Source organism: Trachemys scripta, chromosome 1 (genome assembly GCF_013100865.1).
Source record: "Trachemys scripta elegans isolate TJP31775 chromosome 1, CAS_Tse_1.0, whole genome shotgun sequence".
Taxonomy (NCBI): Eukaryota; Metazoa; Chordata; order Testudines; family Emydidae; genus Trachemys; species Trachemys scripta.
In genome coordinates this window covers 165,946,415-166,018,503 of record NC_048298.1, presented here as the reverse complement: position 1 = coordinate 166,018,503, position 72,089 = coordinate 165,946,415, and the positions used below count along the sequence as shown (strand labels likewise).

General features: G+C 42.4%; 1 protein-coding gene and 1 long non-coding RNA gene across 6 annotated transcripts; one reads left to right on the top strand and one right to left on the bottom strand.

The window, feature by feature from the left end:
• Positions 1 to 23,009: 23,009 nt before the first annotated feature.
• Positions 23,010 to 54,327, bottom strand: VGLL3 (vestigial like family member 3). Of its 5 annotated transcripts, none has more exons than XM_034792245.1 (4): positions 53,872 to 54,327; positions 38,950 to 39,202; positions 31,292 to 31,792; positions 23,010 to 24,537 (listed from the first exon to the last, which is right to left on the bottom strand). In XM_034792245.1, the coding sequence occupies exons 1-4, from the start codon at positions 53,986 to 53,988 to the stop codon at positions 24,494 to 24,496; spliced, it is 915 nt and encodes a 304-aa protein (XP_034648136.1). In that variant the 5' UTR covers positions 53,989 to 54,327; the 3' UTR covers positions 23,010 to 24,493. The 5 variants fall into 5 exon arrangements, with proteins under 5 accessions (XP_034648136.1, XP_034648146.1, XP_034648128.1 ...); XM_034792255.1 differs by having other exon boundaries at positions 38,950 to 39,067; XM_034792237.1 differs by having other exon boundaries at positions 38,950 to 39,205; positions 53,872 to 54,326.
• Positions 54,328 to 54,431: 104 nt separating this feature from the next.
• Positions 54,432 to 59,973, top strand: LOC117888662. Its single transcript, XR_004648354.1, has 3 exons — positions 54,432 to 54,712; positions 55,315 to 55,422; positions 58,566 to 59,973. It is a non-coding gene; the product is annotated as an uncharacterized LOC117888662 (long non-coding RNA).
• Positions 59,974 to 72,089: the final 12,116 nt, after the last annotated feature.

Here is a 72,089-nt window from a genome sequence, read left to right as displayed (position 1 = left end):
CTTTACGAAGCTGCTGCTGCACCCTCTGTAACTCTCACTCAGCCTTCTCAACTCTTCCTCCCTCCTTCCTGTTTCTTGTCCTTTCAGATTCCCAACAGCCAGTGCTCCCAGTTCTAATAATCACAAGCAGCATCTAAACACCACAACATGGTCAATGTATTCTGTCACAGAAGTTGATGTTAAGCAATTGGTATGTGGGAAAATGCACTGTCAAAGCAAGCGTAGGTAAAATATGAGGCCAGTCCTGTCTTCTCTGCAGTGTTGATTTAGATGTAAGTTACACCCCTCTACTTGTTTTTCTGATTTCCTAGTTTGACTCTTTTTTGTAGAGATCAGTTGACCTACTGTTCATAGCCAATCCACAGACATCTGGAGGATTTCACCCTACTGGAAATAATACTTTGTTTGCATAAGAGGGGAAAATTAGCTCAATATTTAACAGCTTTATTAAAGAGAGATGAACTATCTGGTGTGCTGGAGCATCACACAAGTTAAATTCCATATACATGTCTCTGCAAAGCTTGTTGACACATGTACAAGCCTGTACATATTTTGTAAAGTAGTTTTATATTTTACATTTTTGCTAACTCTTCAGAAAGCACAGCTAAAACCTTTACAGCCCTGAAACTTGGTTTTCCAAGTCCATCTAACATTTATTTTTCATATTAATTGGTCAGTGTCATTACAACTGTTATTGCCTCTATTATTAACTATGGAGGGCCAGTCAAGCAAATAAAGGAACATCAAAAACACTTCAATCTTTCCATACAATGATACCTTATTGAAATCTTGTGCACAGGCTACTGTAGAAGAAATTAGGTTGTAATTAAACTAAGTTGTTAAGAACAGTTGGGTCTAATTGTTAGGACTATAGCCTATAGACAGAGCTAGGTCAACAGTTCATGCATTGCCTAACTACACAACAATTGGCAGAGGTGAATCTTGAGTAGCCCTGGTGCAATGATGTAGCTTTTTTTAAAATACATTTTTAGGATTAATGATCCTTTTTTGACATGGTTCTTTATAAATAAAAGTATCTCTTTCACCAGAGGCTGACACACAGAATATTCTTTGTCAGGGAAACTTACTAAGAATTATCTTCTTCAGCATAGCCACTATCACCCATTGCTCCCAGTGGGTTGATACGACAGACAGCCCTTTTCAAAGATGACTGTAGCGTGCATTCACCTGCTGCTCCTAGGGTTCCCCTCTGCTTCCTAGCTGCATAAGAGGAGAGTATTTTCAGAGCATCTTGGCTTCACTCCAGTTGGGTAGGAGGTATTTGATCATATGACTATGCAACCATGTTTATTTGTGTGCCTGTAGTGCCTAGCACAATGGGGCCCAGATCCTAAACTTTGGATGCTACAATAATACAAATAAGTAATAATAATGATAATAGTAATAATAATGACCTTTTTAGTAACAAACTAATATGTTTGATACCTTGATTTACTACATTATTATTTATTCTTTAAGACAATGTACCCTTCATTCTACAAGCACCAAGTAGTCCTTTATTATTCAGGTTCTCAGAAGCTTGTGCTTCATCTGCTGATGGTATCGTAGCTTTCTTTGGCAGCAGAATTTCTCTTACAATGAGCCCAAAATCTTAATTATAGGCTAGGTCATGAGTTTTGTGATAAGTAATTTAAAAGCAATTGGATTATCTTACAACATCAGAAAGTGCATGCTTCTCAATCCCATATGGATGCATTCCGCAAGCAGCTTCACCGGGTATTCTAAAGAGCCATGAAGAAGTACACCAGTAAGACAAAGGGTGAAATCCTGATCCTCACAGATGTCAATGTCAAAACGCCTATTGCTTCAGTAGGGTCAAAGAGTCTAAAACTGCAGTCGGCAATTTTGTCCTGCCATCTGAATCCCCAGAAGTGAATAGATCATGCTTCCTTTTATAATTTTTTGGTAAACAATGGACATAATACCAACATATCTGTGCCTACAGAGCAGTTTTGTTTCAACCATTGACAGATCTGCAGATTTCCAGGGAAAAAATGAAAATGTGACTATAGAAATTGCAAGCTTGACTGCTGAGGAACCCAAAGATGTGAGTAACATCAGTTATACTCCAAAACACAAATGTAATAGGTTGATAATGATAATACTTTGTACTTCTATGGCACCTCCAACTCAAGGAGCTCAAAAAGTTTTATAAATATTAATGAATTAAGCACTGAAAAACATCTATGACGAAAGTAAATAATAGTAATCCCAATTTACATGATGAGGCCCTGAGGCACAGAGAAATTAGAGCCCATTGAAATGGTTGGGATCTTTTCACTGATGTTGGTGGGTTTTTGCTCAATCCCTAATTAATGCTTGCAAGATCATACAGCAAACTAGGCATAGAGCATAAACCTTCTGATTCTCTATCCCAGGTGTGGGCTACACTTAAATGTTATGTTGGCACAGTTAGGTCCAACAAGGTGCGAAAAAAAGCACAGTGTAGACACAGCTATGTCAATGGAAGAGTTAATCATTGAGGAAGCTAATGTTGTTTGGGCCTGATCTGCACTTAAAATTTAGGTCAACATAGCTACAGTGCTCAGGGGTGTGAAAAATCCTGGTTATCTATGCCAGCCTAACATCCAGTGTAGAGGCAGCTAGATTGTGACAAATGATGAATCATCACTGAGTCTGTACCACTAACTGGAGAAGTAATATATAACTGTGTGCTCTTCCTGAGGAACAAAAGGGGTGGAGTAGATATAGCACCTAGAGCAAGGGCGGGCAAACTTTTTGGCCTGAGGGCCGCATCGGGTTTCGGAAATTGTATGGAGGGCCAATTAGGGGAGGGGGTCGTGGTCTGGCCCTCACCTGCTATCTGCCTCCCCTAGGACTCCTGCCCCATCCAATCCTCCCCCCCGTTCCCTGATGCCCCCCCCGGGACCTCCGCCCCATCCACCCCTCCCACTCCTTCTCCCCATTCAACCCCCTATTCACCCTGCCCCAACCCCTATCCACACCCCCACCCCAGACCACCACCCCGAACTCCCCTGACATCTATCCAACCCCCCCGCTCCCTGCCCCCTTACTGCACTGTCTGGAGCATGAGTGGCTGGTGGCGCTACAGCCATGCTGGCTGACTGGAGCTGGGCCACGCCGCTGCCACAACCGCGCAGCACAGAGACTGGGGTCAGGCCGGGCTCTGCAGCTGCGCTGCCCTAGGAGCTCACAGAGCATTGCGCCGGCAGCGGAGCGAGCGAGCTGAGGCTGCGGGGGAACAGCAGGGGAGGGGCCGGGGGCTAGCCTCTGGGGCCAGGAGCTCGGGGGCTGGGCAGAATGTGGCCCATGGGCTGGAGTTTGCCCACCTCTGACCTAGAGATTGCATTCGTAACCCAGAATGCTTTCTTCATTGACTGCTTAGTTAACCTGAGAGCCTCAGGTTTTCTGTCTTTCTTTTCCTTCTTAAGCTGTGACCTCTGATGGCCTCTTTGAGATCCTTGTGTACGAGGTAATAGAGAAGTGCAAAGTATTGTTATCAACAGATTAATTCCCAGTTACATAAAGTAGCATCTCCTGAATTACATCAGTGACCATTGCTTTCTTAGTTTCATTTCTTGGGCTCTTGTTTTTGATCCTGATATACTTATGAATATTTTTTTGGCATGCTTCTTCTGCATGTCCACATCAGTTGTGTTCCATTCTAGTTCAAAGCTGGGTTTCCACCCATACTTCTCAAAAGCCCCTGATTGGGCTAACCACACCTTTCAATCAACCAGAGCTGGACATGGCTGTTGTGGGTGGTTCCCCCATCCCCCAGCTCCCCTCTGTGACTGAGATTTCTGTAAACTCCAACTACCTACAGAATCCAGGTGAATGCAGAATGTAAATTTGGATACCCTGTATGAAAAGAACAGGAGTACTTGTGGCACCTTAGAGACTAACAAATTTATTAGAGCATAAGCTTTTGTGGACTACAGCCCACTTCTTCGGATGCATACAGAGTGGAATAAATATTGAGGAGATATATATATACACATACCGAGAGCATAAACAGGTGGGAGTTGTCTTACCAACTCTGAGAGGCCAATTAAGTAAGACAGAAAAAAAAAACTTTTGAAGTGATAATCAAGATAGCCCAGTACAGACAGTTTGATAAGAAGTGTGAGAATACTTACAAGGGGAGATAGATTCAATGTTTGTAATGGCTCAGCCATTCCCAGTCCTTATTCAATCCTGAATTGATTGTGTCTAGTTTGCATATCAATTCCAGCTCAGCAGTCTCTGTATGAAAAGGAATCTGTTCTGTTCTGTTAAGCCTAGAGATAGTAAAATTAGAATATAGATACAGGAATATTAATAGCCTTGAATTGGCAGAACAGTATTAGCTTCTACACATTTATAACCTACATCTCTTTAATTTATAAACATTATTATAGACACTAACGGGAGTACATATCATAAGCAGATGTTTATTTTTTTCAGCACTCCAAAGAAAGCAATGCAGAAAACAATACTCCTACATACACACAGCTGTCAAAGGAGCAGCGCTAGGTCAGCCTGATCTAATTCCCTCTCTTTCCATTAATACTGCTCACTGTAGGAGGTGATGAAACTTTGAGACACAATAATAAAACTGGTTATACTTATGAGCTAGGTTTGTCAGTTCAGGAAGCCTGACCTTAGTTGGTCCTGAGCACCAGGAGGATGCTGGGCCTGGTTCTCCACTGCCTTGCACATTTACACACAGTTGAATGTCTGTATATGAACCAAACTGAATCAGAATAGTAGCATGTTATACCCTCTTTGTGCAGGGGTCAATCACTACACACAGTGCAAGGCAATAGAGAATCAGCTTGCTACATTCTCTCGCTAAAATTGTGTATGGTGGGACTGGTTCCCCACTGCATATCAAGCAGAAGGATGGCAGATTCTTATTTGCTAAAATTTTACACTTATTTTGTACATTAGTAAATGTCTGCTCAAAGGAATCAGGCAGTGGAGACTTAGGCCTACCAGATTCAGGGCTAAATCCTGCTATTCTTGTTTATGTAGGTAAATCCACTGAGGCCTCATGTGGCTAATGTGAACAGGATTTGAGCTCTAGCCTGTAATGATTTAAGTTTCTCAGTCTCCTCAAAGCAGCTGTTATCAGCGTCTTTCTGTTTCGTTCAACCGTCTCTGCCTTTTTGTCATTATTGTTCTTGTTTAACTCCAAAATGCAAGCTTGAAACAGAATGCAGAAAACTGCACAGCAATGGGATTCCTGATTTCCCCTGGTTCAAGCTCAGTGCAGCTCTTTTGACTTAAATGAAAAATAATACTTTTTATTAGTGGGCTATTTCTCAAATTGTTTTTAAGTTGAAGTGTTGCACAACACATTCAGTAACAATATAACACATTGTAATGCACAAACTGTTCATTGCAGGGGTCCAGATGACTTCATAACAGATAATAGTGCACAATTCATAGAATATCAGGGTTGGAAGGGACCTCAGGAGATCATCTAGTCCAACACCCTGCTCAAAGCAGGACCAATCCCCAGCTATTTTTTTTTTGCCCCAGATCCCTAAATAGCCCCCTCAAGGATTGAGCTCACAATCCTGGGCTTAGTAGGCCAATGCTCAAACCACTGAGCTATTCTTGAGTGCCAAAGTCTGCCCATTTTCTCTGATAGATGAGTTCAAGCACACCATGCTCTCACTATGAAGAGTCCAATGGATTAGCAAGAAAAACACAAAATGAATAGCAATAAACTTGATAACAATGGTGCTGGCAGACTAAAAGGATCTTTCTGACCACTTACACAACACAGTTTGTAATGTTTTCTTGGGATTATCAGTTCAGAGACTCATGAGCAGAAGGACAAAAACTTTAGCGCCAACTCTAACAAGCTTCATGAACAGCAGAAACTTAACCCTGAAGTTGTTAAAAATATTAAAATAAAAAATAAAAAAGAGAAGTGCTACATACCAGGAAAAAGAAGAGATGTCATTACAAGAATGCCCACATTGCAATTGAAAGAGAACATTAGAAATTTCTGTTTCCAAATGGAAAGGGGCTGACAACCTACTACCAATAGCTAGACTAATATGCCTCACATCATATGTTATAACTATACCTGAGTATCAGTCTGACCTGAGAAACTGAGGATAATAGAGGAGGAGAAGACCCCCAAGACCAATTGGGATGCTGGCTCTGTGTTTCTCGAAGCCATCAGAATGCTGCAGGCAGAAGTAACATACACCCACCCAGGCACTGACAACAAAAACTACCGGAAACAGCCAATACAGGCTCCAGATGGTAGATCTGCCCCTCCAACCAAATAGGTTTCTGCAGAAAGGACTGTTGAGAGCACATGAAGTAGTGGCATGATCAGGGAGAGAGATAGTTGTAATTGACGGAGTCAGAATAATCCTTATTTTGATCCATTAATGCTTATAGTGATTCAAACGGATGCATGCAATCAGGGTCTGGACTCAGTTGTACTCCAAGAGGGACACCTGGTTATATTTGCATCCTGTATACTCACCCCAATGGAAGCAAAGTTCTCCCACGTTGCTCTAGAGTTCTTGAAGATGATTTTTGCTATTGTATGCTTCCAGAGATACATAGTGGGAAGACGTATCGCCTTAGAGTCTAATCATTTGCCTATTCTAGGCCTCTCTATCATAAGGCTACTGTGTGTGAGGTTGCAACTGTGGATTAGTCAGTGGCAGCAGTATGACTTTGACTTGGTATATATCACAGGCAGATTTACTTGCTGATACTCTTTCGAGAAATTCTGGGTTGGCACCCTTATATGCAGAAATGGCAGCATCCGCAATATGCTTTTCACTGAAAGATATGGTAGTTGACACCACACCGTAAGATGCTGAACTGTGCCAAGTACTATGTCTTGTATAAACGGGTTGGATGGCCACAGTCCTTAAGAAAATTTTGTCTACATTTCACAAAATTAGTTCTGATCTCACACTGAAGATAGCTGCTACTCGACGTATCTTATGCAGAGAAGCCCAGGTGATTGTTCCAGCAGCATTGAGACAAGCACACTTCATGTGGGTCATGAATGACATTTTGGAGTTATGAAGCAGAATTAACTTCTGTGTAGCTATGCTTGGTGGCCAGAGCTGTGCTCAAACATTGAGTGTCGTGTGAAGGCACATTCCGTCTGCACAACATCTAGAACTGCTGTTCCACTGGCCCCTTTTGAAACAGGCACTCGTAGACAGACCAGGCAGAAAATTGCAGTAGATATTATTGGGCCCGCAAATGCACTGCATGGTTACACACTGTTGACTGTTATAGACTATTACCCTCTTTGCATTCATAATTTCACAAAGCCCCTCAAAGGAGCTCATTTCTTGCCTAACCATTTTATTTGCTATGTTTGGCCTATCAGAAAGCCTTGTTTCAGATATTGGAACACCTTTTGTATCAAGAGAGTTGAAGGCTTTCTGACAAATATTGGCACAGTACTTTATAAATCTGTTGTGAACCATTCCCAAGGACATGGGCTAGTGGAGAGACTGCATGGGGCTCTGAAGAAGTGTGTAGCTCTCACACTGGAGGAAAAACAGATACACCTTTCCCTATTGCATTGACATGCTTTATATGATATTGAGAGTACATTGCAAGAAAGTATTGGAGAAACCCTGTTCCATGGACTCTTCAACCAATTGATAGAGCAAGTTATCTATACTGACGGAAAAAGTTCATCCCACCCCTTTGCTATCCTCGAAGCTGACTGATGTGACTAGGAAATATGCACATTTCAACAAACGTAGCTATACAAGATTCCAGGCATTCTAACCTGAACAAGCAGTGTATTTTAGGGGAAGGTCTGGAAGTGTTTTTGATACTTGTGACATGATTTTGTAGGCTGCAAGGTACGGAGTGTGGTGAGTGTGTTTACCACAGAGAGAACGTGTTGTTAGCCAATGCAATATACTGCCTACTGGAAGAGGAACAGATAGAGAAGAGGACAATTTTTCTGCATATGATGTCATCTGGCCAGTTGAGGAAGTTGTGAATGAGAGGTACATCCTAAGGCGTAAGGATCACCTGCTGCCTCCAGCCAGATACTGCTAAACTTTTGGGGTGAAGGAAAGGAATTTGCCTTCTTGCTTCCTGCGCCCTGTTCCTGTTTTGTTTCATGGGTCCTGCTCCCTACACTCAGTGTTCCGCTTCCTATTTAAGGCTCTGTGTGTGTGTATGTGCATACACGCATGTGCATAGCATTGAGTGTGTGCAGCTACTCATGATCTGCTGCTACATATCTTCTGTTCAGACTGTTCTCATGTTTTGTTTAGACTGTTGCTGACCTAACCGGTTCACGTTCATTACAAGTTTTAATTGATAACCTACCTATATGTCTTGTTTTGTGGGTTATTTTTTGGTGGCTTGGGATTGCAGTACTGGGGTGCATGAGAGTGTAAAATGGAATCAATGACTGGTGCCCCCTGCCCACCATGTGGTGTGAAAGTTACAAAACAATGCACTTCTTTTTCACCTCAGGTACTTAGAAAGGCTCCCACAGTGACACGGGTCTCATGTAGGCCCAGCAAAAGCAGAACAGATCTGTGAAGAATCCCCATTGGAAAGCCTGTGAGAATTACTCAGTAATAATTTTGTTCACCTCATTTAGCCCCAAATTTTCCAAGTAAGAGCTGGCTATAAGGAGTTCTGCTCCTGTTACACCCAGCCGGGACAGTGTGTCCTGTCTTTGTTTTCAGCCATCAGGCCTGTCTCAAACACACCCTGACAGCTGCAAAAGTTTTCAGTGAAAACAATAATTCTACTTTTCCTTTCCATCTGCCTGCAGATGGTTTAAATCTGACCCATCAAAAGGGATGGGGGGGGAGTGAAAAAAGATATTCCAGCTGAGAGGAAATTATAGTGATTGCTGATTTCATATAAAGAAAATGACAGGTTTGTGATTTGCAGAAGAGAACTTGTAATTATGGATTAAGTTGAGCATGGGGGAACTGGAGGTTTTGACACTGCATTGGGCTGGGCTGCCAATATTGCCTTTCAACCATCTTCAAACTGTCAGTCAGCTATCTACAAAGTAATCAGAAGTATTTGGCTTGAACTGCTGTAGGAATGTCATGGATTATGGCTACTAACCCTCTTCTCCTTTCTCCTTTGCTAACAGGCACTGAAATACAGCCCAAACCGTAAGAATGGAGTAATTTATCAGCCATAAGGAAGGATTTAGTTATTAGCTATATGGTACAACTACTGTATTCCTTTCAACTTTCCCACATTTTAGACATATTTATAGCTTCATCCTTCACAAACGTAGTGCTGTTTCCTCTTTATCATCAGTCATTTATGTTACAAATGCTAGTTTGCAAGGGGACACTTAGGGCTTATCAGGGCCGCCCAGAGGATTCTGGGGGGCTGGGGCAAAGCAATTTCATGGGGGCCCTTCCATAAAAAAAAGTTGCAATACTATAGTAACATGTATTTGGAAATGTAAAAAACAACTAGTGAAATACATTCAAAAATTAATTTGTAATAATTTGAAAATACACTAAATACATTATTTAAAAACATTAAATGCTTTAATGGTATGTATACATTTGCAATTACATAATGGGCTGTTGCTGGGTGATGGTGATGGTTGGTGCCAATGGGCTGTCGCTGCCTGGTGGGGAGCTGGACTCTGGGCTGTGGGGAGATGGGGTCAGGGGGGTGTCCAGCTCAGAGGGGCTGGGCTCGGAGCTGGGGGTCAGGGCTGTGCGGGGATGGGGTCATGGGGGGTCCGGCTCAGAGGGGCTAGGCTCGGAGCTAGGGGTCAGGGCTGTGAGGGGGATGGGGTCGGGGGTGCCCGGCTCAGAGGGGCTGGGCTCAGAGCTGGGGGTCAGGGCTGTGGGGGGATGGGGTCAGGGAGGTGTCCGGCTCAAAGGGGCTGGGCTTGGAGCTGGGGGTCAGGGCTCCCCCCGCCTACATCTTCCCCCATCCCCCAGCTGGTAAGGGGGCGGGGCTGCGAGCTGCGGCCGAGCGGCGGGAGCTCAGGCCCCGCTGGAAACACCACGCCACTGCAGGCACGCTGAGGCTCTGGGAGAGGGGGTAAGCTGCATGGTAAGGGGCAGGGGCCAGACACCCCCACAACCCCATCCCCCACAGCCCTGACCCCCAGCTCCGAGCCCAGCCCCTCTGAGCCGGACACCCTCCCCCGACCCCATCCCCCCACAGCCCTGACCCCCCAGCTCTGAGCCCAGCCCCTCTCAGCCGGGCACTCCCTGACCCCATCCCCCGACTCCTTGAACCCCAGCTCCCAGTCCAGCCCCTCTGAGCCAGGCACTCCCCTGACCCCATCCCCTCCATAGCCCAGCCCCCCAGCTCCAAGCCCAGCCCTTCTGAGCCGGACACCCCTCTGACCCCATCCCCCACAGCCCTGACCCCCAGCTCCGAACCCAGCCCCTGTGAGCCAGACTCCCCCCGACCACAGCCTGCCCACAGCCCTGACCCCCAGCTCCGAGTCCAGCCCCTCTGAGCTGGACACCCCTCTGACCCCATCTCCCCACAGCCCTGAGTCCAGCCCCTGTGAGCCGGGCACCGCCCAACCCAGAGCCCAGCTCCCCACCCAGCCCTGGGCAACAGCAGCACCACTCCCCAGCGACAGCCCATTGGCACCAACCATCACCCAGCAACAGCCCATTATGTAATTGCAAATGTATACATACCATTAAAGCATTTAATGTTTTTAAATAATGTATTTAGTGTATTTTCAAATTATTACAAATTAATTTTTGAATGTATTTCACTAGTTATTTTTTACATTTCCAAATACATGTTACTATAGTATTGCAACTTTTTTTTATGGAAGGGGCCCCACGAAATTGCTTTGCCCCAACCCCCCAGAATCCTCTGGGCGGCCCTGATCTGGACCTAAGGTAAATGGCACCTTTGCTGGCGGTCTGTGATGAGAGCCCAAAGGTCAAATAGTAGTGAAGATGGAAGTACCCTCTCACCTCTAGATCTTGTCCCTCAAGCTCAGGGTGAAAGCACTTGCAGAGAAGTGTAGAGAAGCTTGGTCACCTAGGACTAATCCTCAAAGGTATTTAGGCACCTAACTTCCATTGATCCTAATACCAATGCCTAAATATCATTGAGGCCTGGGCCCTCCTGCCTGTGCCATATCTGTCCAATACACCTTTCATGCCCTCTTGAGGGCCCTCTGTCTCTAAAGGGCCCTCAAATAGGCTAGCATCTTTTGTAAGCTCTAAATTCACACACAAAAAGAAACTATTTCCCTGGCACAGGTAAAGTAAAAAGTTCACCAAGCTGTGTGGGGGCATAACAGTGTCCAAATTCTTCCATAGACTTGGCAGTGGTGTGAAACACCCTTCTGATATATCCAGTCTGGTTGTGGGTGGGGTATTTGTGACATGGGGGAGGAGAGGGTTGGGGGTGTTGTACCTGCTTTTTCTTTTTAATTTTGAGAATATGGTTTAACACCATACTTACATATTAAGGCCCAGATCCTCAAAGGTATTTAGATGCCTAATTTCAATGTGAGTTAGGTGTCTAAATTCCTGAGGATCTGGGCCTAAGGGTTATTCCCATGGTGCAGCTATGTACATTAGGTCATGTGTAAGGACTTCAGGCTGCCATAAGCCCTAGACATGGGAATCTCATATTTATTTATTTACTTATTTCAGATTTTGCTGATTGCAGCAGCTTCATGAGACAAACATGGTTTTCTTTTCTTTTCTTTTCAGGAAGGACCCAAGGAGATAACAACCTTCAACAGACTTACACCAGCATCCTGCAGTGCCATACAAACCATGTGATGCAAGCCCCTCAATCTAAGATAGCAGCCAATTAAACTCAGCTATCATCAATTCAGGGATCTGCCCTGCACTCACTGTGCTGGCTCTTGGAAGGCAAAATGTCCATACATCTCCTATAGCATGGCCAAGACTTTTCCTGACATGTAGATGGTGGAAGTGGGGTAATTTTACCTGCTCCATGAAATGGAGATGTAGAGCTGCTCTGGAAGTGTGGAAATGCCCTTCTCCCCAGCCCACCAGGAAGTGGGTAGAGAAGGAGGTGGAAGGGGACTGGGAGCAAGAAGAACCATGCCTCTACCCTCCCTAGCCCCATGTAATGGCCCATGGAACTGACTGGGGCAGGGGACAGCTGCACATTTTTTCAGGACAGCAGTAATTTACTTCCCCCACCAGAGCAAGAGTCAACTCTCTGAGTGAGTCATTTTGTCTCCCAGGGCCACCTCCTGGCTGGTGCACATTGCCACTTTCTTAGGGCTTCTAATGCCCTTACTGCTTCTGAGCAGTACCATATGGAGCGAATAAGCCCAATAAAAAATAACGTGCGTAAGGGTGACTGACAGCCTGGTCTGCTCTCCTTAGCCCAGTGGTTATTGGGTGAAATCCTGATCTTATGGAAATCAATGGCAAAACTCCCATATCATTCATTGTCATCAATGGGACTATTGAGTGTGGATAAATAAAGAGCTGCAGGCTGCAAGGGCATCAATCCATCCCCTTTCATTAACAGTGAATTCACTTTAGGAAATTAATTGCATACCAGTGGTTAATGCTTTGGTGTCACTTGTTAGTCGGAAACTGAAAACTGCTACAGAAAACATGTGACGTTCTGCCTTCTGTTACTGCTTGAAAGGCCAGATTCAATTAAAACCACACTCCTGCTACTTCCGGGGAAAAGTTTGTATTGAACATGGAATTCAAAGTGTCTGCATGTTACGTGGAAAGGAAGTTTCACTATGACTTACAAGGCCCTTCACTGAAGCTAAGGCAGTCTGTAGAGCGTCACACACCATTGGACGAGCCCATCCGGCTGCCTCCCGCCTTTTCCATTGGGAATGGCAGCAAAGTGATTCTCTTGGAAAAAACACAGAGGCTCAAAAAAAAAAAAAAAAAAGAAGAGGCAATGGAAAAGAACGACCATTACACAAATCCTCCTCACGTGGCCAGAGAGTACACCCCACAGCTGTTAGCTTTGTTTTGCATATTTTACATATTTACAGATACAAAATATTTCCAAACATCCCTGTGTTTATTTTAAAATCCATCACTGAAATGTCTGGCAAAAGAGACCCAGTGGAAATATAGTCACTGGGCAACTTTTGCTCCAACTATTTTTAATATACTCCCATTGCTCCCACTGAAATCAATAACAAAACTCCCACTGGCTTCTAGAGGAGATGGATCAGGCCCCCTATTTCAGTGCCACCCTTCAGCCAACCAGCCTTAAAACAGATGAGGCCTGGATTTCACAAATAAGGACAGTCTCTGCATTTAAGGGAGGTATTTTTGTTTTCCTATAGCAAAATGCTGATACAAGAAATGGGGTGTATGTGTGGTTGGGGTGGAAGCAAATTGTCCAAAACAACCCCGCCAGAAATTGAATAGCCTTTCCCAGCTGATGCGCCACCCAAATGGAGCAGAGATGGGCAGCCGTCTTAAGATCCAGGAGAGCGAAGGGCTTGGGATTTGCTTCCCATCTTAAAAGAACTTCATACTCAAACTAATCTGCCCCTCCCTGCCCAGCTCCCACAGGGTTAGGGTAGATTTTATCATCCCCATTTCAGAAACGGTGGACAGGTGGATTGATGGTCAGCAGGATTTGTTTCATCATATCAGAGAACATAAGGCTGGATGGGCCCACTGGATCAGCCAGTCTGACCTCCTGTATAGCACAGGCTATAAATTTCCTAATACCTCTCTACTGAATCTGCTAACTTCAATTAGGCTAAAGTATTTTAATACTAGCGCTCAGAGACTCCTGTGTCCCAATCTAGTGCTTAGACCTGTTAACTAGGCCTCTGTTTCCACAGCCTTTACTCGCCCATTCGGGGAAAGCAAGATCCATGCTTACTCCTCTGCTTGGCACAGCTCAGGTTGTAATCCTGTCCATGGGAAGGAGAACAGGGGCTGCTCACCGGAGGAGCATGAGCAAGTGGCCAAGGGCAGGGGAGGGGAAGAAAGGGGCAGGGGCTGGAGGAACCCTGCTCCATACCCCCCAACCTACTAGAGTAACCGACCAGACCATGAAGAGGTAGGCAGGGAGTAAGCTGCTTAACAGAAAATTGTACAGTAACTTCCCCCAGCACAGGGTTGGGGTGCAGAGAAAACAAACGCAGCATCAAGACTCTGTGTCGCCAGACAGAGACCGGTTTCTTCCTGGGGGTGGTGCAAGGTTGCGGTTAAAAGGTCTGTAAGCTGATAACACGGCACTTTGTCCTCACTGAGCCAGCCAGACATGGAAGAGTTATTTGGCCTGGAAGCTTAGGGATACTTTGGGGGTGGAGAATCCATATGCAATTCTTCAAATGTGTTTTTTACACGAACAACAAGAAAATCAATACATTCAGAACCTGCCCATTTGAAAGAGATTAGGGAGCTTCCAATGGAAGGAGCTGGGTAGCATAAGACTGAATGTTTCTCTTTTATTTCCAGCCACATGAAAAGACCAGCATGTCATGCTTAAAGGGGAACAGCTTTTAAGTATTTGTCTAGATACAGAAACCTTTGTTGCTACATTTGGTTTCCAATGCAATGCTCTCTGCTGCCTGGTTGGCGGTGGGAAACTAGAGCTGGTGTTCTTTATTCTGTCTAAACTAAGTGGGCATGGAAAAAAACAAAACCCTGCTCTCTGAACTTTGATTCTACCATGGGCATTCACAAGACAAATCATTTTCAAAGCCAGAGATACCTCTGTTACATGCATCAAAACTTTATTGCTCAATGTCTTTCTCCCCTGAGTAATAAACCAATTGCAGATGTACAGCTATTGTCAAAGCAAAGACCCTCTGAATTAGGGTTTTTACAATAGTTATTGATTGCTTTTGATGAGACCAAAAATGCTGTTTCAAAATGTAGGAATTTACTGGCTGATTGCAGGTTCCAAAAAAATAAAAAATAAAAATAATTTCAGTGGTAGTTGGTGTCCCTATAGAACACACACTTCAGCTGTGAAGAATTCTCACCAGATGGCTTGGTCTCCACCCTGTCTGTTTTAGACACATACAGACAACCCAACCTTTTGAATTCAGAGGCTTCACAAAGAAGATGATCCCAATCTCAAACATAAGGGCTAATAAAGACCAGAGGTGCAGCTCAGGACATCGTCTGTTACAGGGCATGTGCCAGCCACTGAGAACTGCGGGACAGTGCAATGGCACCTTGCTTTGGTTGCTGCTCCCCTGTGCAGAACATTTTCTTTGGAATGTGTGGCATGTGTTGCCAGCCCAAATGCTGTGTGTAACATCAACAGATCCCCGGTTGTCAGCGAGTGGGATCAAATCTGGGACCTCTGGAGATAAATGCACGAGCCTCTACTGCATGAGCTAAAAGCCACGTGGCTCTTAGCTAAGGTTGTAGAGCAGACTCATTAATCTCTCTCTAAGTGGTATTAGTGCCACTAGAGAGGACCGAGTACCACACTCAGGAGGCATGTGGATTACATATGCACGATGGAAGTAATCTGGCTTGCACTTTGTATGGGGAGAAGCACCTCCCTATGTCCTTAAGCACCAGAATTCAGCCTTAAACTGGTACACATTTAAAATAAACATTTGGAGATTACACCAAGCTTCTCAAGTGCTGTAAAGTAATACTGAGCTCAGTGGAACTATAGTGATTGATATCAGCTGAGGATCTGACCCTGTATGATTAAAATCAACCTATACACTGCTGTTTCTGTAACCCATGCCTGCTTGGTGTGTGCTCTGTGCTCCTCTAGTGGCACCTAGACCACTTACAGTGAGTCTGCTACAGCCTTACCTAAGAGCCACGGGGCTCTTAGCTCATGAAGTAGAGGCTCTTGCATTTAGCTCCACAGGTCCCGGATTTGATCCCGCCTGCTGACGAACGGGATCTCTCAACATCACATTTCCTGAAGTTTATTTCCCGCACTGTCCTTTCTTGATAGTTACAACGGCACATCTATGGCAAGGTGAGATACCTGGGGTATGGGTCCTTGAAAGTTATCCCAGGCTGAGGCCTGGGATAACATAACTGAAGCCTTATTATGGAGAGAATAATAGAAATCAGAGGGAGAAGTAGGAGATCAGTTTGATCCCTTTGATATTCCATGGCTGTCTCAGAGCAATGGGGTGTCCATTTGGGACTACTATGCAGTGTAACAGATCTTTGGAGAAGTATTTTCCTGTTATTCATTCTGAATTTTTCTTGACCCTGATTACTCCTAGCTTATAATAAATTCACTGAACAAATTCTCTCACTTTTTGGTGTTAACCATCAACAAATATATGATCGGTGTGATCATATACCTTCTGCCCCTTTTCACGGATTAGTCAAGCTATACCTATATATTATATTTCACCATTCCTAGTCCTTCCATGCTCCCTTGCACATTGGCTCCCAGTCCCCAGCCCTCCTCCTCTCAGTTTGCCTACTGCCATTTCCAGGTGCCTTATTCAGCTAGTCTCAGTATCCTGGCTCCCACTCTCATTCTTCTCTCATAGGCTCCTTATCCTGTATCGACTGTCCAGCTCTTGTGCTCCCTACATTTCAGGCAGGCTACTCCCTCCTCCACCTCCTCACTGCCTGGACACCAGCAGAAGAAACACTGAGAACTCAGGAGACAGTTCAGGGAAATTCTTTCCCAGTTCTTATAGCCTTGGACCGTAGCATGCTCAGTGCAGACAGAATCTTTAGTTCAGTGGGTTTCAACCTTTTTTTCATTTGCGGAAACTTAAAAAAATTCAAATGGAGGTGCAGACCCCTTTGGAAATCTTAGACGTAGTCTGCAGACCCCCAGGGTTCCACAGACCACAGGTTGAAAATCCTGCTTTAGTTTATGTTGCTGCCAAACTCTAATACATCTCTACTGCAAACTGCGTTTTTTCAGAGGCTCAAAACTTGACTACAGTGCAGTTTTGTTTTGTTTTCAAGAGAATAGCAAAACGCTCATCCATGCCACCAGGACATCCCCTCTCCACCCCGCCAAATGTCAAGTCTCCATTCCAAAACACAGAAGCACAAGAGTTTCTCATCAAAATGGTTGTACGTAATTTTTTAACATAAGGCAAAACAACATTTTTTGCTAATCCCATGCTCAGAAATGGCTGAAACATTTTTACTGAAACTTTCTAAAAAAATGCAGTCTGACGCAGACACCTAACATGGGAAATTTCAGAGTGAATGATTATAGGTTTATAAGCAATTGAAAACAGGATAGTCCTACTGGAATGTCAAGTAACCTTAAAAACAGATGGTGCTACCACGTTCATCTATAACAGGGGTCCCCAACCCGGTGCCCGCAGGCGCCATGGCGCCCGCTGGGGTGTCTAAGTGTGCCCGCGTACTGGCCGGCGGATGAGCATCCGCTGAAATGCCGCCGACAAGCAGCGTCATCCAGAGGCGTCGCTGCTGAAATGCCACTGATTTTCAATGTCATTTTGGTGGCGTGCCTCTGGATGACACTGCTTGTCGGCAGCATTTCAGCGGCAATGCCTATTGATGTTGCCGCTTGTCGGCGGCATTTCGGCGGATGCTTGTCTGCCGCCACAGTCCTCCATGGCTCGTCATCTGGCACCTGCCAGACGAAAAAGGTTGGGGACCACTGATCTATAATATAACCTCTAGCATGTATTAAAAGACTATAGAGTAAAACAACCTTTTTCTAATGCACCTCTAATTACAGTCTTACATCCTGGAAAGGAAAGAAGAAAATTGTTGAAGGCTCCATGAGTCCCAATGAAGTCAACAAAACATAAACAATTTAAAACAAATAATCCCAGTTGAGTCAGATGATAATGTATGGAATAAAGAGCAAGTACCTTCAGGGAAGAGTCTCATTTACAATTCCCAACTCTTGTTTTGTTTTCTGATGAAAAGCATGTTGTAAATTCCTTTGCTCTAAAAATTAACCTTGTGGGGAAAAAAAATAAAAACCACAGGATGCTGTAATTTACAAAGAGATTTATGAATTCTTTAGTTGCATAAGAATAAAACATGAAAGCATTAGCTAATGGTCAAGAAATACAGACAAAACCAAAAATGCTACATAAAAATATAACAATAAAAAATTCACATTAAGTTATTTATTAAACAATGAAAAAAACCCAACACTTTTCTTTACATCATGTCTCCCATCAATTTTGATGTGGGACACAAAAGAGTTAAATGGAGTTTTGAGGGCAGTAAGGATTGAAAGTGGATGGGAGGGAAGAGGCACCTGATTTGATTGATGGTTTTAAACAACAGCTACAAATCTTGGAAGGGAAAGGGGATTCATTCAGCTCAGCAACGCTTTGCAACTTTGCTAATAAAGCATGTAAACTTTAGTTACTATAAAAATTGCTGTTGCATAAATACTAATGGCCTGATCCAAAGCTCACTGAAATCAATGAAAAGCCTCCCACTGACTTCAGCAGACTATGGATCAGACACCAAGTCAACATTTTGTGCCCACCAACACTGTGGGATGGAGATCAGGCATTAGAAGCTGGTCCTGATGACACAGCTGTCATTGAAGTCTTTCCATTGACATCAGTGAAAGCTGGATCAGGTCTTTCATGAGCAGGGATCCTAGTTTTCCATGATAAATATAAACCAAAATTCTCCAATAAAAAAAAATCATAAAAAAATCTTCATTTTCCTGAAATTAAAATGAAATACTGAACTTTAGTTTTCCTACCCACAATATAGACAGATATCAGGTGAACACAATGTTTTATTGATATATTTGCAATTTTTAAGATGACAACCCAAGCTCCACCACCCAGGGCTGACGACCTGAGCCCCACCCATTCTCCTAATTATCTGAATTTTTGGTTATTAGCTCGGACAATTAAGTTAGATCGAACAATTAAGGTTCCATTGTATACGTTTTTGGGGTTTTTTTTCCCCACAAAATATAAAAACTAAAGATCTGTGTAAAAACACAAACTCTGCATTTTTCCACAGCAAATGGGTTTCTAGGATCCCGGCTCAAAAAAATAAAACAAGGGCCTTTATTTAGCTATTCCCTTTCTAGGGCTCCATCTTGCACAGTGGTGGACATGAGGTGGCAGAGCCTGCCAAATGCTGAATGTCTGCTCTGACATTCTAAGCACCCCTCCTCTCCAACCAACTGCAATGGGAACTGAGGATACTCAGCACTTCACAGGAGGCTCTAAGCACCTTACAAGATGCAGCCCCCAGAAGAGCTACTGCAGACTGCTCGGTTCAGCGCTCTTAACAGAAGAAACATTTTTTCTAGTCAGGGGAGGCCAAGAACCTCAGCGTGTGGATTAAGGGGTCAGCAACACTGAATTTCAGGAATAGCTAGTCCCCCTGTTGGCAGGGCCGGCTTTAGGCCAATTCCACCAATTCCCCCGAATCAGGCCCCGCGCCTAAGAGGGCCCCGCGTCCAGTGGCAGGGCTGCCCAGATTGGGGGGCAAGTGGCAGAGAACCCCTTCCCTGGCTAGAGGCACCTTTTTAATTTTTACTCACCTGGAGGCGCTCCGGGTCTTTGGCGGCGGGTCCTTCAGTACCGCCGAAGACCCGGAGTGAGTGAAGGACCCGCCGCCAAAGACTAGGAGCACGGCCGGGTTAGTACAAGCCCCGCGTGGTTTTTTTATGTGTTCCCTGCCGGGGCCCCGTCGAAACTGTTCGAATTGGGCCCCGCACTTCCTAAAGCCGGCCCTGCCTGTTGGGTCATGTTTGCCCGCGTAGAAAGGGGATTGGGTACAGTACTATGCAGGGGCTATCCAAGCGTCCGCATGACATGCAAGAGGTACTCTTCTCTGCTCCGAGCACGTCAGGATCAAGGTTTGTAAGAAAACTAGCTTGGGCACTCCTGTCACTATTAAAGGGTTTGATCTTGCTCAGGCAAAAGGCCCATTGACTTCAATGAGAGCTTTGCCTGAGTCACAACTGCAAGACGGCGCCCACAGGACTAATATTAAAAGGCAATGTTTCCTTAAAAAACAAAAAACAAAAAAATCTCTTCTTGTTGGACCTGGGAGTTCAGTTTAAAAGACATATATGTCAAGTGAACTTTTTTTCCTTTAAAGCCTCTAATAGTAATAGTTCAAACACACTTTAGAAATCTCAAGAGGCTAGAATATTTTTAAAAAAATCTAAAATCTTTACAAAAAGTATCTGTTTAACAGAAATGTAAATTAATGCTCTATGGCTAAGAAGAAAGAATTGTGCCTGAAGTGAGCAGAATGATCCATCATCAGCAGTTATCACTTGTCCACCACATGAAAACACATTGCACCTCTGTTTATATACACCTGCTGACTGCCTGGTCACATTTGTAGGTACAGCCAACCAGGGTTTATCAAGAGCATTTGAAAGCCTTTTGTACAGACAAAAAAAATTCACACAACCCTGAGGTCATGGAGAACATAATGAAATGCAAATGCCTAAATATTCAGAGTCAGATGGGACTTACCATACAATTCCAATTAATTTCGAGAGGAAGTGAGGGGAGGGGAAGGGGAGAAAAAATCTTGTATAACAACTCCAAAAAATATGGGAAAAGATAGTGTTCTTTATAAAGCATGTTTTGAGGAAGAAACTATGTTTTTTTAAAAAAGCGGGGGGAGACAACATCCAAGAAGATTTCCATGCTATAAAACCCTCTCTTTCTTTCTGATTACCTTGCAGAATTATGTTTCTAGTACTGAAAAATCTGAAGAATCAGAACAAAAGTAGGTCACCTACTAGGAGAAATGTATTCAAAATCTCCAACAACTGTGTCTGCTGTGTAACTAAGGGCCATATTGTACCATCAGTTTTTAAGCTGGAAATGCCCTTATTAAAACTATTGGGGAGTTCTGCTTCAAAACTAATGGACAAAACAGAGTCTCAGGAATGGTTCAATCTGGTTGACAGGTCCTGTTCCTACTGTGAGAGTGGTCTAGTTTACTTCGCAGGCGGTAGGATCAGACCCCAGATAACTCAGTAGGTAGAAACCTCTACAAAAAGAGTTAAGTACTTTATAATAAAAATTTGATTGTTTGTAATCAAAATCATATCGGCATCTCCTCACAGAAATAGTAACAAAGTATATTATGTTAGTACAGGCCCTCACAAAATAAATCTTCCATTTTCCCGGGAGGGCAGTAGAATTTAACATATATGCAATGAGATGATTCCTTTTGCAGTGTATTAAGACTTGTGGACTGATTGAGCCCTGTTTTTACAGACCTTTTCTCTTATGCCCCGAAAGCAGTCAGTCAGAACCTTTCCCTTTTATTTTCACTGCCATCAGTACTCTCAAACTGAAATGTTGCGAGTACAGAATCTGTTCCTTCAGGAATGGATATCAACCCAACATCTGCTTCTCATAAGCCCGTTTTCTTTTCTTTTCTTTTTTTTGGTGGAGTAAATCTGCTGACTTCAACTGTAAAGGTTTGTCATGTGGAAGATTTGTTCCTGTCCTTCAAGTTTTAGAATATACGAGCAACCACATTACTACAGCTTTGGTTTCATTTTTTTTTCAGCTAATTTCTTAGCAAAGGTCAGTTTAGTTGCTAGTGAAATCAAATTTAACAGGGAGAAAAATGTAATAAACCTTTAAGTCAATTGATTGGATGCATTAACGGTTACACCAGTAGCGCGTTTTTATTGGCACTCTGTCTACCTGACCCTGCAGAGCGGCAGAAGTACTTTAGACTTATTCTCAGGTTTAGCCAGTGGGAACAGCCCTTATAGTGGAAGCAGGAGATGATAGGATCTTCACTCATTCACATCTCATTTAAAAACAACACTAATTGAGATTTGAACAGAAACTTTGGACCTTGCCATAGTGTCTTTTTAGTCATTGGGAGTTCAATGGGAACAGGAACAGGTCCTTCCATGCTCTGTTGTTGCAAAGCAGAGAGCAATCAATTGGCCACTATTACTAGAAACAGGTGAGCCAATTCAGATACAATAAGAACTGACCAAAATTCAAAAAGGAACTTTTTTTTTTGGTTTGTTTTTAGTTCAAAAGGTTTGGTTAGAACCTTTCCCTTGCAGGCCTAGCCAAATCTACGAAAAACTGTTTTTCACCATTTCCAGCAAAGCCAAACCCAGGACTTTCTGGCACTGTCACAAAGGAGTCTGATCTTGCAGTATTCCTTGAACTACAATTTTCCTATAAGTAGCCAAACTTTTAGAAGCTTATGCTAGCTTCCTATCCTTGAGGTTTTCCCGTTGCTAACTAACCCATTGAGCAACAAAGAAACCAGCTCCCCCAGGAGAGCAGCACTGCTATGAGAATGTAGTGGGAGTGAAGTTCAGTATCAGGAAAAAAATGTTAATGATTAAGGGAGATAGTAGGAAGGAGTTAAGGATGTTGTAATTGGGGCTCAGATCTTTAGGCATTGCAATGCCTAACTACCATTAAAAAATTGGGCCTAATGCCCCAAATCAGCAAAACGTGTGCTTTAGCATTAAGGGCTTAATTCTGAGATTCTGAGTGCCTCCATTTCCAGCTAGCTTCCATGGGAGTGGAAAATGCTCAGCACCTTAGAACACCAGGTCCTAAGAGCGTAGAGGAAGGTTATCTCATCAAGATATAGAACTGAACTTCAGGAGGTTGAGCACATACAGCTCCCATTCACTTCACTTGGAGTTGTGGGTCCTCTGCACTTGTAAACCCCACATTTAAGATGTTCACTGCCCTGAAGACAAGTCAGCCTCTCTCTCAGTACTGATCACACATAGATTATTTTTGTTCATCTTTTGAATGTTTTGGCTGGGAAGGGTGGTAGCAAAAATAGAATACATGATAGGAATATTTTGAAAAATGAGAGAAAGCTTAAATATATATGGTAAAAACTGAATGGAGCAAAAAGGCAACATTTCCAAACAATTACTACATTACCAACTTCGGCCCTCATCCTGCAGTTAGCACTACACAGGCAGACTCCTGACCCTATAAAAACCCCACTGAAGTCAAGGGAGCTCTGTGCATAGCTCCACCTTCACCAAGCTAATTGCAGGATTGTTTTTTGTGTTTTTTTTAATATGCAATGCTACAGCCCTTATTCATGGAATTAGTCCTTACTCACACTGGCTTCCAAAGGACATCTCGTGGGGGGGAGGGCTTCTGGATCAGGTCCAATCCAGCAATCCTCTTGCAAACTTCTGTGGTTAAAATTATCAAAAAGTTATCTCAGAGTGGATTCTTAAATGGATAGCCCAAGGCTAAAAATTCACAACTGCCCATGAAGTCCATAGGAGCTGCAGGCGATCAGATTCAGTCCCTAACATGTCTCAGATTGGGCAACCAAACAATGAGGGACCAGAGATCGGAGGCCAACTTTTGAAAACTTCAGCCTAAGTTGAATTCAATAGGAGCTGAAGGCACTCAAGCAACTCATACAAGCTATTCAGCAAATTGCAAGATCTGGCCTTATGAAAACACCTTGTTTCCACGAGTTGTAGCTTTTTGCAAAACCTGTATTTTATCCTTGAATGTTCACGTGAAAAAAAAAAATCACTCTTCAAATGGCCTAAACTAAAACTCCTGCCTCCCAAAATTATTAGAAATGAAAATACCAATTTGTGGATGGTTATCACAGAAAGAGGGCCTGATCCAGAGTCCATGGATGTCAATGAGAGGCTTTCCATTCACTTCGATGGACAGTGGGTCAGGCCCAGGCTCATTTTCTCCTTTAAGTCCATATAAATATTTGGTCCATTTTGAAAGAATGAATGGGTTGAGAATATAGATCCTATAATAAAGGCAGACTTTGCCCCATGCTAAAGGTTTCACACATTTCTTCTCATAGTCAGCACAGCACAAAGCCATTTTCAGAAGCAAGAAAAAGAAAATATAGGCACCATTTCTACAATTAGGCAGGAAAAATATTTAGTAGAAATGTTAAAAGTAAACTATAGCTGTTTAAGCTAGAATAAAGGACAAAAAATGCAAAATCTTGCAAAACGGAAACAATGAAGGATTGGACTAGCAAAGGGTTTGCTCTTTAAAAAAAGACAATTGAGGTAACAAAACAAACACACAAACACAAACATCTAAAAATAAGCATTTTATACATTTTTTGCCAGTGCTTCTCTGAGAGCAAGTTCTTTAAACAGAACTTAACAATTTAACAATTTTTTTTTAAAAAAATATGGCATCCTAAAATAGTCCACCAATTCTTACCCAAACTTTCTGTATTTCTACAAAAATAGACACACAAAGAGCTACAAAAACTCTATTCCTGCAAGGATGAGCACTGTAGTCAAGGCACAGTCTTTTCCCTACAATCAAGGCTGTGCACAAAAAAACCCACCAGAATGAACAAAACAAAACACTGTTAAAGGAGCAAAACGGAGTTAGGTTGCACAGATGCAGCAGGCTCAGATGAGGAAAGAAAGAAAAACAAGTTTTTTTTCTTCTATGTTCTGGGACCCAGAAGTGGCCTGCCAAAGAAAAGGCTCAATAGCAAAACCAGAATGACTGGCTCTTCATCTTCTCCTTAGCGGTGTGTCCTCTGCCCCCATGCAGAAACAGTCAACAGTTTCAATATCATCATCCCAGCTGTGGGGACACTAGCTGGTGCTAAGATGCATCTGATCTTCAGAACCAAGAAGATTCCTTGCTCTTGTCCTGATGCTGTAGACCTAGTTTTAGGGAAGCAAAAAAAAAAAAAAAAAAAAAATTAAAATTCGATAAAACATTCCCTTCACCCCAAGAAAGTGAGCTGGGGTAAATATATTTATCAAAATCCTCTATTAATAGTCCATCTACACTACAACTGTCTAGGGGGGACCTGTTTACAACATTACTGTCCCCCCAGGATAAGTAAGTATCCCTAAACTGCACTAAAACCTTAGACATGCTTGCATACTTCAGTAATGCTGATAGTTTACACTGAGCAAAACTGTATCATGTTTTAACTTCATTGGGAGTTGTAATCAATGTAATCTGACAGTGTTGTATTTGTAGTATAGATGGGCCTTCATGGAGCAGAACCAGTTTTCTCACAGAATTAGATCATGGTTCTACTAGAACTTTACCTCTTTTCTAGAAAGCCTGATACATTTTAACATTTTAGGATCTCAGAGCTATCTGCAGTTTTTCGCCTTGAATAGGGGGTCACAAGGGTGGAGGGAATTCCCACAGCAGGTGAAAATATCAAGCAATTTTACCTAGAGCACATCAGATTTTTCACCAAGAATTGCTTGTGCTTTCACACAGGGAAAATAAATGACTTTCAGCTTGAGTTTGGTATGAGTTTCTCTGATATTTTCCTTTATAAACGTCAAGGACCAGCCAATAAATGTGCTGTGCAGGGGCTTTCATGTTATAGCAGTGGAATCTGTGCTGTAATTTGGAATTTATCTAGTCCAGAGGGATTTACTCTTTGCGAGAGTTACATCAGGAGAGAGCTAGCACTTAGAAACAGACAATACAAAGTGTAGAAAAAATACATACAAAAAAAACATACTTGCTAGTTTAGTTATAGCAAAAAATACAAGCTAAGCACTTTGATATCCTATTACTTTAAGCAAAGTGAGAGAGACAAGTTGGGGGAGGTAATATCTTTTACTGGACCAACTTCTGTTGGTGAAAGAGAAAAGCTTTTGAGCTCCACAGAGCTCTTCAGTCTGGGAAAGGCACTCAGAGTGTCACAGATAAATACAAGGTGATACAAATACAAATACAAGATATTAAAAGATCTTTCCCACTATAGCCATAAGATGACAGTTATCACCATGAGAAATATTCAGCAGCATTTCTGCTCTATATTGAGCTATAAATAGTATTGTCTTTCTATTTAGTACATGAATAGTGCCACTAACTCATCTGTTTGACTTATAAATCTTGGGCATGGAACAGTTTATATGCCTTTTCTTCATTATTTCCCCACCTCTTTTACTGGAAGACAATCTGCAGTTCTACCAGCATGCTGTCCCAGTCTAGCCAAATTTCTAAACAACAGTGCTTTATCTGACAATAGGCTGATTGAGCAAACATTTTTCCTTTTTATAAAAATGTCTTTGCTTCTCTTGCATGACTCAGTATTTCCACATTTGCAGAGAAGTGTCTATCTGTGAAACGCTGGTACTGTGACTAATTACTGTTTGTATTAAAAAATCAGGTCATTTAGAAGAAGTCTAACCCAGCTAGTGAAATTCAAAGACAAAGGATCAAATTTATGGCAGGTGTAAATGGAGTCAACTCTCCTGAAGACCATAGGCTGTGCTCACTTAAGCATGCATTGAATTTGCCACAGTGGCTCCTATATATTTCCAAAAGGAGGGCTGCATAGGCAGCGGGACAAGGAGACGGAAGACTACATTTGATTTGCTTAAATTGTATCTTATTCATTTGATCCTCCCCTTTAATATTGAAATATAGACCTCAAATACTCTAAAATCCTCTGTTACGTAGGTGCAGGAAATCTCTTCTTCTACTCCCAGAACACCTGTACAGCAACAGCGCTTCTAGCACATTCTTAAGGGTAAATAATCCTGTTCCCATCTACCCTGGGACTACCAATGGTTCTGGAGGCAGCTGAATGAGTATGGGTCCATTGTACAGGTGGGTGGATGGCCAGGATGAAGGATGCCTACACTCCCTGTGTGCTGTACAGCACTGTTCTGCCACAGGCATGCTATGCTATATCCCAGTGCATGGGTGGAGGTGAGGAGTGGATTCTGAGGGTGGGGTTGGTTGGACCACAAGTTCCAGCAGCCATTCCCCAGGACTGGGAAGCAAGGCAGTCACAGCTTACTGCAAAGTTGTGACAGCGGTGGAGCAGCTTTGTAGTCTGAGGGATAGGGTGAGGATTCCCCCTTATCCTGGGACCATGCCTAAGTGCACAGCCAAGTTGCTGGACCTGCACGTAGACAAAGGGATTTAATCCAAGCAAAAGTCTCAAGGGTGCCCACTAGGGGTCATGGCCTAGTCAATGGCCTCTCAGTGATCTGCAGCAAGTGCTGGCAGGCTATTCTGTTACACCCTGATCTAAAGCTTATTGAAGTCAATGGAACAGAGACTCAGGACCAGTTGCACATAACGCACCGCAACAGTTGCGAGTCAGTTTCCTCCAAATTCTATGTCTTGGGCTCTCGAAACTTCGGTAGGGCACTATTCACCGAAGGCCAGCAGTTTATAATGTATTAAGAGATTTTGATTAAAAAAATTGTTTAAGAAAAAACCCACAGTGCTAAAGTGGAAGTTTACAGGTGTGTTAATTTTCAGCACAACATGTGGGGATTAAACTACATTTAATGGGAGTGAGGTACCTAATGCCCCCCTGCACCCCCCGCATCACACTAAAACTGAATCCATGAAAGTGTAAGAAGATGTGCAAAACAGAGATCAGTACTTTACTGAATCATTGATCATGGAGCTAACAATGTTCTGAATCACAAATTCCCTGGGTGTTGATAATATACAAATAAATCCCCTCTTCATGACTTTAGTCACTGAAGTTTTTTGGCATCATCTACTCATGAGACCACAGATCTGACTCAGAACAGCAGAATTGCAGCAGTGTTGCTGGTATTGGTAAGACTACAGGCTGGTCTCCTCTGGTGATCGGAACACCCTCATTCAACATAATTCAGCATGAAGAATTTTGCAAAATATTTTTTTATAATCACATGTAACAGCAGCAAAAGAAGTGTGGCCCACAGTAATTATTAGGAAAAGGAGAACTGCCTAAATTGCATGCCTGTAAAATGCATGCCAAATGATTTTATATTAATAATTTAAAGCTCATAGGATGTGATACTTGACCACTATAGAGGTAGATGTCCTTCTTTTCACCAAAGAGGTACAAGCAATGACAGCTAGAGTTTAAGTTCTCCTGCCAATATGCCTCTATCCTGTTCTGGATGGACCATCTCTCTGAAAGAGGTTAGTTCATTCTCCACAGCCATTGAGTTCTTTGCCTCTCTGCTGATACTGCCAGCATGTTTGCCAATTAATGCCAAATGTCATTATTCTTACCCTTATCCACTTAGAATCAATTTTCAGGTAGGCCCCTGAACAGTCGCCAATTGATATAAACTTTGTGCCTGCCAGCCTGAGCTAGATGTGAACCACTGATTTAGAAGTGAAAGGCTCCATATGCCATTACTATTCTCCTGGGCAGCCCACTCCCCCTCCCATGCAGGATAAAAAGTAAGGTAGTTATAGTCAACCCACAGCCTTAGAATGACATAGCCTTGGGGCTGTGTATGAGGCTCTGGGGGACTGCATGCACGTGATTAAAGCTCCTTTGCTCTGCTTGATCTCATGCAGAATGCCAGTCACAAGAGCACTCCCCCATTCCACCCAACTCAGGCAAAATGTAATACAACTGAGCCATGAGCCATTACTCTGTGTTGCCCAGCCCTCCCCCCCGACTCCCTGTTTATAAAGGGTTATACACAGGGCTTAATTTGTGCCAGGGCTTGACAGCGCTCAGCCCTGGAACCTGTAGGCTTGGCAATTCATAGCCCCGGCACCTCTGGGCTTTCTGCATCAGTTATGAAAATAATTAAATAATTGCTTGAGTCCCGGAACCTCTTTCATTACAAATTAAGCACTGGCTATACACCAAACTGGGGACATTCCAGTGAGTTTGCATGATTGTGTTTACAGCACATGACTTTCTGACTAGTAAGAGGTAAGTAAAACATCTGTCAGTTTGAATCCTGATGTTTCTGGCCCGGTTAAACCAGTAAGGAGGTGCCAAGCTCTGTGACCTAGTTGAACAGTTAGCACTCTGTTCTCAAAGAAAAGAGTGAAAGCAATTGGTAGGTTAAAACTACAAGTTTAAAACGAAAATAAATAAATAAATAAATAAAAACGAAGTAGTTGGTAAATCAGCTTCCCACCAGTTTGCATTGAACACAAACAAGTCCGGACCTATGGAGTAATCCACACCATGATACAAAAAGTGGTTTTCCTGATCTATGCTTCTTTAAATAACTCCCTATATCATCCTCAGAAAGTTGAGTCAACTGCCTGACTTCATGACTGTTGGAATTGCTATCATGCTGAATCAGCCCACTAGTCTATCATTGGCAATGGCAATTCGCTGATGCTTCAGAAGGAGGTAAAACCCCCTCATTAATGTAACTTGCCTAAAACCACGACATATGAGGAGGAAAACATTTGTTCCCAATCCTGGCAGATTATCAGTTTACAATGTGAAACATAATTACCTTTAAAAAGCAACAGAGGTTCTTACCCACGAAAGCTTATGCTCCCAATACTTCTGTTAGTCTCTAAGGTGCCACAGGACTTTTTACAGTTGCTTTTTACAGATGCAGACTAACACGGCTACCCCTCTGATAATTACCTTTGTATCATCTGCACTGCTGCAGATGTTACTAATGTCCATAAAGTTGTCCAGTACTTTAAAGAATCCTGTTATGCTATTTTTCTTAATTTCTTGAGGCAACAAGTACATAAGAACGGCCTTACTGGATCAGACCAAAGATGACCAATGCCAGTGCTTCAGAGGGAATGAACAGAACAGGTATCAAGTGATTCATCTTCTGTTGCCCACTCCCAGCTTCTGGCAAACAAGGGTTAGGGACACCATCCCTGACCATCCTGGCTAATAGCCATTGATGGACTTATCCTCCATGAACTTATCTAGTTCTTTTTTTAAGCCCGTTATAGTCGTGATGAAGAACAGTTTGACTATATGTTGCATAAAGGAGGGTTCTGGCTGGTGTCTGCTGAGTTGCAACAGTTAATATAGGAGACAGAGAAATGTTAAAGAGATTTTTAGCAGTTGACTTTAGCTTAATTATAATTGGGTTTTGGTTTCATGTTATTTTGACTGAAAAAGATCCAACAGTGTGTTCATCTGGCACAAGTCTTCCCCACCTGTTCTTTTTCCCCCGACACACATTAGACAAAGTAAGAGAGTGGATCATACTCTAGCAAATAGATCAATCAACCAGAGGTATGAAAAACCCTCGCTCAGCTGAAATCCAAACAAACATCTCAAGGAAAGGGGAGCTGGAGGAACCTAATATTTCTTCAGTGACATTATTGCATGGAAGGGATTCCAAAAGTAACATATGGTCTGCATTGCTGCTGACAAATAACAGATCAGATAAACACCCATCAAAGAAGGAAGAGCATGATAGTATAAATGAGCTCTATGATAGTTATCGGTCATTAGTGCCCTGCACACACGCTCCCATACAGATGCTAACAGTGGTGCTAGACTGCTACTGAAACTGAAGTTCTGCTACAAGAAGGTGTAGCTACACTACAGCCTGTGGGTCAAGTGTGACCTATAGTACGGTAACTCCTTGCTTAACGTTGTAGTTATGTTCCTGAAAAATGCTACTTTAAGCGAAACAATGTTAAGCGAATCCAATTTCCCCATAAGAATTAGTGTAAATGGGGGGGTTAGGCTCCAGGGAATTTTTTTTCACCAGACAAAAGACATCATATATATACACAGTATAAATTTTAAACAATTTAATACTGTACACAGCAATGATGATTGTGAAGCTTGGCTGAGGTGGTGAAGTGAGAGGCTGGAGGAGGGTGGGATATGTCCCAGGGAATGCCTTACTGCTAAACGATGAACTAGCACTCAGCTGAGACCTCAAAAGTTAACACATTGTTGTTAATGTAGCCTCACACTCTACTAGGCAGAATTAATGGAGGAAGGGGAGACAGCATGGCAGAGAGAGACAGAGACACACATTGTATGTGAGAGAGAGAGAGAGAGAGAGAGAGAGACGTGCACTGCCCCTTTAAGTACACTGACCCCACTATAAGTACACTACCTTTTTAAGAGGGGTAGTCCTGTTAGTCTATACCAGCAAAAACAAGGAGGAATCCCTGTGACACCTTCTAAGGTGCCACAAGGATTCCTCCTTGTTTTTGTGTTTTTAAGTAGATCAGCAAGTTGAGACAGCAGCTGCTGCCAGCAAGCTCCCTCCATCCTGACTGCTGTCATGTCCCCCCCTGCTCTGTGGATGGGGTAAAGGAGCGTGGGGCAGGAGCAGGGGGAGGGGGATACCCTGACATTAGCACCCCTCTTCCCCACCGATGGAGGCTGCAAACTGTTCCATTTTACAGAAGGCAGGTGTGGTAATCAGGCAACCCATGTACAACGAATACATAAACTTCCTGGGCACTTCTTTATGAATTCATTCATTATTTCCTGCAAGATTTTTTTTTTTTTAAACAAAATGCTTCTTGTAAATCATTTGGCTGGGTTGGGCCAAATGCTATGGGCTCAGTTCCTACTGAAAGTCAGTGAGAACATCAGTAGGAAGAAGTCACAACCAGAAAGTATTTGAAAGATTTGATTAGAGGCTCTGATTTAAGTGCAGGGAATCTATTTAGTCACTGCAAATAACTCCAGTTAGTCAAGCCACAGAAATGAGCAAATCACCTCACCTGTGTCAAACCCGAAGCTTGGCACGATGTCCACTGTTCCGTGAAAGGCTCCAGCCCATGCTGAGGTAGCACTGGTGACAGTAGTAGGATCTGTCTTTGTCATGTCACACTGTGGAGCAGGAATCCTGGCTGCACGTACTGAAGGCATCAATAGGGATCCATACCGTGGGTCAAGGTGAGAGCTCGGATGGTGATGATGCATGTGTGGATGGGGGTGATGGTGATGCATGTACACATCATGCATGTGCGCATATGAAGGGCTAACCTGAGATGCTAAAGGATAATGCCAGGATTCTGATGCAGTAGAGGGAGGAGGTGGGGCAGTCTGATGAAGGCTGTGTCCTGGCCAGCTGCTAGGATCTGCTGTTGGGAAGGTGCCTGGTGCAGTGACTGGGAAGTCAGGATGGACTCCACTCAAGCATGGCGGAGGTGGAGGTTGATAAGAGCTGGTCCAAAATGAAGCTGGGAAACTGCTCCGTTGGCTTGAAATTGTTGAGCTCTCTGGAAAAAAAAAAAGTATAAATACTGAAAGCAATTGACAGATTAGAACTACCAGTTAAAAACAAAAACACAGCACAAGTAGTGGGTGAAGTAGCTTGCCACCAGTTTGCATTGCCCAGGAACAAGTCAGGACCTGTGGAGTAGTCCACACGATGCTCATCAAATGTCTTTCTGATCTATTCTTCCTTAAGTAACAGGTTAGATTAATATATCTCAAGGATAGCAGGAACCCTTATTATCATCTAGTTTGATCTCCTGTACATGACAAGCCATGGAATCTCACCCAATGATTCTTGCTTCAAGCTCATAATTTCTGTCTGAACTAGAACAAATAATTTAGACAGAACCCGGTTTTCATTTAGAGACTTTGTGATTGAGAATCCACCACTACTGCTACAGTATAAAGCAGGGGTGGCCAACCTGAGCCAACCTGAGCCTGAGAAGGAGCCAGAATTTACCAATGTACATTGCCAAAGAGCCACAGTAATACATCAGCAGCCCCCACATGAGCTCCCCCCCACCGCTCTCCGTACCTCCCGCCCACTGGCAGTCCCACCAATCAGCGCCTCCCCCTCCCTCCCCGCACCTCCTGATCAGCTGTTTCATGGCATGCAAGAGGCTCGGGGGGCGAGGAGTGAGGGCACGACAGGCTCGAGAGGGGGCAGGAAGGGGTAGAATAGAGGCAGGGTCTGTGGCAGAGCCAGGGGTTGAGCTGTGAGCACCCCCGGCACATTGGAAAGTTGGCACCTGTAGCTCCAGCCCCGGAGTTGGTGCCTATACAAGGAGCCACATATTAAACTTCTGAAGAGCCACATGTGGCTCCGGAGCCACAGGTTGGCCACCCCGGTATAAAGCTTTTCCTAGGCCGGTGAATAGAGATGTCTGAAATAGACATTTGCTACTGGTTCCGTATATGGATAATGGTAGGATAAAAGATCTTGTTAAATTGATTACCTTGTTAAACTGGTGGGGTAGATCATGCATAATACATCTTATGTTACTTCCTTATAGAATTGCAATTTGGCTCTAAGTCTAGTGTACGATTACTGTTATCCTGCAACTTTGTCAAAAACTCATGTTTTTAAATATCACTTAAAAGAATAGTCCCATTTTGAATAGAGGGGGTTTTGGGCCAAAGATTGAAATAGATTAAAATATGGGACTCCACCATGTTATGAAAGAACACAGTCATAAAAATATCCCATGGATGAAAAAAAGTTGGTGAAATTTTATGTTTGACTGATCAGGGAATTCTCTGTGCTCCATATAAAGTTTATAACAATACTTATATTAATTGAGAACTATTCATTTTTTACAAGAATCCCCAAAGAGACTTGGGTGAAGACTTCACTAAAAATGAATAGATGCTTCAAAAACCATTAAACTGCACTCTGCTTACTTTAAACAAAAAACGCCTTAAAAATAAAAACTGTAAAATTGCTTTTCTGTCTGTCTGCACCATTTAGACATATTTATGGGCTGTTTCAAGGTCCGTTAGAATCCTTCTGTTGACTTCAGTGGCTTTGAATCTAGCCACTATTAATAACTTTAGCTTATTGTGTATGAAATAACTTCAATAATTGTTTTTTTTTTTTTGCAAACACTATATGCACAAAAGCAAAAGTTACCTTCATGCCAAACTGCTTTCAATGTCACAGGGCTATTTAGTAAAATGCTCCATGTGTCTTTATTTAATACGGCTGCATTCCATTTTTTTTTGTAATCTTCTTCTAAAGCACCTGATATTAGAAGATCATAAAGTGTATCAGAAATATGACTGATGTAAGCCTCACTACACCCCTAAGACATAGGTATTGTCTCCATTTTACAAATGGGCATTCTGAGGTAGAGAGTTTGAATAACTTGCCTGGAGAGTTGGCAACAGAGTTTAACATTTTCTCCCACCCATATATTCTCCCCTGTGACTGTATTCCTCATTCCCAGTGATTCATTCTCATTACTAGATAATACACCCTTATTTTATTCAGTTCATTGCCAGTATTTTGAGGAATCCATCTCTGGTTTTGGGTGTGTTGGAAATACTGTGGCTCTCATCAATGCTGACAGGCTCCAAATCTGAACAACCCCATAAAAGAAATAAACAAGACAAACACACACACACACACACACACACACACACAAACAAATAAATTAATGTTCAACTGCTAGGCATCTGTTGGATAATTCAGGTTACTAACAATAGGGCAAAAACCTTCAACCACTACGTTACCAATCTGGCTGAATTCATGATGGCAAAAAAAAAAAAGTTTTAATATAATTGATCTACAACAGGTATAGAGTAGATCAAATATCTGGTTGTTGCAATCCAGTTCCCACTGAACAAGTCCACCAATGGCAGTAGTTGGCTCCTGTTGTCAGACTCAGTTGAGAGTCCCAGGGACTGAATGGTCCAGGGAGGTCTCTGGTGGACAAGACGGTCCCTACCACTCAGGGTGGAAGTGTATCAGTGGAGGAGTTTGCACTTCTGCTGCCCATGCTGTCACTGCTATGTGGATAAACAGGAGAACTATCAAGCCAGCATTTTTATGAGCACTATGTAAGCAAATGACACTACCAAGAAAAATGTCTATTATACATTCTATGAGCCTTTCAGTTGAGCCACATCCCAAAATAGCACACATGGGAATGTCAGTTTCCACTGTAGCTGAAAGTTGTTCTTTCCCCTCACTTTTCAGAATGAGTGAGCATAACCAATAGTCTTTACAGACACTACAAAGTCAGATACCTATGAAAGAACCTACATCCTAAGGTGGCATTTTAATGGTGAGGCAATCATTTGGGCAGGGGAGGTGTCAATTTGGCCATCTGGTTGATGTCAACCTGACACTGTCCCTATGAAAGAAAACAAAAATACCAATCATCTTACATTGGCCTCCATAAAAAACAAAACAAAACACAAACCATTTGCCAACAGATATACCACAGTTACCACAGTCATTTCCTTTTCTAAATATGAGGGGAGAGAGGTGCCAAGAGGACTGCAATATCTGAGATACCAGAGTGATAAACTAATGGAAATTGTTAACTTTTTAATGGTGGTCAGCACGCAGTGCATTGCACTGAAAACATACCAGGCTTGCATGCTAAGAAAGGAGACAATTCTTTTTAGAATTCTCACCAGTACAATATTACTCTTTAGTTACTGCTACCTGAGAAAAACTTTCAGTTATAAAGAATAATGGGAAAAAATACCATTAATCTTAAAAACTTCTTCCAATGTAGTCTATGCCCAAGATTTCAGGGAATTTTGAAGAACCTGTGTTATTCAGATTTCTTAAGGTCAAAAATGTCTGACACTGGTGCTAAATTAATTTTGGTTCAAACTAATAAATTATTTTCTTATAGGTTCATTTGACGTTCAAAAGGATAAGGGTTGTCACTTTGGGAAGGATGCCTTGTATTTTGCACCCTTATCCTTTTGAGTGCAAAACTCAATTCACAACTAGCGCCTCACCCCTATCTTGAAAGCAGGAGCTCTTTAAATATTTCCTGGATCCAATTGTTATGCCTCATTCAGGATTCAGAAGAGATAATGCAGGAAGAATAATGTACAATACACTCCTACCCACTCCCAAATTTTTCTATGTATCTTTCAACAAGGCAATTATAAATGCACTGCTTATTTCTTTTGCTGACCTTTCAAGGAGTTTGTTGACTAAGTAATTGAATGAAACTCCAAACTACCCTTGATTATTATTAATAATGTTAACATCTCCAACCTAACAAAGCATCAACTTCCGCCATAGAAACCAATATACATTAGCTAACTAGAGCACATTAACCTTAATGAATGAACTGGAAGATTGAAATATCAGAGTGACTATCTTTTTTCCTTCTTTCAAACTAGTATGCTGAAACATTAGTTTGGGCATGACAAAAATCCCTTTCATCCTAATTTACTTTGAAAAAACAAGTATGCTACTTATTTCTCTGACTATAAACTGCAGAATCAAAGAGCTTTTTTCAGCATTCCACTGGGGCATCTTTACTCTAGCTGGGCTGGTGCAAAGCGGCCAGAAGGGATGCATACCCTCCTTTTCCTCCCCCATCCATGGAATACTTTCAGACCAGAAGCATCTTTGCAACAGCACTGATTATATGGGGTATTCTGTGTCACAAGGCAATATTGGATGAGGCATTTTTATGCTGGGCTATTCTGTACCCCTGCAAAGCTCCATAGATACAGCTGATCAAGAATTAGTTTTGAGATTTGAAAAAAAATTCCTATTCTGCACTGGGACAAACTAAGACCTTTCAAAAATTTTTATGAACTTCCTCTCCATAGAAAAAACAGACCAAAACACCACAGAATATCCTAGAGCCCAGTAATCAGGGCTTTCACCTGTGAGGTGGGAGGCCCAGAGTCCAGTCTCTGCTCCGTCTGATTTGGAGCACGGACTTGAACCCACAGTCTTCCACATCTCAGATGAGTGCCTTGACCACCAGGATTTTGGCTATTCTGGGGCACATGTGTCTGTCTGTTTCCCTTTCTCATCCCGGACTTGAGAAATCTTCCCAATTAAAGTTTTGTCAAAACTGACTCTTTACCACAAAAAGGTTCGGTGAATTGGCATTTTTCGACACAAGAAGTTGGAAAATTCCCAACCAGCTCTAGTCCTGGAACCACATAGAGGTGCTGGAGAAGGAGTGATGGGCATATGATGCCATTGATGTGACAGGCTCTTTCCATCCAGCACAGAATGTGTGAAGTCTGCATGCAGACAGTCCCCACTGTGCTCTGATCTTTGGGAAGTAGTGTGATCACATACTTAAAAGTTTATAGTTGGCTGGGAGGACAAGATGGCTGTTTACAAGTATTTAACTCTTCATCTTTCTTTGTAACTATGGGCTTCACCCTATTCCCATGCAAATCAATGGAAAAACTCCCATTAACTTTAATAGTGTAGGATGAAGTCCTACTTTCTTCCAGCTCCTCAATCATTTTGGCTGTCCTCTGCTGAACTCCCACCCATTTGTTGATGTCTTTCTGACAAGATTGTCCTTGCGCATCATTTTCCTTTTGCCAGTGGTGTTCAAAAATCCTCTCTTTTATCAACCGTGAATTTCATTTCAGCAATTCCTTCTTATAGATCATTAATTAAGATGTCAAACACGATCAGGCCCAACACAGATCCCCATGGCATCTCACTCACCCAACTTGATATGTCACCATTTCTCACCACCCGTGGCTTACAGCCCTTCTGCCAATTTCAATACACATCACAAGATGATTTCAATTATATTTGTCTTCATCCACTAATTTTGTAATCCTATCAAAACAAGCAATCTAATTTGTCTGGCAAGATCTGCTCTTTATAAAACTCACACTGCTTGTTTGTTCATCCTTCGACAGACACATACTTATTTAGCACACGTTACTATCATATACAAACACCTCACAATCTCCATTGCATTTGTAACCCTTCTGCCAGGTGGAGCCGGCAGCAACCAGGGCTGGGTTCAATATCTAGGAGTTCCTTTTCAACAGCACAACACAGAACTGGCTTGAGCCCCCACCCAGTAACCTGGGAAAATTACACACCACCCTGATCACCTCTGAGAGGCAATATTTTCCCACTCGGAAGCACAGAGTCTGAGTGTCGAAAAGAAACTTTTAATGAAAGGAGGGAAGTCACCAGAAAATTAGGGAAAATACCACAAGCAGGATTCATAATCATAAAACAGTTAGCAGGATACCCACCCCAGCATGCGTGGGGCAGTGCCTTCTGTTCTTGAGTTCTGCAACCAACAGTTCTTTTTCTGTGCCCCTCTCTGCTCCCTCACCATACCTCACTCCCAGTGGTTGTCCTTGGTCAGTGAGGACCCCGGGTTCAGAGGTGCATCTGTGTGAGTTCACCTCCCACTCGGGGAAGAAGGCACCTTGCTTGCTCCACCATGTGAGCACTTGTTCTGGCTGGCTGCCCTGCCAACCACTCATTCCACTTTCATAGGACTATTGCTTGCTGCTCCGGCCAGCTGACTATCAGTTACCTTCTGCTGCCACCTGCCTCTCTGCTGTGACCTCTGCAGGTCAGTCTCTTAGTGATTGTCAGCTCTTAGTGATGTTCAGCTTTTAGCAGGCTGGGCATAAATGCTGTTCCACAACAAGTGATATCAGCTCTCATTTAAGCACTTAAAATAACAAAGGCTCCTAATGGAGCCTATTTAGCTCTGTCTTTGAACAGTGGGGAGAAACAGGTTAAACCAGACCAGGGAGCCTTAGGAAGAGTCCACACCTCCTGGCTAGGACACCTGTCCCCATCCCTCTTACTTTCACAGGGGTCTGGCATTCAAGCCCTTGGCTTAACAAGGTCCTTTCAGCTGAGGATGACCCCCTCATTTGGGACAGGTTAAGCACAGTTCTGCTCCCATTTATTCATATAATAAAGACAACATTAATAACAGCATTTCACTATCCCTGCATTCAGTACTAAAGTGATTTGTAACCAAACACCACCAAAGTTGATCACTTTGAACAACACTGGATATCTGCTGGATATCTAAGCAGAGTAGGTGTGTTCATGTAAATACAGTTTGCTCCTGAAGTCTCTCCTCCTCGCAGCTAGCTATCAGGGGAGAGTTCATTCACACCCTGCTTACATATTTATGATCACAACACAGCATCATGGAAGCACTGTACTATTATCTCCAATTTACAGATGGGGAACTGAGACACAGAGAAACCCAATGACCCTGCCCAGGGTCACACAGGAAGTCTGTGGCAGAGCAGGGAATTGAATCTGGGTCTCCTGAGTCCCTGGCTAGTGCCCTTTATCCTCTATGACCACATTTTTCAAACTTTGGGGCTTAAAGTTATGCCTTAGATCTCACAGCAGTTCCTTGTGAAGCCACATTAACTCATTCCCGTTCCTCAAAGCTTTCAATTGCCCCACTGAATGCCCAGAGGAATTTGAAAAGCCTATATCCTGTATATCTTTTATTCTTGCTCCCTACCCATCAATTCCAGCCATTCACCCCCAAGAAATTCCTTGCTGCTTCCACATACTCTGGAGCAAGGGTGTATTTCCACCGCGACTAAATCAGCAAGATTCCAGCCATAATGCAGCATGTGTTGTTATAAAACAGATTGATTGTGTAAGCTAGACAGCATGTAGTCAAACTATTTCTTCTCTTACCTCTCCACAGAGGGCTTAGCCCTGGCTTGCTTTTTGAAAGGGCAGTTTCTGGGTTGAAGCTGCTGGCTTGGCTCAAAGCTCTTGAGAAGTGTTCATCCACTACTGACCCAATGTCTCCCTGGAAGTAAGTGAAAAGGACACAGCGAGAGTTAAGGTATTCCATCTCAGTGGGCTGGTCTTTTTCATCCTCTTCTTGTTTGCTGGGAAGGGTCACCTCCAGGGACTCTTGCATCTTGTTGTAAACAGCTAACTTCTTCTGGGATTAAAAACAAAACAAAACAAGAAGACGCATCACTAGGGCAGTTTATGAAAACACAACACCCAGTTTCCTTAAAGGAAATTACATATATTTAATATACACATTGCATAATGTCTTAAGGGTAAAGCTGGTAGAAAAAATAGGAACATTTTAATGAACACGTTCATTAAAAAACTGTCAGTGTTTTTCATAGAAAGTTTTCAAAATTTTTCAACCAGCCCCACTTCAGAGTTTCCCGTTGCTCAAGCACTCATTAAAGTCCCAGTTCTCACAGGTACTGAGCAGCCACCACTCCATTACCTCAGCCCCTCTGAAAAAAACAAACGTAACACAGATGATAACAGGTCAATCCTGAAGTCTTTATTCAGCTTCACTGCTATGAACAGGCCACAGAGGCTGTACGTATGCACCCTAACTTTACAGAAGAGTGGACCACACACTGTATAATTTAAAACAGTCACTTTAAATAGGTCACTTTAGAACAGATTTTGGTCATCTCCATTCCCTATTAACACCACCTCACTCGACACATGGGATGCAATGGAACCTGTTGTAATAATTGGGCCGACAACCTAACTGCTCAACTGTAAAAAGTATGTAAATGTTCATGATATGTCACAATAACCTATAATAACAAATGTTGATGGGAAAAGGTACGAAAGGAAGACAGATCAACTAAATTAGTCTAAACAAAAAGGCCTACTGATATAACTCAATGACTGTGTTAAGATCATCTTTGATAAACAGGAAAATGTAGGTCCAAAAAAATCAGTGAACCAAAACTAGGCCTAACAGGTGGACAAAATAATAAGAGGATGGTCTTGTCCACCTGACTCTCCCTTTTTGGGTCCCTAAAGAAAAAAAACTCAGGGGAGGAGGAGAAGAGGAAAGAACAGACAGAGGCTGCTGGAAAGGGCATCAGCATCATGGCTGCCACCCCATCATTTCCTGGGATCCCGGAACTTTGTCATCCTGATCCGGAGAAATGTCCTATGCAAACCAGGCTGGGGCGAGGGATTCAGATGACATTGCCATCCTTACAAGCTCCAGCTGAACTTCAAATACCACCTGAGATGAAATAGGGTTGGACTTTACAACAGCACCTCCAGCCCATCTCAACTAACTTTTTCTCTTTTCCCAAGAAAGGACAGTTATTATCATCTTTGATATCATCTAAGAAACTGTCAAACAAGGGTTTTTTTTCTTCTAAAACTCTCATCTAAAGCAAAAAGAAACAAAAAATGTTGTTAAATGAAAAGACTTACTTAAAATTTTACATTTCAAATGTTTTAACTGTTTTCCCTTCTTTCCTGCATCTTTAATAAAATATTAAAATGGTGAGTTTGCCGTGGTAGTAAGCAGGCTGAGGTCTCTGTCTCCCAAACCCCAGAACTTGTTTAACACTCTTTAATGTAAGACAGCGACTGGATTATGCTAACAGTTTTGGCCCATTTATTATATCTAAATTAAGACACCATTTTTGGTGCCCAATGTGGGTCTTAAAGGGTTTACATACTCAGAAGCTGGCACCTTGGCAAACAAGCAATTTTATTCAAAGTTTAAAACCAAAGTTTGTTTTAAAATTCTTAAATGTGTTGGGCTTCTTTGAGATAAGCATGAAAGCAAACCATTAATGTTTTTGCTTTAAAAAAAAAAAGAAAGAAAAAAGCATTGACAATGGTTTTGAAGTATTAATTTTTTTAAAATATATCTTTAAAGAAATGCTTTGTTTTTTTGTTTGTTTGTTTTATAGTTCATGGTTTCTGTAATTAGTAATCATTTTAAAGGTTTAATGAAAAAGTACATTTTTAAAAGAAGCAAAAAGTGGCAAAAATAAAGTGTTTTAAACTGTTGAAGTTGCTAATGCAGACTTTTACTGAAATAACACTTTCAGTAACCCTCTTGTTAACAAAACGCCAGCTTAGTTCAGGTCTGCTACTGCATTAGTTGTGAATTAAATCTCAAACCACCCTTCAAACAACAACTTAATAAGATGTCAAAACATTTTGGGTGTTCTACATCCTGGCTTGAAGGTTTTGGTTTTCCATTTTAAGCAACCCTAGAGGTTAAAATGTCTGAAACACAATAGTGTTTGATTTTTAAAATATGACAAATGAGTTTAACATAATAGTGCATGTTAAACTATACCAGCCTAATGTATGTAAGACCAAGGTTCCTACCTTTAGCTGAAGGTATGCAGTATATCAGTGTGATTTATTCTGATTTCGCTACAGAAATGTTAATAGGTATGCCAATATGATTTTTTCCATATTTGATAAAGTAGTGCCAAGCCAATTTAAGTTCATGTAATGTTAAGAAAATTTAAAGTTTCATTTTGTTTATAACTGTGAGTTTATGAGCAAACTTCCGATTACGGGAAGAAATGGTTCATAAAGGAGATGGATTATATTGTTTTAACTGGGCCCACAAATTCACTTTAATTGTGAGTTCAACTATGAAAAGTAAGTGAAAGTTCATAAGATGTCAAAATAACCTATAACTTTGGGAATTAACTATGGAAAATAAGAACATAAGAACGGCCATACTGGGTAAGACCAGAGGTCCATCTTGCCCAGTGGCCAATGCCAACTGCTTCAGAGGGAATGAACAGAACACAAAATCAAGTGATCCATCCCCTGTCGCCCATTCCCAGCTTCTGGCAAACAGAGGCGAGGGACACCATCCCTGTCCATTCTAACTAACAGCCATTGATGGACCACGAATCCTCCATGAATTTATCTAGTTCTTTTTTGAATTCTTTTATAGTCTTAGCCTTCACAACGTACTCTGGCAAAGAGTTCCAGAGGTTGACTGTGAATTATGCGAAGAAATACTTCCTTTTGTTTGTTTTAAACCTGCTGCCTATTAATTTCATCTGGTGACCTCTAGTTCTTGTGTTATGAGAAAAACTAAATAACACTTCCTTATTTACTTTCTTCACACCAGTCATGATTTTACAGACTTCTATCATATCCTCCTTTTCCAAGCAGAAAAGTCACAGTTTTTTTAATCTCTCCTTATATGGAAGCTGTTCCATACCCCTAATCATATATGTTGCTTGTTGTTAAAATAGGCCAAGTTGTTTTCAATAATGAATGTTATGAACAAGTGCAAGAAAACTAGACAGGGAAACTAAATTAGTCCAAACAAAAAAAGGCCTAATGATAGGGTTCAAGAATTCTGTTGAGGTTGGACTTAATACACAAGATGATATGGGTCCAGAAATTAATGGACCAATATTGTTGTGGCAGATATCAGCTCTAATTGATGGACAAAAAATGAGGGGATGAATTATACCACCGACTTTTCCCCTTTATGGGTTTCTTAAGAGAGACTTTGCAAATAAAAAAAATCTACCTCATCCCATCCCAGCTCACCTTGACCCAACTTGGCTTCCCAACATGTCTCATAGAATCATAGAATATCAGGGTTGGAAGGGACCTCAAGAGGTCATCTAGTCCAACCCCCTGCTCAAAGCAGGACCAATTCCCAACTAAATCATGCAGGCCAGGGCTTTGTCAAGCCTGACCTTAAAAACCTCTAATGAAGGAGATTCCACCACCTCCCTAGGTAACCCATTCCAGTGCTTCACCACCCTCCTAGCAGGAAAAAGTTTTTACTAATATCCAACCTAAACCTCCCCCACTGCAACTTGAGACCATTACTCCTTGTTCTGTCATCTGCTACCACTGAGAACAGTCTAGATCCATCCTCTTTGGAACCCCCTTTCAGGTAGTTGAAAGCAGCTATCAAATCCCCCCTTATTCTTCTCTTCTGCAGACTAAACAATCCCAGTTCCCTCAGCCTCGCCTCACAAGTCATGTGCTCCAGCCCCCTAATCATTTTTGTTGCCCTCCGCTGGACTCTTTCCTTTTTTTGCACATCCTTCTTGTAGTGTGGGGCCTAAAATTGGACACAGTACTCCAGATGAGGCCTCACCAATGTCGAATAGAGGGGAATGATCACGTCCCTTGATCTGCTGGCAATGCCCCTACTCATACAGGCCAAAATGCCATTAGCCTTCTTGGCAACAAGGGCACACTGTTGACTCATATCCATCTTCTCGTCCACTGTAACCCCTAGGTCCTTTTCTGCAGAATCATCCCAACTCATCTCAACTAACCTTCCTCCACCCCAAGACAGAGGGAGCAGACCAGATGGAAGGATTTCCTTCCCAAGAAGTAGGCCATCAGACCTTGCTCTTGTTCAAGGAACTTTGTTTTTCACCTCTGAGTCCTGGGAGTCATCATATCATAATGACATCCAGTTCTCAGAACATCAGTGAGGATACTGAATTGTCAGCACTGCAAAAGTACATGAGATCCTGTTCTCTCTCCCTTCCCTTTTGTGGTACTTTCTGCCCCACTGTTTTTTTCCCTCCTACCCTATCTCTCAATCTCTCCGCTTTTCACTGCGTCCTGAAATCAACTACTCTGCATGCATTATCACAGCAAGATGAGACGGCCCAGCCCTGTCTTATCTGAGGAGAAAGGACCCAGCCAGATGACATCCCTGACTGGCATGTGAGCCTGAGTCCAAGCTACAGGTGCCCTAGCTAATCTGAAAGAATAAAGCATCCATTCCGAACTGACCAGCCTCCCAGTGTTTCCGAAACAACAACAAAAAGCATATTTCCCCTATCCATCTCTCTTCCACCTTTGACTGTTAAAAACAGAAGTGAATATCCTTTCACACATCAGAATAGAGTAAAATTAACCCTTCCTTTTCATCAAAGAAAGTTGTTAATGAAAATGAGAGATGCTTGCATTTTGCCTCCAAAAGCAGAGATTTTAGTAGATTTTGATTAAGTTTGTTTTGCGTAATCACTCAATTTCAGTTTCAATATAAATGTTTGTTTTAATTTTTGGGGGGGTGGGGAGTTGTTTGATCAATAAACTCTCAACTTTAGAATTAATGCTTCTGGGTGTTTGCCAAGAAACTGAGTAAACCAGGACCTCTATAGAAAAACCCTGAACCCTATGTATTACTGTTTTAATGTTCCACAGTGACAGAGTTCATAACTCTTTTGGCCCCTGAGATCAATTCATAGACCATTTACAGAGTGACATACTACTACACGTAAATAAAAGTGGCAGAATCTGACCCTTTTTGAGAAGTTTCATAGCACAAAGTAATGCCACTGATAGTAGGAAAAAAAAACGGTTTTCCTCCCTCACTTAAGCCTGTGTTGCATTTTTCCTATTACATAAAAATTAGTAAAAAAAAAAAAAAGGGGTGGGGGAGGAATGGGTGTAGCAACAACAGTCAAGTCAGAAATAATTAAACAATTTTGGAAGAAAAAAAAAACATTGACAAACCCCCAAACAATATATATAGAAACTTTAACGAAAAAAAAAGTCAGAAGCCTGTGAACAACTATGCCCAACTCCTTGCTCCCTCAAATCAAACCAAAATGTCAAAATAAATGTGTGTGAAAATCAATTTTGCATGGAACATATTTTTCAGATGTTCCACTTGACAACAGTTTTCACAGAAAGCAAGCTCACCCCAACCAATAGGCTGCAGCAGCAACAGCTCGCAGCCAGCCAGCCATTTAAACAACCACCTCTACACGCAGACAAGATTCAGCAACACAGACATGACTGAGGTACACATGCATCAGTACTCAGTAGCTTCTTTTAAAAAGTAGAGCTTGACCCGTCTATTATGATTTGCTTGGCAACATTTTAGCGCCATCAATATCTCCTCATGGTTATGGCTCTTACCTTTTCCTACAAATGTATTATTTATATAGCAAATTTTGGTTCCTAGATAGTTTATGAACTTCCTTCTACAGAAGCGCATACTAAATTGATTTTAATATTTTATATAATCGGAAGCTCTATTGCAATCTGGCAAATTACAGAATCAGTTACAGTTGGGATATTTAAAAAGACAGCGTTTAATTACTGTGAAATGAAGTAGAAACTCAAGTATTACTTATAAGTAATTACTAGAAAATGCATGTTATTTAAATCAATTCACTACAATCATCATAATCCAAATACTGCAAATGGACCTAACAAGTCTATAAGCTTGACGTCCACGATTTTAGTAGAGAGTCAACATACTGCAGAACCTAGTCTTGGATTGTACTATTAAGGTAATAGTTTAGTTGACTGAACACTGCAACAATGAAGTAATCATTCAAATTCTGATGATGTTACATGAAATTCTGTGATGGATATAATAACCATAGGTCACTTTATTTTATTTGTGATTCAGACAATCCTAAATGACTTTTGGAAATTCAATTCAAGCTAATAGAGGGCAAGTGTCACTGAGCAATTGCTTTGTGGAATATTGTTTATTTAGACATATGGTTAGAGGAGCTCACATTTTATACCAAGCCCCTTCCACATCCATACAAACTGGGGGAGGAAAGACAAATGTGCAGAGGAGAATAGCAAAACTCTGAATGGTTTCACTTTAAAAGTGAACAGCTTTACTTTAGAAGTGAAAACATAGCTAGCTAGCTGTGTATTAAATTACGTCAGGCAATTTTTTTTGAATGGAGGAGTTTGGGGTGATGAGAACATAGTATATGTTATTAATATGTTTTTAAAAATTGTATTAACATGAAATTTCATAAAATGATGTTCTCCTAATGTCCGATCTTGCAATTCTTACTCAATTCTTCCAATGAAGTTATATTTTTGTCTAAGCAAGCACTGAAGGATCAGGCCTTAATACACTACATGGGGTTATAGAATTTACAATATATAATATATATCTTGTACTTCATATAAGTGAGAGTGCCATAACATTACACATACTCTAGATGTGCAGACAAACCCCAGTTCTCATTAAAAACCAGGCCAGAAGTGTGAGAGTTTTTATTATTTTTTCTGTTTTAAACCAAAAGAAAAAGTTTTATAGATGTCTAACAAATATTGATATATTAGGGTCTATATCAGACTCTAGGCCAGGAATAGTCAAGAGGGAGACTGCAGGCCAAATTCAGACCACCAGATACTTTTGAACGGACCCTGAAATCTTTTTATTTACTTATTATCATCATCACTATTGAGGTTTTTTATTATTATTATTTTCTCTGGAGTCTGGACTTCGACTGTAGCTTGATCACGACATTTGGACTTTGACAAAAAAAAATTGACTACCCCTGCCCCAGGCCAAATGCCAGACCTTATATATAGAGCAATGTAGAAGTTGATATATATCATGGATATACCACATATATTTACACTGCAAATGTATGAATACATATGCATGCACACAATTATTTAGACACACACTGTTTAATATAGCCCCTGGATTGACTTAGGTATCCGGAAGGAAGTCTTTCAATGTTCCCATAAAGAGACTGGAGTTCAGGAAATTAAAACTTATCTCTAGAGTTGCTTCTTTGTGCAGGAATGTTCTGCTTACCACAGTCTATGAATCTGATTTATTTTCCATTTCAATCTTCCTCTCTCCCCAACCTCCTCTAGTCCACGAGAGGAATTATTACAAGTTATTCTAAGCAGTTGTTTGATTGGTTTTAGAAAACACTGAATCTTTGGTATTTTTCCTCTCTTTTTAAGTCAGTAGTGCTGATTATTGACAAGTGTAAGCTTTTGGGCACAGAATAATGTGAAATGATTGACAGTCACAATTGACGACTCTTGCAAAGATAAGAATAAGAGCTCTATGTTAAAATAAAATTTTCAGGATCTATGAATGATTCTGTTTACTATTATGGAAAGACTATTGAACAGGTTGTTGTTTTTTAAAAGACATATGCAATTTTATACCACAAGTGGAAAGCTCTGACAACCAAAATGCCAGTTACAGTCAATCCTCTCTTCACTAAATACAGCATTCTATTGAATAAGAATCTCTAATGCGATCACTTAATGGTGACATAATATCTCCCTTCTCAGAGGATATTTCCTTTAACAGAAATCAAGTTGTTCTCTTCCCCTTTAAACTTCTCTACCTGCCTGATAACTGGTGAGCTGCTTCTTTGGATGTGAGTAGAGATCTCTTTGTGAGCATTTATGTTTGCATCTGTGCTATTTGAAATATATACAAGATTCTTGACCATTGGCTGAATTTGTCTACCCATATTTTTGCTTGTGTTGGTTCAGCTGCTGATAACCACAATCTGTGCTAACAGTTTCACTTGCACATTTGTCATACCATCAGTTCTGCCGTATATTTAAGCAGCTGCAGATTGCACAATATCATCAGTGAAGTCTAACACTGCTAGTCTTCTCTTTTAGATAGAGCCAAAAATATGGCATTGTATGTGGAGTAATATGTATCAAATCCCATCCCACACAACACACTTCCCAATTATGTCCAGGTCTCTGATATGCTCATGTACTAGTCATGACATCCTCCGTTCCATTTCCCTACCACCTCTAGCTTGTAAGCCTTCCTATCTGTTTTGAAGCTTTATAGTCTCTGGAAACCTACGGGCTAGAAGGTAGAATTAAAGCTCAGTTTAGCACACAAGGAACAAGGATGTCCAATAAGGGAATTCAGTCTCTGCGGCAGCCTGCTATTAAGATTAGGTCATAGACAAGGAATCCAGCATGGCATTTAAGGTAGTGGGTCAAATCATGTTCATGTGCCATTGGATCTCTGGACAAGTACAGCCTTACAAAGTAGGCTGAATAAACCAAAAGCCACCATTATTTTTGACATCTATTCACAAGCAGGCCCATCCTTCAGGGGGAAAAAATAGGGTTCTTTATTTTTAGATCCTATTATGCCTAATTAAAAAAAAAGTCTATAGCAAATCATTAGGGACAAGTGAGCCTTAAAAGTATGAAGGTTCAGGTTGGATAAGCATTCAGAGTTTTGGATAAATATATACACTGATCAAGAAATCAAATTGAAATGGCTAAACTTTCCACTCGTGTAAATGGATAGAAAATCTTGTGCAACAAGGCTGAGAAAACAGCACATAACCCCCTCGAAAGAAAAAGCCTGTCACTCTAGTAAAAGCCACCAAAAAGGAATTTTAGTAGCAAACTGTGGCACGACTCTGTGTAAAAGAGGTTCCTCTACATAAATTAGAAAGCATTTAACAAAAAAGGAAAAAGAAACATTCTTAAATAATCAGATGCTAGCTAGCTAAATTCCTTAATGCAGCTCCAGGCTACAAGTTAGTATTTGCAGGGTACTTTGAATATATAAAGTGCTAATTGTTATAATTACAAATGAATAACTAAGGAGATGAGCATATGCAAAATAGTTCAGCACAGCAAAGTTAGTGTAATTTTTTCACCTGAACCTTTGGATTATCAGTTACAGTGCAGAGGAAAGGAAACTGAGGATGGCACAGTTAAAATGACCCTTTGTTAAACAGTGTGTTGGGCTGGTGGCCATACAGTTTAATAAACTATTTCTATGGAAAGATGTAGCTACCTGAATTAAACAATATATACTTGGGGTTAATAAAGTTTCCACAGGGACACTGGGTGGGTCAGCAGATTGGTAATGGGATACTGAGCCTCTCTTCTTTAGGTCACTATCTTAAATCTGGTTTGAGATGGAATGAATGGATGTAGGTATCATCTGACCATATGTTGGTGGCCCATGTGAAATGGAGAGGCTACAAATTTAGATCTCACTCCTGTTCCAATATAAACCAGTCATGGCCCACTCAACTATTGTCCCCCTGGTTGGCAATCTCAGGAAAGTGAGTGGAAGAGAAACAAACCACCAAGTCAGAGGATGAGAATAAGAGGGGGCATATATTTGATAAGTATAATTATTTATAGTAGACTTGGCAAGAAATTCATACTAGCAAGAATAGCAGGAATACAGCATGCCAGCCCATATATACTGATGTTAATGGGATTGCATGGGGTGTAAATTATGGCAGGATTTGGCCAACTATATCTATAATATGAACTTGAAGGATGCTTTTAAAGATGAGCCTTATGGGTTGATCAAAAGCTCAATGAAGTTAATGGAAAGGCTCCCGTTGGACTTGAATCAGATCCCGAGGAAGCATTTTGATAAAAATTAGAAGACAGATTTTAATATCTTGAATATTGTGGAATTCTATAAGCATGGGTCCTGACTGCACATCAATAGGAGCAGTATATCCCTAGTATAACACTGTCACACATATACAGGTACAGTGTACTTTTCAACTCTTTAGTACTTTGGCAGGAGGAAAAAAGGAAAACTCAATACGCAGGCAAATGCTTAATCGAGGGTTGCGCCTCATTTTCACTTGTCCAACCTGGCACTTTGTGTGTGCTTGCGTGCACACATGCATATCCCATCTATTTTCTTGGACAGATGCCCTGGACTTCAGCATTCCTATAGATCTAGGTGATATAAAAAAATAAAACCCAAGACTGTTAAGACCCAACTCCCACTGAATGTTAACGGGTGTTGGGTCCTAATCCCCTTAAACTCTTTTAAAATCCCATGCTAAATTAGTTTGCCATTAAGGGATTTTTTTTTGGCTACAGAATTGTGAAAAGCCAAGGCTCCAGAAATTCTGCATTGATTTTAGGGTGCGCAGAATTACAGACATAGAAATAAAGGGGCAGAGGGGTTACTCTTAAAGGAGTGATGAATCATTTATTTAAAAAAAAAAATCTACCCAAGACTTCACTTCTGCATGCAACAAGTATTTGATATTCCATAATTTTAAATCATGTGATTACTTTAAAAGAAGATGCCATTGCATTCTTATCCCATTTTTAAAAAATTATCTTCAAAATCCTTTCACAGGACTGATGTGATAACAGTTAGTTGCATGCCAAAAATCACACTTGCCAACACACCTATATAGTACCAATAAAAATAAGTGAGGGTTATCTTTCCAAATAGTTATTATGGGCTAGATCTTCAGCTTGTGTAAAACAGATTAGGTCCTCTAGATGAAGAACCAGCTAGATCTATTAAAAGATGCAACCCAGATAGCAAAAGCAAGCATAGAAACATTTGTATCCAACACAAAAAATCCTTCAAGATGCCTAAACTTCAGCGAAAGGAACACACCACCAAATCCCTGTAAAGAATCTGAAACTCCAAGGCCAAAAGGAATCCACTACAGATTAGTCTTCTTTATCATTAAATTTATTTTTTTCCAATTGAGTACCAAAACACAACAACAGTTGTGTAATGACATTGGAAAAGGTAAGGTCGAGTTCTTGGAAATGTCAAGGATGAGTTCCAACTCATTAGCTCTGATACAGAGATTTGTTTTTAAGATGTTCCATTAATGCACTTTTTGAAAAAAAGACTCCTAATTCTGGTAAAGAAGAAATTCTTTAAAATAGTTCATATCTTTACCAAGCACTTAGAAGACCATTACATGGTGAACACAAAAAGAGGAATAAAAACCCAGTGATAGTTACATTTATAAAGCATTAAGGAGTATCAGGCAATCAAATTGCTTGATTGGGTGAATATCCCTGGCAATCTAATTTTGAAGAAACCCGTCTGTTTTGTGCAGTGTGGAATACTGTCTGAACAACAATTTATTCCATTGTGATTGTACAGATGGAAGAGGAACCTATTATTTAGTTTTTGTGTTTTATTTTTAAGTGATGGATTTCAGGGCACTACAACATAAATTTATAAACTGCTCCAAACTTCACAGCTGTTAGAATGTCCTAAATTCCCGGTTCAGTGAGCTATAGAACTGCTCTACTTTCTAGTCTTACAGCCTGAATTTCAACAGTTCATAAGGAACCCTCTTATTCCAACAGAAGCAGTGTGAACTATTTAAGATAGCTGGTGCAAATGGGATGAACTGATTAAAAACAAATCATTGATGTGACTTTTGTAATAACAGCATTTTTTTTAATTTGCAGTAACCAATCCATTGTATTGGTTCAACTCTATGCTCTCTCATCTTGTATATTTAACACAATCCCTTTTATTGTTAAACAGTAAAATAACTTGACCCAACAACAATTCTCTTTATTAATAAAATAAGTTTACTAGCAACTAAACTTTCACTGTGGTGCTTCTGGGACATTTTATACTTGGTGGAACTTATAGTGGATGAGCAAACATCATACTCATATTTAAAACCTCGGATATCCTTAAACGCAGAATGAAAGCTCATTTTTCTCTCTATCATGTGAAGACAATCACAATCTAAAGTGTGAAGCAGCAGGAATAGCCACATCAAACTGTAGTTTAGTTAAAGCTAATGACTGTTTAATGTATTTCCTTACAAAAAGTACTGTGTACATTATACCAAAAGCCTAAGAACAATGTAACCAGATCAGACAAAACCTAAAACTTCATTTTCAACCCTAATTTTATGCTTTTAGGTCTTCCAGTCAAATGGAGCATTTTTATTTTCACTATATATTTTTAAAGTTAACAAGTATGCTTATGGACACCAAGAAAAAATTTAAAAACTAAAATTCCCAGACAAATTAGAGCCTTCCATTCTGCAGGCTCTGACCTAGATTTGAAAAATCAATTTGAAAGCATGTTGCAGTGGATAAAAACACCAAACTTTCCTATTGCCCGTGAACAACACGAGCAACCTGGAAAAGTCAGCTTTTGTATCATTTATGCAAAAACTCTCTCTCATGCACACAACAATGAATAAAAAGGAAACAATAACATTCAGTAGGAATTTTAATGTTTTTGTCCATATTTGTGTCTCCCAGGCAAGTTGATATTAGGGGTCACTTCCCATGTACGGAGAAAACAATCTTCATGGATAATAATGATAAAACCTTATGGAATGCAGCAACAACCAAAAAATGTATTCTCAGATGACTACATTAGGGCCAAGTCAATATTAGTCCCACTTCACCCACGCACTGCATAGTCTAAAAATGCTGTCAGCCCGATAAGAATTTCCTGGTTCAGATCACCAAGTTCAAGTGTAAAATTGTTTTAGCTGATATTCCAAAAGAGCAAGGTTTTGTTCAAAAATTCCCCTTCCCCTCCCCACTAACATTTTATAGACTTTAACATCTACACCAGTTGAAAGTTGCACTGCAAAGTAAAACTAGGTGGGCATACAATGGCATGCCTTTTTGTAAGCAAAATACATATTTAGAAAACAGGATGCTTCATATGAAAAATCTGTCTTATCCCTAAGACATCTTCAGCTATGTATCTGCACAAGGTGGCTGAGTATATATAGTATATGTGGTTGTTGTGATAACAGTGTAGATTTGACAACTATCAAATGCAAGTAGCCATTAACATTAATACACAAAATACTTTATTTAAAGCAGCAGACTTTATGTGGGATGGGGGTTACTAGGGTGTGCCTGGAAACGAGAACAGGGGGTAAAGATTGGCTTCCTCCCCTCTTTAAAATGAAACATAACTTTTCAGGCTTAAAAAACCGCCTCACTAGCTCCTAAGAGAGGTCTCTTTGAAACACACCTGCCCAGTGCTTAATTTGTGTCAGGATTTGCCAGGGCTGAGCCCAGACACCTCTGGGCTTGCCCCCTCAGTGATGAAAGTAAAAAGAAAAATTGTTTTGCTTGAGCCCAGGCACCTCTTTCATTACAAATTAAGCGCTGCACCTACTTCGCCCCCCGCCCCCAAATGTTACACCCGAGATATTGCTTGCTTGTTATGTATATTTCACACGTTGATATCTATGAGTGCCAAGTGCATTCCCCGGGACTGGTGAAAAACTGCCAGCTAACTCACTCCTGCCCTCAAAGCCCGGGCCGCCTGCTGAGATTCTCTCGCCAACCCGGAGCGATTCCCTTTCCTTTCCAGATTGCCCCGATGTGTCCACTATCAGCACAAGGTCTCCGTCCGCAATCCGGCCTCCGTCCCCCCGAACTCAGCCCAAGCCCAAGCCCAAGGATCAGAGGGAAACTCACCCCAGGAGCCTGGTCCCTGCCGCTTCTTCTCTCCTGGTTGTCATCGCAGGTTGGCAACTTCCCCTCAGTGAACTGACAGCAGGATGTGGGGAAGCGCCCCCCACTCCCACCCCCCGGGGCTTGGAGAGCTGTCCGCTGCGGGGATGGCAGACCCCGCTCGCTCATCTCTCAGCGCCCATCCCAGAGTCAGCCCAGCCCAGCCGCGCTCCCTGGCCGGCTGAGGGGCTGGTCCTTTGCTAGCTGCCCCGCGCTAGGGAACTAACTCCAGAGGAATAACACAGGGAGTGGGCGCGCACGGGACTGCAGAGACCAGCCTGGCAGCTACGCGGTGCCACTCACGATCTGACCAGCCAGGGCCAGGACACAGGCACACGCGGGGCAGGGAGAACCCCTCCATACACCAGCACCTCGTGCAGGGACACAGCCCCCGGCATGATCTATACACACAGCTGTAGGCGCGCTGCTTTGCCTCGGCCCCTTCAGGCAGGTGGGGCTATGCAAGGACGTCCCGAGTGAGATGCACTGACAGTGCCCGAGCAGAGAGTGCCCCTCTCAACCTGCCTTTGGTTTAGGGTGACCGGACAGCAAGTGTGGAAAATCGGGAAGGGTGTGGGGGTAATAGACGTCTATATAAGACAAAGCCCCAAATTCAGGGCTGTCCCTATAAAATCAGGACATCTGGCCACCCTACTTTGGTTGCATTCCCCCAGCGCTGTTGCTCGGACGGAGAGATCCCGCAGCACCCCAGCTCCTGCTTCTCTGGCCGGAGGGAGTCCCACCCGCACCTCGCCTGCGCTTCCCGCCCCACGCCCGGGTGAACGCTCCCCTCCCTTCGCTCGGCCCGAGCCCCCGTGGAGACCGGCGGCTCACCTGCTGGCTGGGCGCAAGAAGGGGGCAATACGCGGCTGCCGCCACCGGGCTTGGCAGATACTGGGGCGCCCCACACGCCGCCTGGGAATGGTGCATCACCACGTCCGAGCAACTCATGGCAGCGGCCGCGGGGGCAGGGGAGCCGCCAGCGCTATGCAGTTACTCCCTGCGCCGCTGCCCTGCGCGGCCCCCTGCCGCTGCTGCGGGGCGCTGGGCTGTGCTCTCCCCTGGCAGGCGGCCGGCCAGAAGCGCTGAGCTCTGCAGAGAGGACGGAGGCGGCGGAGCCCTCATCTTCAGGAGCCCCCTGGGTCCCGCTCCAACACTTATATAGGAGCCCGGCGGCGGGGCAGCTGGGGCAGCGGCGGAGCTGGGCGCATAGCGTCGATGGCAGCAGCGGCGCAGCCCCGGGGAGGCGGAGTGGGGCACAGCGCCGCAGCCGCTTATTACCATACACACAATGAGCAGCCCCAGGCTCTGCCAATGGCCAGCGCCCAGAGCAGGAGGGGGAGAAGGAACCAAAGTCTCGAAACTCCGCCCGGCTGCCTCCGGATTGGATCCAAGTTTGCTTCTGGACAGCTGGGCTGGAAGCTGAGTGGACCAGAAAGGGGGCGTGTCGTCGGAGAGTGTGACCGGCCCCCTCTTCAGTTTGTGGTCCTGTTAGATGCTGGGTACTTTTGCAGCCGCGGAAGCCTAAGAGACACCACCAGAGGATGGCAGTGGCATCTGGAGGAGGATTGGAGCTAGCTGAAAGGAGTCCTGCCCACTATCTGCAGAGGGAAGCTAGCAGTGGGGCTGCACCTTGGTAGTCAGGTGCTGGGTGCTGTCTGCCTTTTGCATGAAGGTGATTTCTTAAAGGGAGGTCCAAGGATGTAATATCTTAGCAAAGTACTTTTACCGTGACTCCCCTGAAAAGTTTGGGCCCCATCCTGCAATGAGCTCATTTCCCTCTGTTCCCACTGGCAACCAGTTCAGATGAGAGCATTGCTTCTCTCTCTCTTTCTGCAAAAGTGAAGAGAAACCTCATAATTCACCACCTTGGTGGGCCATCAAAAATTGGTTGCCTAGTAGAAGTGGGACAAGCGATCTTTAAATAAGTGAAGCTAAATTGCACTGGAAGCCTTTAGAATACTTCAAAGTAGTGTGAGGCATAAGGTAGCCAGATGAATGTGTCCCTTAGTCTAGGTTTCATTGTAGATTATTTGCTTTACTGCATTTTCTTTTTACATTAACCTTTGTTCTAATTGCACTTGTTATTCTTTGGGGTTTTGGGGGGGGGGGAGCAGAAGAGGGGCAACTTTGAAGGGTTTCTTTTAGTTTCATAGTCATGTGTACTGAGGCTCCTCCAGAAGTGTTGGAATAATTTGTAGTGAGTGATGTTGGGGAGCAGGGGTGGGATTTTTTTAAATGTCTCAGTATAACACACCTAAAATCCTTTGGGACTAGAGGAGAGACTTTTAAAACTGCCTGAAAATGAATCCAGAATGAGTGAGACTCCCTCCAACTGAACAGGAGTTGTCAGGCCAGAGATGTATCTGCCAGACAGAGAACAAGGTAAGTAGTAACTGAGATGCACTGAGTTATTGTTCTTTGCTGTGCCCATAAATGATAATGTCCCAGATGCTGGAAACCCTTACATATGTGCTTACATTTATGCATGAGTAGTCCCATTCAGTTCTTATCACTTGTCTTCAATGGGACTATTCACATGGACAAAAGTTAGCACGTGCATAAAAGTGTTTTCAGGACTGGGGTCACCATACTCAGATCCTGGTTCATAGGTATCATGGAAATTTTCTCAAATGAGATTTGACTTTTATTTTGGACATCAGTGACCTACAGGCTTGAGGGAGTTATATATATGTTTAAAATACTTAAGAATAGTTCATTTGTTTGTCATAGAACACTTAATTCCCCTCCGCCCCGCCCCCAAGTAGTTTTCACACTTTCTACATTCCATGAAAGGGGTTCTACTGGGTGCTAACCTTGAAGACCAATCAGAAGTTTCAGCTAGGGCAGAATGCAGCTCCCCACCTTTCAGATAAGATGAGAGTGAATAATACCTACCCTCTGTACTCTGCTTAGGCTACCAGTTCATGACTGGGTGAAATTTAAGGTTCTGATTACTATTTACAAATCCCTAAATAATCTAGGCCCCATTAATCTGGAAAAAAAATCTCCTGGCCCCTCTATGACAACTGTACTAAGAATGAATGTCTTGGCTATCTGTCCCAACAGTGAAGTTCATGGGATCTAAATGCAATGGATTCTCATTAAGGAGTACCAGCTTCCGAAGTTCAGTGCTGCTGGATATATGCCTGACCCCAGCCTGGACATTTTTGCAGTGAAGTGTAAGATATCTTTGTTCAGGCATTCCACTAACTGCTTAATCTACTGGCACTAAGTCTCCTACCACTTGGGCTACTAGCTGCTATCTACCCTTCCAGATCCTCATAAGGAGGCTGTGTTGGTTACTGCAAAGGGTTATGAAATATTCCCTGCTTTAGGCAAGATGTTGTTTAGTACCATTCTATCCTATGTAAAGTGCACTCAGATGCCCTGGTAATGGGGACCTTATATAAAAGCTTATAAAAATAGTACTTATCTACATTCAATCTTAAGTAGGATCACAGTCTTTATACAGTGTCTATAGATTGCTAGGTTTGCGAAGAACATACTCTGGTTCTCGAAGCAGAACTGGACCAAAATAAAAAATATGATATAATTTACTATACCAAAGGAAGATATATTTTAGCTCAGTAATTTAGTGATTTCTATGTCAAGCATGCAGGAGGCTAGAAGAAAGTAAAACACATGTACTATCTTGCAAGATGCCAAAATGCTCAAATATTCAGTTATTGCATATTCAGCATTGTTTTTTGACAGAATCATTTCCGTTCCATTAAATGGTTCTTAGCATTTGCTTTGAGGTGCAAAACAGTGACATGATGCCTCATGTCAAATAGCAGAATGGAACCATTACCAGGCAGATGTTTGACATGATGAATCATGTCAATCAGCAGCATCAAAACATTAATGAAAATAATTTTGCCATGATACAGTGTATCAAATTTGTGGCATGGGGATATGCACTGGTTTTATACCAGTATTAACTTCTTTAATGTAGAAAAGAATTTAAATGACAGCCCATCTGTGATGTTGATTGATCTTTGTCTTACCTTCTAGTTTTCTAAATTCAACAGGCCAGATTCATTCCCAGTGTACTTCATTAAAGTCAACTAAGGGCAACCCTAGGAAACACAAACCTGAAAGCCCTGCTTCAGTACTAGATAAACTGGTTGAAACAACATTTAAACATTATAAGACATTATGTGATAAGACAAATCAGCACAGCTTCCATAAAGGAAAATCAGGTCTTTCATCTACTGGAATTCTTTGACTGCTACAAGAAAATAGCAGAAAAATGAGAACCAGTTGGCATAGTTTGTTTGGACTTTCCAAAAGTCTTTGACAAAATCCCTCACAAGAAGCTTTGAAAAGAGTCTCTCCCATTGGGAGGTGTGGGTGCTTAGCATTTCTAAGGACAAGACCACTTATTTAGGTGTCTAAATAACTGTTTGAAGGCAGTTACTAATATTTCATAGGCGTATAATTAAATAAATAGTGTTTGTCTCGTTGCAACTATGTTCCTGGGGAGATATAGCACAGTACCATAACAATTCCACAGAAATTAAAAATAACAACAATCACCACCACCACAAAAATAACAACCAAGCATCTCCCCCGCCCCCTTCCTTGGGTTCAGCTAGCATTCTATAAATACTTAATCATTGGAGATTACACCAACAGTGTTATACTCTGAGTCAAAAATGTAAACAAACAGTTATTTTAAAGCATTCTTCATTTTCACTAAATGAGGAGAGCAGATCAGAAGAAATGCAGTGTCAGAAGAAAATGAAAACAAGGAAAGGATAACTGTCCTTACATAAAAGAGGAGGAGGGAAATAGAGGTTCAAATTAATTCACAAAGCCACCACTTTTCATTTACATAGTGCCTTTTATCCCAAAGGAACCCGAAGCACTTTGCCAGCCAGGTACATACATCGAGTTCATGTACCGATCACTGAAGTACTGTCACCTCTGGAATAGAATGCAGCAGTCATTCTGTGGCAACTGCCTCTCATAAGAGCTTTCAGGAGGGGATGTGAAGTTTAACATCTCTGGTTGATGCCCAAAGGAAAATATTTAACTAGCCACAGTTGGAGCTGGTTGAAGTTTTAAAAAAAAACATTTTTTCATTGAAAAATGCCCTTTTTTTGCCATTTTTTCTTTGCCTAAAGATGCAACTAAACACCTAGTGGGATTTTCAAGGATGCCTAACCTAACACCAATTGAATTCCATTATAGAGTGAGGAAGGATGATTTTGTGATCAAGGCACTGCACCAGGACCCAGACAGATCCAGGTTCAAATCCTATCTCCACTATAAACGTTCCCTGTGTCAATATGCAAGCCACAGGTTAATTTCTCAGTTCTCCATTTTAGGAATGTTTCTCTATCTCACAGGATTGAGGGGAAAAAATGAATTCATTAACATTTGTGAGGCACTCCGCTACTATTACAAAGGAGGAAGAAGGGATATAAGTACCTATGCAAACATTCATTGAATTTAAAGCTTGGGAGTTTAATGCTTGGGATTGATGAATGATCAAAGTCTTCTGTTAATCCACAAAACAGATACATCATAGGCATTGGTGATGGAAGCTTCCTTATGCTGCTCACTACAGTCTGTCAACCCTCACCTCAAGGGACTATGGAAATGATCCAATACAGTGAAATCAACAGGAGCCTTTCCATTGAATTCCATGGGCACTGGATCAAACCCTGTAAGTAGGTGTAAGAGGGTAGCTCATTTCTGTCTCCATTCAATCATTTGTCTCTCTGCTGAGATTACCAATAAGGAGGCCAGTTAGTTCCTGTTGTGATGTAAACAGGAGTCCATTGCAAAACGGCTGGAGACCAAACAGCTAATTCTGCGTAGGCCAAAGAGCCATCAGATGGTAACAATTTATGATTAGTGCTAACTGAAATTACTTTCATGTGCATTGTGTATTCTGGTATTATACAATTTAGTTCAGTTAAAAGGTCCTTCATGTAAAGGCAAGTAATTTTATTTATTCTTTTTTAAATTAGAAATGACAAAAACCTGCAGACAGAGGCTGGCAGGAATTTAGCACCTTTAATAGTGAAGCACATGACATACAGAGAAGCTAATGAAATATTATTTACACTTAATTCCAAAGACAACAAAACATCCAAACTACAGACAGACTGTGGGCTCGATGTTTTGTGGCTCCTATGTTGATACATACCATCTGATGATCTTGCCCACATATGAATCCCCTTTATAGGGTGATTGCTTTTTGTGATACAAGCAAGGCTGCAGTGCTACTTGCAGTAAATAGCTCTCTTTCTTCAAGCCACAAGAAACTGTCACATCTGCCAACCTTCAGCAGACTGAGCAGGGACTGTTATTCATTTTAGTGCCCAACTGCATTATATTTACCCTGGCTATAATATTCTCTATTACCACTGAAAATGTTTGGCTCCCAAAGAAAAAAAGAAGGAATTGTGTCAAAGGTCCAAATTCCTCCCTGAGATGTGAATAATTTTCAGTGACTTTAATGGGAGCTGTGCACATGAATTTCTAGATGGAATCTGACTCCAAAGCCCACCCATTTATACTGGATTTTTTCAGCAGGACTTTTTCATATTAGTTTATTAAACATACTTTAATCTCAATGGGCTGAATCTTTGGGCCCTCTTGCATCTGCTTTGGATGGTGGTGACATGCAAAGGAACTGAAGAACTGCACTAAAGGGGAGGCTGAGAATTTCTTCTGACAGGGGAATCCTCAAGTGGCGCAAACCTGGTGTAGCTGGTTCTATATCTTCTGCTCTCCCCCGCCACATGGGAGCCTGTTGGAGTAGTGTATGGTGTTCCATTAGATCTGCAGCTATCCTAACTCAGAACATCTTCAGGCTGTTCCAAGAAACACTAAGGGTTGTTTTGGTCCCTGACTAGGGTGACCAGATGTCCCATTTTTATATGGACAGTCCTGTTTTTTGGGATCTTTTCTTATATACCCCCCGCCCCCTGTCCCATTTTTTCACAGTTGCTATCTGGTCACCCTATCCCTGACTGGCCTGGAATCAGGGGTGCAAAAAGGTGACTTATAGCCACCTCTCTTTCAACTCCATGGCTACAGTGAGTGCATGGACATAGACAAAACTCTAGTCCCCTTTTCCACCCCTCTCCCCACCCCCCAAAAATAAAAAAGTTGTCTATGGCTATGGAGTGTGAACTCGGAGCATCTGAGGCATGGATCCAACTGCTGCTACATTGGTTGCTAACATTATTTGATAGTTCAGTTGTGTTGAAAACATGATTGAAAAGCCTGGGAAGATATGGTCTTAAATGTTCTGTGGACTACATTCTGATGCCCTTATAATATTGAGTAACACTTTACCCTGCAATTAGTCCCATTGATTACTATGAAGCTGCTCAGAGAGTAAGATACTACTCAATGTAAATAAGGTATCAGATTCTGGCCCTTTCTGTTTTTGAATATAAGTGGTTCCTGCGTTTCCTTAATTGATGACTAGTGGCTTCACTGACGCTTGCTGCAATCTAACATTTGCATCTCCCAGTGTGCAGAAAAATAGCAACATTTTTGTGTTCCTACTTCATCTGTAAATCAGTACCACAATCGTACAAATGTGGCAGGTGTGGCCTTTCCCAATTAGGTTGCTTTAGAGAATTATTTGTGCAAAAAAGTAATTGCCTGGTTAACATTTAAACAAACATTCATTTTCTTTCTCCACTTGTTGCAAGTTGTTTCTGTATAAATTTAGCTAGAAGTGCTTATTGTATTTTAGGGGTGTCAATAATGAACATGACAGAACTTTTGCTGAATGGATCAGCTTATATAGATGGGAAGATGGGAAAGTTTCTAGTGACCTAAGGAAAATATTTACTGTTGGTAGCACTGCAGTATTTTGAATATCAAGTACCACTCTCCATTTCTGGGTATACATGCTGCAGGTAAAAGACAGTTGTTTTGCTTCTGGAAAGTGCAGTTTCATAAATGCACTTAACCACCCATAACAAATGTCCTGTTATTTGTGCTTTCAGCAAAAATATACAGTAGAGTAGTTGGATAATAAATAGCATCGTTTACTGCCACTCTAGATTTCATCACAATAGTCATGATTGTTACCTTTCTTTCAGTTTCTGTGAATACTGTTTGTTGTAAACTCATGAGTTCGGTTTTCTGTTTAACTATTACTTGTTTACTCGTCTTCAGGAGAAGAATTATTCTAACAATCCTTCTTGAGTATTTACCAGCATCTATCTCCTACTATTATTAAGTACGTTATTAATAAGTAAGAGGAGCTGCACATTATCTACAATACCCTTCCACTGTTAGCCCACACAGAACAGGAGTTGTGTAAAAAGAGATGAACAATACTTAGAACTTAGAGTAATGTATATCTTCAAAATACTATTATGTAAATAACCAACTCTATGAAATACATACTTTTATGCCCATTTTAGAGATGGAGAAAGGCAGGCTGAAGGGGTTAAGAGAGTTCCATAGAATATCAGGGTTGGAAGTCATCTAGTCCAACTCCCTGCTCAAAGCAGGACCAATCCCCAACTAAATCGGAGGTGTCTTGGTTCCAGGCCTGGGCTTAAATCATGCAGGTTGTTTAGCCTCTCATAGGGAGTGAGATCCTTCAATAAGAATTTATCCCAAACACCTTGACTCTCAGTTATGCTAAGCCTGAGTATGCCTCTCTGGCAGGAGGCCAGAAACAGATCCCTGAAAATAATCCCTGCACAGAGGGCCTCCCAGCTTGTGTAGAACTGGCACCCAGGCTCCAGCACTGCTTCCACACCCCAATGGATGAGATTGGAGTGCACTGCACTATGGCTACTATCTGCTTCCAAAGGGGTCAAAAGAAGCAGGCCTTGAATGAGAGCAGCTCTAAAGCGTCTCTAACTTAGCACCAGGGCTGAACAGGCTCCAGGATGTGGAAGCATATGCTTCTGTCCCTGTCCCAAGTACAGGAACAGAGTAACTGAAAATCAGGCCTGTATCTCCAGCTATGGAATGGATTCTCCAGTGAATGCATATTACTCACACCTACTCCTTATGCACACACACACACTCTATTTACTTTGCTTCTTAAGGAAATATAGCCCTCCCCTTCTTCCTTAAACAAATTATACCTCTACCAAAAGCCTCCTGTAGCAGTCTGATTGTTTGAGGATATGAATCCTGTGACGTTGTGCAGTCTATATGGTTTTATAAAAACATGATAATAAGTGAATATAATGTAACTAGGATAGTTTTAGAAAAATATGGTAAAAAGTGAATATAACGTAACTGGGATATGCTTCATGCAAAAGGTCTCTTGTAAGGTATCATTACAAAGCTTATAATCTACTGAGTGTGATCATCTGATTTGTATAAATGTACCACTCTTGTATCTAAAACTAGAAATATAAAATATAACTCTGAGGGCCTATTGTAATTATGTAAAGTGTGGGCCATTAATGATGGTTTGGAATCTTGATGACTCCCATTGTCTGCAGATGGCTGTGTTTACCTGTGAGTCTTCCTGTATATGTGTTTGCTGGCAAGTGAGTAATGAAGTCTTGCAGTAACATGTGATCAGGTCACCTGAACTGGAATCCATCTTTAACCTGGTGCTTTTCCAGTGACGGCGGGGGGTGGAAACCCCAAGGGACAAAGGGTTCCCGCTTTATGCAAAAGATATATAAAGGGGTGGAAGAGAACAAAAGGGAGAGAGGAGCCATCATGAAGAATCCCTTAGCTATCACCTGAGCTGGAACAAGAGCTGTACCGGGGAAAGGATTGTGCCCAGGCCTGCAAGGTGTCCAGTCTGAGAAAAACTTACTGAAGCATCTCTGAGGGTGAGATTATCTGTATTTAGCTTGATTAGACATAGATTTGCGCATTTTATTTTATTTTGCTTGGTGACTTACTTTGTTCTGTCTGTTACTACTTGGAACCACTTAAATCCTATTTTCTGTATTTAATAAAATCACTTTTTATTTAGTAATTTACTCAGAGTATGTATTAATACCTGGGGGAGCAAACAGCTGTGCATATCTCTCTATCAGTGTTATAGAGGGCGAACAATTTATGAGTTTGCCCTGCATAAGCTTTATGCAGGGTAAAACGGATTTATTTGGGTTTAGACCCCATTGGGAGTTGGGCATCTGAGTGCTAAAGACAAGCACACTTCTGTGAGCTGTTTTCAGGTAAACTTGCAGCTTGGGGACAAGTGATTCAGACCCTGGGTCTGTGTTGGAGCAGACAGGAGTGTCTGGCTCAGCAAGACAGGGTGCTGGAGTCCTGAGCTGGCAGGGAAAACAGGAGCAGAGGTAGTCTTTGCACACCTGGTGGCGGCTCCCAAGGGGGTTTCTGTGATCCAACCCATCACAAATCCAAACTAGAATTGCCAGGTGTTTGGTTTTTGGTCGAAAAGGGAACCTGGCAGTGTCTGGTCCGCACTGCTGACTGGACACTAAAAGTCTGGTTACCTGCAGTAACCAGCCTCCACCCCCGGGAGGTGGGAAGAGCAGCAGTTGCTGCTGGAGCCTGGAGGAGCAGAGAAGCACTCAGGGACGGTGCTGGTGGAGAGAGGTACTGGCGGCTCCCCATCTTGCCTGAGAGCGTCTCTCCCTCCCCCATCCTGCCCCAGTCACCCCACCCCCACAGTGCAGCTCTCCCTGCCCTGTCCTGCCCCAGTCACCCCCTCTTCCCTTGGAGCACGGCTCTCCCTCCCCTACTCCAGTCACCAACCCTAGAGCCCGGCTCTGCTGGCAGTGGGAGGGTGGTGGAGAGAACAGTGAGCAACAGTGGGGGAGGGGGGATTGGGGGCAGGGTCTTGAGGGAAAGAGGTGGAGCAAAGGGCGGGGCCTCAGGGGAAGAGGCAGAGCAGGGGGCCAGGGAGGTTCACAGTTTTCACACAGTTTTCCAGTGAGGCATAGAGAGAGACTCAGATGGGTCACACGGGAAGCCAGTGTCAGAGCAGTGAATTGAACATAGCCTAGGACTAGGCACTCTATCACCCTAAGCACTGGACCATCCTTCCTCTCAATTTTCTCTCTTGTGAGACTGAGTAAAGTGAGGCAGAATCTGGCCCAAACCAAGAGGATCTTCTGCCACCCAAAGTATACACAGACATGAAATTAAACGAGGGTATATATATGAAGCACTGCAAATTACAAACATGAGATCCTCAAGTGACTTTTGCAGTCTCTGAATGTGCCAGGTGTTCTTAATTAAGGACCATATTTTGATCCCTTTAATCATGTTAAATAATACTTTATTCTACCTCTGAAATCAGTGGAACTACTTGTGACATGAGTAGTGTCAACTACTGTGTGACCAGAATCTGGCCGTAAATGTGGATAATAATTTTCATTTTATTGCCAGTATGAAAAATCTGTACTACACATAAATGCTCTCCAAAGAAGTGTACACATTCACATTCCAACCAAATGTTAGTCTCCTAAAATTAGCTCTTATTTAGAAGTCATAGAAACAAAAATAAAATACATCTGTTGACAAGCCCAAAAACTAGGAGCAGTGTGTGTAAAAATCCTTTCCCTTGTTTTTCCTTTTACACTGTAAAATACATGAAGAAAGACAAAAATTCCTTTTAAAATAAATGTTTTTGTAAGGCAGTTGTAATGTTCATTTTAAAATGTACACATGAAAGAGTCATGAGAAAATTAGTCAAGAGTTCTGACAATTTATGTTGATAATAACTTGCTCATTTATCATCTCATATCCCAAATGGACATTCATAGCTCTTTACAGATTACAATACATAGAGTATGGTGGAACCAAGTGATCATTTGGGCTTTTGTTTTAACATGCATCTGTATGAAAACTAAGGCCTAACAGGCAAAGATTTGCTCTCATCAACCTGAGCATGGAGCCTGAATTAACATCTCATCTCTGCCCTGGAGATCTGAAGCAGATTGATAGGGTGGAGTAAAGAAGCTTGCATAGCCACAACTCATGCTGCAACTCTTACCTGTATAAAGAAAGCACTTAATTCTCCAGGATTGTCAATGCCACAATTTTCATGGGCATTAGATTCACTATCTTCTTTTTCTTTTCTTTTTTAAACACCAATCTTGATTAGCACCCTACTTAGTGCTCAAGTCACAACCCAGCTGGTAGAAGTAGAAAATAAAGGTTGCTCACCTGTGACAGGAGCAGACATGCCAAACCTGTGAAAAAAATGCAGAAATTGGCTTGTTTTTAGCTTAATTGGCTTGTGAGTTGCTTGTTGGCTAGTTTTTGGCTTGTAGCTTGTAGGGCTTGTAGCTTGTTGCTTGTTGTAGCACGTTGCTTTTTTTTTTTTTTTTTTTTTTTTTGATCGACTCCTATCAAGCAGGGGCAAGGCGGGGAGAGAGTCAGGGGTGCACAGCCGGCCCACCACAGTCCCAGACTGCAGGCCAAGGGAATGTAGTCAATGAATAGAACCTCTCTAAATCTGTCAGTCCTATGGCTTAAGTTGGCAGGTACAGTGATGAGGGTCTGGGTGATAAATTTGGGTATTTTGCTGAGACAACAGGGCTGTGGTCACCGGAAGAGGTTGATATACTGCTCTGGAAAGATGAAGGCGGTCTAGAAACCATTCTGTCTCACTCGTGCTGGGGCAATCACAGTTATTTTGGCTTCATCTTGCTTTATCTTACATATTACTCTTTGTATGAGAGGAAATGGGGGAAGGTGAAGAGGAGACCTATTCATCAGTTAAGTAGGAAAGCATCCAAAATGGACTAACTTTCAAGCAGAACTTTGGCCATCTGGCATTGTGCCTTGTTGCAAAAAAATCTATTTCTGGATTACACCACAAGCAAAGATCTCATGCATCCCAGAAGTATTTAGAGACCATTCATGTAGTTCTCTCCTATCCTGTTGAGTTGATCTGTTAGGGCAGGGGTCGGCCACGTTTGGCACGCAGCTCGCCAGGGTAAGCACCCTGGTGGGCCGGGCCAGTTTTATTTACCTGCTGACGCGGCAGGTTCAGCCGATCGCGGCCCCCACTGGCCGCGGTTCGCCGTCCCGGGCCAATGGGGGTGGCGAGAAGCTGTGGCCAGCACATCGCTTGCCTGCGCCGCTTCCCGCCGCCCCCATTGGCCCGGGACGGCGAACCACGGCCAGTGGGGGCCGCGATCGGCCGAACCTGCCACATCAGCAGGTAAATAAAACTGGCCCGGCCCGCCAGGGTGCTTATCCTGGCGAGCCACATGCCAAACGTTGCCGACCTCTGTGTTAGGGTGTATCTGTAAACGTTGTAATGGATACACCAGTCCCTTAGGGCACAGCTTCTTTGCACAGCTGAATTGAATGAACTCCTCTTTGCTTGTTCCCATAGTACATTTTTGTCATGTTGTCTATAATAAGTTTGACTACCTTTCCTTGCAAATGAGGAAGAAAAGACTTTAGCACCCAGAAAATTGTCCTCAATTCTAGTATGTTGATATGTATCTTCTTCACCAAGAGCTTCCAATGTCTGTGAACTGTTAGCTTGCTGAAGTGGGCTCTTCATACCATGCTGGAAGCATTGGAGATCACAGTTACTGATGGAGTTGGAGGATTGAATGCTACCCTTTTCAGAACAGTGTGATGTGTGTCCAGCATGAGATGGATACAAGCACTTCCCCAGGGAGAGTCAAATTTCAAGAAGATGTTGTCTGAGCTTGGCAGATACTGTTTTGCTGGCTAGTGCTGCAGAACTTTCATCCTGAGTTAAGCATAAGGGATTCTGTATTAGCTGAGACCATGAGGCCCATTAGTCTGAGGAAGACCATTATTGTCTGGTTAGCATTCTCTGGAAGTTAGAATATAGCTGACTAAATTCTCAGGAGTCTTTTCTCTGGAACGAAGGCTCTTCCTGCTTGAGACTCCAAAAGTGCCCCAATGAATGGGATTCTTTACATAGGATGTAAGTGTGACTTTTTCCAATTTATTCTGAGTCCCAGTCTCAAAAAGGGAGCATGTGCGTGTCCTTGGACAGGCTTTCTTGTGATGTCTTTAGGAGCCAATCATCTAAATGTATATACATTCATCTTAGTTGTGTATCACCACAAATAGGCACTTTCTAAATATGCAAAGGGTGGCAGAAAGGCCAAAGGGAAGGCTCTTTACTGATAATGTTCTTCCCCACTCAAGGAAGCAATGGTATTTGTGATGTGAAGGCCTGACAGTGATGTGGAAATATGCCTCCAATAAATGAAGAGCTCTGAACTACTCTTTGGTGGATACAGGGGGTCTTAAAGATGCTAGGCTCAACGTGCAGAATTTGAAATTCCTGATGGAGGAGTTGGCCTTTCTCAGATCTAAGATGGGTCGGAGACCTCTATCCTTCTTCAGAATAAGAAAAAATCTGAAATAAATTCCCTTTCCTGGGAATTCCATTGGAACTTCCTGTATGTGTCCTTCTTCCAAGAGCAAGTCTCTCTTCTTGATAGGTTGTTGTGAGTGGGGCCCCGGAATACGGAGGGAAGTGCTGGGTAAGTGGAAAGAATGGTGTTGAATTGTGTGAAATAATCCCTTTGTACTATTTCACTTGTCTGTGGTGATGTACTTCAGTAATTAAAGGATTAACAATCTTGGGAGAATGACCAATTAAGACTGGACTGCAGCTCTCTAGCCTCACATCAAACCTGGAGTCTAAGGCCTGGCACAGAAGACAAAAGGTGTGTTTTGCTTGCTATATGGGTGGAGCTTGAATGTCTTTCTCCCCTGCTGCTGTGAGCAGGAAGCTGCTGGTGCTAATAGTGGCATCTGTGTGAAATACAAAGATGAGGATGAAGAAGGGTATTGCTATCTATGACATCCAAAGACAGGAGCTTCAAACCTTCTCCTTGAGAGTTGATAAACCCCTAGCGACATAGCTGTTGATCATCTTCTCTAGTACTTCATTCATCCTTGCACTGAACAAATCATCACCTTCAAATGGAAGATTTTCCACATGTGCTCTGGTTTCAGGTGGAAGACCAGAAGATCTAAGCCATGCATGTCTTCTCAGTGTGATGATTGAAGTCAAAGCCCTTGCTGTAGCATCTGATGAATCACGAGAGGCTCTCAATCTGTGATTAGTTAATAGCTGTCCTTCTGCTATAAGACTTTTAGTCAATTTCCTTGCTCTTCAGACAGATCCTTAGCAAATAAGGCCATTTTTCCTCAGAGATGGTACTGATACTTAGACATTATGGTTTGGTCATTAGCAACCCTAATGCCTACTGAGGCTGAGGAGAAAACTTTCCTGCCCCAAGTCTCCAAGTTTTTGACCTCTCTGTCACATGGTGTAGAATGCACTTGGTCTCCTTTTGTTCTCTGATCTTCTGCAGTGAGCAGCAGTGAACTGGGAGTGTGTGGAAAAAAGAAAATCCTTTGTACCATAACTGATAGAACTTGTCACAGCCTTCTTTGACCTGGCCTGATTAGAGGCAGGTTTTGCCCAAATACATTTGGCTGGTTGTAACAATCTTTCTAAAACTGGGAGTGTGATCTTGCTGTTAGAAGGGGACCCCATACATCATATGAGAGGTCTCTTCTACTTACACAGATGATATCTTTAAAGATAAAGCCATTCTGAGCACCAGTTTGTGGAATTGAATGGCATCTTCTGATGGGGAGAATGCTGAAGCAATCCCTACATTGTCATCAGGAGACATCAGATCATCAGACTCCAGAGCAGTGTTCTGGTATTCAATTCAGCTCTTCCTTTGAGAGTGTATCTAGGATTACCATTGGAGCACTCGCTGTAGTCAGGTGACATAGTTGGCTCTGGAAGCACTGGGTCTGATGTACAAGGTTTCCTCTGACTTCGAGCAGGGGATGTATCCATGGAAGGACAAGTGTGCTCACTGTCCCCTTTCTTGGGCCAGATGGCCTTACTGGCCCTCACCTACAAAGGAATTGCCAATCCTGTCATTATTCAGTGTCAGGTTCCCTATCACAATACCGACTGGAGTAACAGTATGGTGTGGCACATCTGTATAGCACCTGTGTGGCACATCTATATAGCACTTGCTTTGCTACCCTTTTCTTTTCAGGTGATGGGAACTGGAGTGAAATGTTAAACTATCTCTCATGATCTGATTCATGGTCAGATTGTCTGATTCATTGTCCGAGATAAGTAAAAGTGAAAAACTAGTGGCCTTGGCATCCTTAAAGCTGAAATTTGGGTGAGAAACCTCCCTGGCAAAGCTGTAGGTACTCTAGGGGATGGGAGTGTAAGGTTGGAAAATTTGAATCTGCTCTGTGATCTTTTGTCTCTTCCCCAATGGGGAAGTGAGAACAGGAAGTTGATGCTTTTATTTTATTCCTTTTATCACTCTGCCCCAGGGATGCAGGGATCTAAGTGCCTTCACATCCAATTCTAACCGTGGATCTGATTTCTGTACCTTGGCAACTACCATTGTAGTGGATGCTGATGGCACCAAAGAGTCAGAACTAACATTTGGAGCAACTACACTTATTACATTTGGGATAGAAGGGAGATATTATGGATAGTGAGCATCAGCTGTTGTGACCTGCACAGGATGTGCCATGTTTGTCTTTTTCCCAGAGGATAGAAGTGACTTTGTCTGTACGAAATGCAAGCTGGTCTCCATATTGCAGGAGAAGGTTAAAGGACTAGAGACCCAAGTATCAACCCTGCATTGCATCAGAGAAAATAAAGACTTTCTGGATAGAAATCAGCAGGGACAGCATGCTGAAGAATCAGAGAGGGCAGTGCAGAACGGAGAAGAAAATTGGCAGCATGTGACCTCCAGAAGAAGAAAGAGGAGAACCCATGTATCCCCAATGCAGATAGAGGTAATAAACTGTTTTCAGGCTCTCTGCACAGGTACTACAGCAGAGAAGGTTTGGAAGAGTCATCTAAGGGAAAGGATCAGAAGGAGACCCCATCTACAGGAAGGCATGAGATGCATTGTCCTAGGGATGGGGATTCCATGACCAGCATTCCCAAAAGAAGGAGACAGGTGGTGGTGGTTGGGGATTCCTGCCTAAGGGGGATGGAATCATCCATCTACCATCCAGACCGGAGACTTGAGAAGCATGCTGCTTGCCTGGAGCTAGAATTCAGGATGTAAAAGAGTGTCTGCCGAGACTGATCAAGCCGTCAGACCATTACCCCTTCCTATTTCTCCACGTGGGCACCAATGATACTGCCAAGAATGACCTTGAGCGGGTCACTGCAGACTACATGGGATACCATGAGGAAACACAAGGAGGAGGGTACAGTAGGGAAGGCCTCCTGATTCATACTGAGAAAGTAGGGCAATCAGCTAGTTATCTTAGGTGCCTGTACACGAACGCAAGAAGCCTGAGAAACAAGCAGTAAGAACGGGAAGTCCTGGCACAGTCAAGGAACTATGATGTGATTGGAATAACAGAGACTTGGTGGGGTAACTCACATGACTGGAGCACTGTCACAGATGGGTATAAACTGTTCAGGAAGGACAAGCAAGGGAGAAAAGGTGGCGGAGTTGCACTGTATGTAAGAGAGCAGTATGACTGCTCAGAGCTCCAGTATGAAACTGGAGAAAAGCCTGTTGAGAGTCTTTGGGTTAAGTTTAGAGACACGAGCAACAAGGGTGATGTTGTGATGGGCGTCTGCTATAGACCACCAGACCAGGAGGATGAGGTAGACGAGGCTTTCTTTGGACAACTAACAGAAGTTTCCAGATCACAGGCCCTGGTTCTCCTGGGGGACTTCAGTCACCCTGACATCTGCTGGGAGAGCAATATAGCTGTACACAGAAAATCCACGAAGTTTTGGTAAAGTGTTGGGGACAACTTACTGGTGCAAGTGCTGGAGAAACCAACTAGGGGCCATGCTCCTCTTGACCTGCTGCTCACAAAAAGGGAAGAATTGGTAGGGGAAGTAGAAGTGGGTTGCAACCTGGGCAGCAGTGACCATGAGATGGTTGAGTTCAGGATGCTGACAAAAGGAAGAAAGGAGAGCAGCAGAATATGGACTCTGAACTTCAGAAAAGCAGATTTTGACTCCCTCAGGGAACTGATGGGCAGGATCCCCTGGGAGACTAATATGAGGGTGAAAGGAGGCCAGGAGACCTGGTTGTATTTTAAAAAAGGCTTATTGAGGGCACAGGAACAAACCATCCCGATGTGCAGAAAGAATAGTAAATATTTCAGGCAATCAGCTTAGCTTAACAGAGAAATCTTCAATGGGCTTAAACACAAAAAGGAAGCTTATAAGGAGTGGAAACTTGGACAGATGACTAGGGAGGAGTATAAAACTATTGCACAAGCATGCGGGGTGTAATCAGGAACGCCAAAGCACAATTGGAGTTGAAGCTAGCAATGGATGTGAAGGGTAACAAGAAGGATTTTTACAGGTATGTTGGCAACAAGAAGAAGATCAGAGAAAGTGTGGGACCCTTATGAATGGAGGAGATAACAGATGGTATGGAAGAAGCTGAAGTACTCAATGCCTTTTTTGCCTCGGTCTTCACAGACAAGGTCAGCTCCCAGACTGCTGCACTGGTCAGCACAGTACGGGGAAGAGATGAGCAGCCCTCAGTGGTGAAAGAACAGGTTAAGGACTATTTAGAAAAGCTGGACATGCACAAATCCATGGGGCCAGATGCAATGCATCTGAGGCTGCTGAGAGAGTTGACTGATGTGATTGCAGAGCCATTGGCCATTATCTTTGAAAACTCATGGTGATCGGGGGAGGTCCCAGACAATGGTAAAAAGGCAAATATAGTGCCCATCTTTAAAAAAGGGAAGAAGGAGAATCCAGGGAACTACAGACTAGTCAGCCTTACCTCAGTCCCTGGAAAAATCATTGAGCTGATCCTCAAGGAATCCATTTTGAAGCACTTGGAGGAGAGGAAGGTGATCAGGAACAGTCAACATGGATTCACCAAGGGCAAGTCATGCCTGACCAACTTGATTGCCTTCTATGATGAGATAACTGGCTCTGTGGATATGGGGAAAGCAGTGGACGTGATATATCCTGACTTTAGAAAAGCTTTTGATACAGTCTCCTGCAGTATTCTTGCCAGCAAGTTAAAAAAGTATGGATTGGATTACTGGACTATAAGGTGGATAGAAAGCTGGCTAGATCATTGGGCTCAACGGGTAGTGATCAACGGCTCAAT

Excerpts from the sequence above, each read along its gene's own strand:
- VGLL3 (XM_034792217.1), bottom strand. The coding sequence starts at position 53,166 with ATGAGCGAGCGGGGTCTGCCATCCCCGCAGCGGACAGCTCTCCAAGCC. Across the intron at positions 39,206-53,001 it reads GCAGGGACCAGGCTCCTGGG|AAGAAGTTAGCTGTTTACAA; the intron begins GTGAGTTTCCCT and ends TTTTAATCCCAG. Across the intron at positions 31,793-38,949 it reads GCTAAGCCCTCTGTGGAGAG|AGAGCTCAACAATTTCAAGC; the intron begins GTAAGAGAAGAA and ends TTTTTTTTCCAG.